Genomic DNA, 70,040 nt, shown 5'->3' with positions numbered 1-70,040 from the left:
ATTTCTGTGATTCTGTTCCTATTCTAGTTGTTTGCTTAGTTCACTATTGTTTTTGCTTTTTTTAGGTTCAATTGTTGATAGTTGTGAGTTTGTTGTCATTTTACTGTTCATATATTTTATCTTCTTCTTTTTCTTAGATAAGTCTCCTTAACATTTCATATAATAAGGGCTTAGTGATGATGAACTCCTTTAACTTGAACTTATCTGGGAAGCACTTTATCTGCCCTCCCATTCTAAATGATAGCTTTGCTAGATAGAGTCATCTTGGATGGAGGTCCTTGAATTTCACGACTTTGAATACTTCTTCCCAGCCCCTTCTTGCCTGTAAGGTTTCTTTGGAGAAATCAGCTGATAGTCTCATGGGAACTCCTTTGTAGGTAACTGCCTCCTTTTCTCTTGCTGCTTTTAACATTCTCTCCTTATCTGTAATCTTGGGTAACTTAATTATGATGTGCCTTGGTGTGTGCTTCCTTGGATCCAACTTCTTTCAGACTCTCTGAGCTTCCTGGACTTCCTGGAAGTCTGTTTCCTTTGTCAAACTGGGAAAGTTTTCCTTCACTATTTTTTCAAAGAATTTTTCAATTTTTTGCTCTTCTTCTTCTTCTTCTGGCACCCCTATGATTCAGATGTTGGAGCATTTGAAGTTTTCCCAGAGGTTCCTAAGCCTCTCTTCATTGTTTTGAATTCTTGTTTCTTCATTCTGTTCTGATTGAATGTTTATTTCTTCCTTCTGGTCCAAACCGTTGATTTGAGTCCCAGTTTCCCTCCCTGCACTGTTGGTTACCTGTATACTTTTCTTTATTTCACTTTGCATAGCCTTCACTCTTTCCACTATTTTGTAACCATACTCAACCATTTCTGTGATCATCCTGATTACCAGTGTTTTGAACTCTGCATCTGATAGGTTGGCTATCTCTTCATCACTTAGTTCTTTTTCTGGAGTTTTGATCTGTTCTTTCATTTGGGTCATAGTTCTTTGTCTCTGTGCACCTGTTATGTTGTAAGGGGAAGAACCTTAGCTATTTGCCAGGGTGGAGCAACCCAGTTAGCTGTGTTGTGGTGCTGTATGTGGGGGAGGGGTCCAAGAGGGAGCAATGCCACTTGCTCTGCTCTCCTGGCTTTCAGTCACTTACCACTCTACCCACAAGTAAATTGGGCCCTTCTGGTTCTGATTCCCTGGTGCATGGGTTTGTGTTCATTCTAGGACCCTATGGGTCTTTCCAATAAACTCTCCTATGAGGCTGGGAGTTTCTCCCACTGTCACAACCCCCTCAGGTTTTTACAGCCAGAGGTTTTGAGCCTTTATTTTCCCATGCTGGAACTATGGATTGCATGGTCTGTCTCCCTACCCAGTTATTCCTCCCAGTTAAAAACTTCACACACGAATGTGGGACCACCTAGCCCACCTGGTCCTCCAGCTGCCACCTTGCCATGTCCTCTCCACCCCAGCTGCCCAACTCCACCCCATCTCCCAGTCTGGATGAAAGTTTCTTCTTTAATTCTTTGGTTGTCAGACTTCCATACAGTTTGATTTTCTGGCAGTTCTGGTTGTTTTTAAAATTTTTATTATCCTTCTTTTGGTTGTATAAGGAGGCAAAGTGTATCTACCTACCACCAACACACTGAGTTTTTTTCTTGTTGTTTGGTTATTTTTTTACCTGATTCTAATACTATATCCCTCAGAAGTGGTCACAGATATATGTGAGTGCATTGAACAGGAATCCCAGTTTGCAGAACAACAGCTCAGTCTAGTTTGAAGGCCTTTAGAGAAAGACTGTACCTAAGCACCCTTGGATGCTTGTGTAACACTGATCAACTTTAACTATAAAAGTAACCCCTAAAAATAACCTCAGTCTTTGCTGTGGTTTATAATAAGCTTCACCTATTGTGGCTGCTGCAGAGAGAGGGTAGCTGACCAACTACAACTATTACCTCCTACATAAATTAGTACCTTACTGGTTAATGCTAACATCTATTGAACGCTCACTCAGAAATTTAACTTTAGTCCTTATACTCTTGGATGCCACCCTTTTAGTCCAAAGAATAACCTCCTTCCTACTTAAATTTAGATCCTATTTAAATTCTCCTTCATCCCATCAAAGTATCTCAGAGTGTTAAAACTGGGTGACACCTGGGTGTTCATCTAGCCTAAACTCTGCAAATGAGTATCTTCAGTTCCTTTGAATTCTTCAAAAATAAAGAAAACAGAGGTTCAGACAGGCAAAGTGATTTGCCCAAGGTCACCCAGCTAGTGAGGGCCTCCCTAGAATGCTCCCCCATTCTCACTTGATGCCAGAAGCCTTCCAGGCTGGGGCTATTACAAGACCATCACCTCTGGACCCAAATTCCTTTGTCCTCTGCCAATCCCACTTCACCCTCATCTTCAGCCTCTCCACCCTGCCTCATCCCCAGCAAAGGGGTCACCACAGGCTCCTGTTGTACTTTCCACACTTCCTTCCTGCTTCTGCTTTGCCTCACCTTCAAGTCTCACAGGTGCAGTCCCTCTGGTGTGTGGTCCAGCAAATCTATAAACCCAGGCCTCAGGGGTCAAAACCAGTCATTTCCTGGTCTCTGTCCTGATTCCTAACTTTCTACACATTATCTCCAATACATTCTCTACAACCAAGTTCCATAAGTTTTTAGTACCTATATTTTCTTCTAGATAATTTATTGTTTCAGATCTTATATTTAATTCTTTGATCTTTTTGTACATGGGGACAAACTGTAATCTAGTTTCGTTCTTTTGCATTGGCTTTTCATTTTTCCCAGCACCATTTATTGCAGAGGTTTTCTTTTCTCCATTGTGTGTTTTTGGCTCCTTTGTCAAAAATTATTTGCCCATATACACGAGGGTTTATCTCTGGGCTCTCAGTTCTGTTCCATTTGTCTAGGTGTCTATTCTTCTGACAATACAATGCTGTTTTGATTATCATAACTCTGTAGCATAATTTGAAGTCAAGTAGTGTGATACCTCCAGCTTCATTCTTTTTCTCAAAATTGCTTTGGCTATTTGGAGTCTTCTGTGGTTTTGTATAAATCTGATGCCAGCTGCTCTTTCTATGTCAAAACAAAGAGGGCACTGTATGGGATTTCTGCTGCCCCAGGTTCTCCCTAACAAAGTTGAGTATCTGCAGGCAAGGATTTTGTCTTTCATCTCTGTGCCCTCGGCATCTAGCTCAATGTCTGAGAAAAAAACCTTTGGCTTCCACAGGAGGCCTACTGCACTGCAGCCATGTCTCTAGTGATTCCTGAGACGTTCCAGCACATTTTGCAAGTACTCAACACCAATATTGATGGTGACAAAAAATAGCCTTTGCCATCACTGCAATTAAGGGTGTGAGGCGAAGATACGCTCATGTGGTATTGAGAAAAGCAGACACCGACCTCACCAAGAGGGCAGGAGAGCTCACAGAGGATGAGGTGGAACGGGTTATTATCATTATGCAGAACCCATTCCAGTACAAGATTCCGGACAGGTTCTTGAACACACAGAAGGATGTAAAGGATGGAAAATATAGCCAGGTCCTGCTCTATGGTCTGGACAACAAGCTTCGTGAAGACCTGAAGCAGCTGAAGAAGATTCGGGCCCACAGAGGGCTGCACCACTTCTGGGGTCTTCATGTTCGAGGCCAGCACACCAAGACCACAGGCCACCAGGGTCTCACTGTGGGTGTGTCCAAGAAGAAATAAATCTCTAGGCCTTGTCTGTTAATAAATAGTTTATGCACCTGTGGGAAAAAAAAACCTTTGGAGGAATCCTCCAAAATGTATCCTACCTTCAGAATATATCCAGAGCCTGGCCACCCCTTGCCGCCACCTTTACCACCACCCTAGTGCAGTCCTCCTTCTCTCCTGAGGTCTGGGGCTACACTTCCAGGACAGTCACCATGAGCTACACATGACAGCTGGACAGCTACACGTGACAGCTGGACACAGCTCCCCACCACAAGCATGAGCCATGCTGTAAGTGTAAAACGCACACTGGATGTCAGGCTTAGAAACAAAGAGAAGAATGCAAAATAATGATAATTTTGATATTATTTAAGTGATGCTAATTTTGATCTATTGGGGCTTATAAAATATATTATTAAAATTAATTTCCTCAAATTATGGCTACAAGTACACTTACAATTACAACAGAAATGTAGCCCCATTATATTTCTCTTGGCCAGTGCTACTCTGGGGAATCCTTCTTTAGCCAGTCTCCCTGCTTCTACTCTTGCCTGCCTCCTGCTATCTCTTCTCCATAAAGGCAGCCAGAGTGATACTTCAGAAGTGTAAGTGAAATCATCTCTCTCCCTTGCTCAAAAGCCCCCAGTAGCTCCTGAACCCACTTAAAAAACAAGTCCAAAGTGCTCCCCATGGTCTGTAAATAGGACCTGCTCTCTGCCCCCTGCAGGGGGCACACCTGCCACCAGCCCCATCTCAGCTCCTGCACCTTGCCTTCAGTGCTGTTCTTCAAGCAGGTCGAGCATGTGTTCACTTCAAAGCCTTAGCTTCTTCTCACCAGGAGTGCTTGGCCCCCAGATACCTGCGGCGGCTCTCCTTCCTGTCTCAGATTTCTGCTCACACACATTCGTTGATCACCCTCTCCAAACCAGCACCCCTCCTTCCCCGACCTGACTTCCCCACTTTAGCTTTCTTCATATCACCTCTCATTACCTACTGGTGTATCATGAGATATATTTTTATTTGTTTGTCTATTTATTTCCTACCCCTCCCCAAAAGAATGCAAGCTCCAAGAGGGGAGAAACTCTGTGTCTTTGATTTCTGGCGATCATAGATGCTTGGTGAATATTTGTGGAATGAATGAATGAATGCACAAGTAGTGAACATTTACTAAATAGGTAGTGAATAAATGACAAACAGAGAAAGGGGTCCCAGGGTCCTATAAATGAGACCTGTCAGAATAGCAGGGGTGAGTTGTGATCAAGTTTGAAAACCATAGTTGTGGAAAGAAAAAAAGTGCACAGACACTGTTAAGAACTTTTGAAGAATGCATTTATTTACTTCTCCTCAGTTCTTCTTGCGGACCTTGCTAGGGAAAAGCCACTCAGAGCTTCCTAGTGTTTGTGGATATTCTCATGGCCAGTTTCTGGCACACTGGCCACCAGGGATATAAATTCACTAAACATGACCTGTCCATCTAAATTATCCAGTTCTCAGAATATTCTGTTAATGGTGGGTTGATGTTTGGTGTTCTGAGGGAAGAGGGCAGCAGACACAGTGAGCTCAGACCCTCCTTCCTGGAGAGAGGAAGGGAGTCTAGCCTGAGGTGACAGAGTGAGTCAACTGAGAGGGGGAGGTGCAGCCCTTGTCCCACAGCAGGGGGAGAACTTCCCTGGGTGCTCACACTGAGGCTGAACCCACCCAAGTCCTTACCCCTCGGTCACCCTTTAGTTCACCGTGAAGGGCAACCACCGACCTTGATGGTGTTGTCAAGCTCCTTTGTGATCAGCTGCTTTAGCTCACCCTTGGAGAAGGCGTCAAAGTCCCCCACCTGAACTGCGTGCTGGTGGAAGACGTTGATGATTCCCTCCAGGTGGTCTTCCAGCTTAGTCGTCTTCCCAGTCTCACGTTCACCTTCAGGAGACAAAGAGAGTCTAGGACAGCTCCTCCTCCACCCCCACATCACATCTCTCCTCTCTTTCTGCATCAAACGTTTAAATAAGGAATGGCTTCCCGTTGCATCTGCTTTGTGTCCTCCCAGCTCTGTGTTTGGTCCGTGGTGAACTGCTCATCTGTGGGTTGGAGGGGGGGAGAGTTGGGAGGATATATAACTCCATTTAACATCTAAAAGAATCGGCCTCAGTTGCCACAGTTGCCAGTGTTCCACCGCCCCGTATTTCCTGGGGAGTATAATTCAGAGGGGGTCACTCACTCATGCTCAGCTGAGGAGAGTTCGTGGCTCCCCAGGCTGTTCCTTTTCCCCAGGTGATGGCACTTTGGCCGCAGGTCCCTTACAGACGTTCCCCAGCCCACCCACTTTGCCATCCCTGTGTCCTGAGACCGGGTCTACCTAGCACAGCCAGGGCTGTTCTCTTGGGTCCAAAATGCAGTCAGCCCTTCACTTCATAAGATATGTAAGTGTCTAATCACTATGTTGTACACCTAAAACTAATGTATTCTTATATGTCAACTGTAACTGAAAAATAAAATTTAAATTAAAAAAAATTTTTGGATAACCCTGGCTGGTGTGGTCCAGTGGATTGAGTGCCAGCCTGTGAACTGAAAGGTCACTGGTTCAATTCCCAGACAGGGCACCTGCCTGGGTTGCAGGCTAGGTTCCCAGTTGAGGATGTGTGAGAAGCAACTGATCAATGTATCTCTGGTTCATTGATGCTTCCCTCCCTCTTTTTCTCTGTCCCTTCTCCTCTCTCTAAAAATATACAAATAAAATCTTTTTTTTTAAGAGCAGTTCATTAACTGTAACAAATGTACCAGATGAATGTGAAATGTTCATAAGGGGAAAACTGTGTGCTAGTGTACAGGAACTGCTTATATTATCTTCTCAATTTTTGCCTAAATCTAAAACTCTTCTAAAACGTAAAGTGTGTGCACTTTTGAACGTGAGTGTGCATTGAGCACTCGCCACAGGCCAGGCTCTGCCTTCACTGACCCCCGCGGGGGGAGTGCTGTCAGCACGCTCATTCTGCAGATGAGGGAAATGAGTTTAGACAGGTTAAGTGACTTTTCACACTCTAATCTCTCTGCTTTCAAAAACTTTGCTTTGTCACTTTTTCCCTAAAGGAAGAATAGTTCTCTTGTTATGAATAATAATAATAATAATAGCTGTTCATAATCTCTGTAAAACACATAATTTTGCTAGATGCAGATATTCTCGTCAAACTCTGATTTTTGTTCTTTCGGTTTTTTTTCCTAATGCTATCAATTCTTGATTAGCCTTTAAAAAATTCTTTCCTTGATGCACCCCCACTCCCATCCCTAAGTGGAAAGTCCTGTCCTAGGCTCAGGGGCAAAGAAGCACAAATTCCGTGGCTGCCTTATTGGAATTTGGTATCACATGGGTTCAGGCACCTTCCTAAATCATAACACAGAGAGTTCACCTCACAGGACCCAGGTGAGAGTCCTGAGTGGGGCCAGGCCAAGACCAGCAACCCAAATTCCACACTGGAAAGGGGTCCTATGCGAGGCTGCTTTGCAGACCACAGTGGAGGACGGGGAGCAGCTCTGTGCCCCTGGGCAAACCCTGACTTCTGTGAGCCTGTTTCTTAATTTGGGTGTCCTCTCACGGTCTCATTTAGTTTCCAGAGTTGTGGTGAGGCTCAACAGGAAGAATATGTGAGGAAGTGCTTAAAAACAATCAAGTGTGGTGTTTAAATTTTACTTTTGCCCTTACCCACCCAGCATGGATGTGGCTCATTCAGACCAGCGTGGTCACTGGCCACTGGGAGTCTCCTGCAAGAGACCTCCCTCCTCTGTGTCCTGACAGTGGTCACGTGGTAGAGGGGCCTACACCCCTGTCTTTCCTCTGAGGAAGCTCCCCTCGCCCTGCTGAGCACCAGCCCAACGTCCGTGCCGCCCAGCAAGGCCTACAGGGAGACGAGGGAGTCAACAAGCAGCAGGCACCTGGCACAGTTCCTGGCACGTAGAATAATGTCACTTGCCTTACCTTCCTCCCTCCTCCCACCTGGACCCCAGTGAAAAGGTGGGATTGGCCCCAAGGCAAAAGATCAAGCCCTGGCTATGCTCCTTCCTGCTCCATGGTGAGTGCCCTGCTGCTGACCTTGGGGCTTCCAAGGGGATTACTGAGACCTGTGGCCTCCTGGCTGTCACCTGGACCAGCCCTGCCTCTCCCACTTGACAGGAACACCTCAAAGCTGGGACTAGGCAGAAAGGCTGATGCTCAGGGTGGCCAAGGAGAATGAAAGTATGCGACACTCCTCTGTTGACGGTTTGAGATAGATAATACTACAACAGTGAATACGTGCATTATGCATTTGTCAAAACCCACAGATGTACAATGCAAAGAGTGAATCATAATGAGGATTATGGACTTCAGTTAATAACAGTGTATTAATGTCAGCTCATCAGCTGAAGCAAATGCACCACCCCAGTGCAATAGGTGTTAATAACAGGGCACCTGGGAGAGGCAAGGCCAAGAGAGTATATGGAAACTCTACTTCCTGCACAATTTTTTTCCTCTAAAAAAATAGTCTATTATTTCATTTTAAAATTATTGCTACAGCCCTGGCTGGTGTGACTCAGCAGGCTGAGTGCCGGACTGCGAACCAAAGGGTCATTCCCAGTCAGGGCACATGCCTGGACTGAGGGCCAGGTTCTCCGTGGGGGGCACTCAAAAGGCAATCACATGTTGATGTTTCTCTCCCTCTGTTCTGCCTCCCTTCCCCTCTCTAAAAACAAATAAATTTTTTTAAAATTACTGTTACATATAAAATCACTATGTACACATAGTAATAACGTACTACACAATAAGAAATAAGCTTTTCACCTGGCCAGTGTGGCTCAGTTGGTTGGGTGTCACCTGACAAACCAAAAGGTCACCGGTTCAATTTCCGGTCAGGGCGCATGCCTGGGCTGCAATGCGGACACCAGTCAGGGTTCATGTGGAAGGTAGTCAGCTGATGTTTCCCTCTCACATCACTGTTTCTCTCCCTCTCTTTCTCCGTCCCTTCCCTTCTCTCAGAAAGAAGAAAAGAAGCTTTTCAAATAAATTTGGAACCAAATTGATACAGATTCACTTTCACAACTAGAAATATATGTGTCATTCTTTTCTGAAGTATAAAAGATTTACTTTTAGAGAGAGAGAAAGAGGGAGAGAAATATCAATGTGAGAGAAAACCACCGACTGGCTGCCTCCCACTCCACCACACGCAGCCCAAATGAGGACCAAGGGGAGCAGGGGCACCAAACCCACAATCCCGCAAGGGCCCAAAACCAGTGACCAACCCCCCTGTGGGACAACACCCAACCAACTGTGCCACATGGACCAGGTTTAAACGCACATTCTTAAAACAGATTTTCACCTTCAAGAGAATTGAACTAAATGTGATCATGTAAGTATCCTGAAGAGCATATCAAGATAAGGTCAAATTTTTTTAATGTATAGAAACAATGGATTAAGCCAGTAAATCTGAGTAGAAGGTATATTGGAGTTTCTTGTACTATACTTGCAACTTTTCTGTAAGTTTGGAATTCTATCAAACTAAGGCACATCAAATTGAAATTATATCAAAATTATAAGTTACCCCCCAAAAAGTACTCATGGCAACATGTGACTTTGTCAGTCACACCCAATCCGTGGGGAGGGGTACACACAGAGCTTACGGTGAAGCCTGGTGACCAGATGGGGCGGATGGCAGCCCACCAAGGTGGGTTAACCCCCCAAGGTAGCCCAGAGACTGCCCTTTCAGAGGCGCCTTCCCTAAAGCTACCCCCTCCAGGAGGGAAGGGGACTCTCAGGTAAGCAAAGAGAAAGAAAAAGAGGATAGCATCGCTTTAAAGGATGGGAGACTCTGCATCTAAAGAGATCCCATCCCTGGAGAGGTGGAAAGAGCCTCAGATTGGCTCTAACCTCTGAGCAGTGGTGAGAGAGATGGGGAGTGTGACTTCTTCACCTGGCACGCACTTGCTGGCCCTTCATGTCTGCTAGTCTCTCGCTGTCCAGGCATTGGGGGAAGCTGCCATGAACAGGGCAGACACTGTCCTGCCCTCCCTGAGCTTACAGTCTGGGGAGGAGACAGAGTTTCTGCAGGCATCTGGTGAGGCAGGGAGAACAGTGGGAGAGCCAGAGCAGCAGAGGAACTGCTTCTTGTTTCAACAAAGGGCATGCCAGCTTCACCCTCAGTTCCTGCCCGCTGGGAGATCTTGTGTGTCTATGGAGGACACGGGGAAGGCGTTCTCTCCCGCAGTTGTTCTGAAATGCAAAGCCAGTCACTGGATGGATTTTCAAGAAGGATCTCAGGGTTTTCAGGAAGTGAGACCCCAGTCCCTCTGTGCCTTCCCCCTACTTTCCCATCACAACCCCCGGGCATGGCAGTGAAAAAGAGCTACCAAGTTGGACAAGGAAACCACCACTGAAGTGCCAAGGTAGGAAGAGGTTATCAAGGTTTCAGAAATAAAGATTTTTTTAAGTCTAGCCTGGGGACCTGCATTCACAGACTCCCCTGCATGCTTCATTGGCCTAGTTACCATGGCAGCATGGACTCTGAGAAGCAGAGTCCGGGGTCCCAAGGTCCCACGGTCCCACGGTCCCACACGGGACACTCCTGAGGCCTGAGCATGGACCCAGCCCCCTCTGCAGTGCATCCCTGAAGCACTGAGCCAGGTCTGTCCCTAAAACTGCACGGCAAAAGTGCCCCCCACCCCGGGCTTCAGTAGCCACACCGTGCAGCCATGAGATGCAACTGCTCTAGAGGGACAGCTGGGTGAGAGCCCAGCTCCCTGCCCCCTTGGTGTGTGGGAATGGGACCCTTACCAGCAAAGCAATAAGAAAGCCCCTGGGGTGTCCGGACAATTCAGAGAGGAGAAGACCACAAGAGAAGAAACTGGACAGACAGTACGAGCAACTGATGGGGAAAGAAAGATCCATGGGACTTATGGGATTTCAGTCCTGTCACAGTTACATCTGGGAACCCATCCAGCATACTTGGGCAGCTTTGTTCCTCCAGAACAAACGCTGAACAAATGTTGACTGATGTTAGACTAATCCTATTAGAAAATCAGATGCAGCAGAAGTTGTGCAAGTCATTATTTCCTTCCTTCTTTCTCTTTCAGGAGTAAACAACTCTGTTTCTATAGCTTTATTAATGTATAATTAACATACCAAATAACTGCACATATTTAATGTGCACAATTTGATGAGTTTGGACATATGTCTGCACCTGTAATATCATCACCACAATAATAAACATAGCATTGCCTCCAACAGTTTCCTTGAGTTCTCTTGCCCTTTTTTTTTTTTTTGGGTGGTGGTGGTAAGAACACTTAACATGACATCTACCCTCTTAACAAACATTAAAGTGCACAATCCCGTGTTGTTAACTAGAGTATGTTGGCCAGCAGATCTCTAGAACCTCTTCATTTCGTGTAACTGGAACTTTACACCCACTGAACCATAATAGTCACAGCTTCCTTCAAGGAATCTGGTCAAGAGGGGTGAGACTGCGTGAAGAACTCCTGCAGGACACTTATTTTTTGCTTGGTTTTCTTTCCTTCCCTTTACTATCACTTTCCATATCTTTTTGAGACACACACAAGACTATTTGTAGCTCATAAGTTAATTATAAGATGAAATAAAACAACAAATATCTGTGAACATACAGGATGTTTTTAATCCCTGAACAGATACCAGGTGGTGTCTCCTGAGAGCAGAGAAGGAAAATAAAGAATTCTTTGCTTGCTAAAAAGAAAAAAAAGTTAAATTCTTTGCCCTGACTGGTGTGGCACAGTGGGTTGAGTGTTGTCCCACAAACAGAAAGACCACCGGTTCAATTCCCAGTCAGGGCACATGCCTGGGTTGCTGGCCAGGTCCCCAGTTGGGGGTGTGAGATAGGCAAGCAACTGACATTTCTCTCCCTCTCTTTCTCCCTCCTTTCTCCTCTCCCTACAAATGAATAAATAACATCTTTTTTTATTATTTAATTCTTTAAGAGTCCCTAAACAAGCCAGCCAAGAAATCAGGTGTGCTTCAGGAATGTTTTTTTTAGCATCTCTGCCTCACACCCTGAATTTCTCAAGACATTGAACCTCTTCCTCTAGAATGGGGCACTGGCCCACAGTGCTGGGTCCAAGAGTGCTGGGAATGAGGTCACTCTGTGGCTCTGAGCCAACCTTCAGGGCAGGTGTTGGAGCCAGTAATGTGCCAGAGAAAGCGTGGTTGACAGGACTTGGCATTACAGCCTCAGAGGAGCAGGCATTGCAGAGAGGACTAGAACTTGGCTGGGAACTGAAAGTGGCAGGCATCAGAGAAAGAAGGGATGAAAGAGGTCACAAGGTGTCCCGCAGGGCCCTCGAGGGCTACTGGTAGGGAGAATGTCCATAGCCGTGGTGAGAACAGAGGCCGTGCAACGTGCACTAGAGCTTTGAAGAGTCATGTGGCCCCCGAGGGGCTCCCCACAAATTGGGGAAGACGCCCGATGCTGCTGGATCCTGTGCTCCAGGCAGCTCTGGAGAAAGAGCCAGAGCTCAATGGTGCAGGAGCCAGGCCAGGCCAAGTCACAGCAGGGTCACCCTTCACGGAGGGCTTGGCGCTGAGGGCTTCCGGCCTCCTTGGAGTCACGGAGGCTGTTCCAGAAGGGGAGGAAAGGCTGTTGTCCAAAGCAAGAGGGAAGAGAGGCATACCTCATTAGAGAAAGTGGCTAAGGGCCCTGTACAGGCCCAGGCACCTGGCGCCAGGCTGGGACTTTGAGTTCCTTCAAAACATCAGTCCAATGGGAACTTCTAAAGGTCTGAAGGTCTGTAAAGGCCTGTCTCTAAGACGTGCTCTAAGGACCTCAAAAAAATAGAAATGGCCATCTACTCACTTTACCTGTGGGGAAGATGACCATTTTCTGGTGACCTGAGCCCATTCTGTGAACCTATCTTGGTTATTACACAGACTAAGGCTAATGTGCGCAGAAGAGGAGCATGTGGAGCTCCCCAGCCCACGAGGATTCATTCAGTTTAGTTAATATAAGGGTCTTCTCCTGCCTCCCATACTAGGGGAAGGCGATAAAAACTCAGGTGCAGGGGAGACACAGCCAGACACCTCCCCATGGCCAGCCAAAAGAAGTCAGTGAGGGTCTCTGTTCCCCCAGCCAGCAGCCCTCCGCAGAGGATGAGGAGAGGAAGAAAGAGGGTTCCCTCAGTGGGGAACAAGGGCTGCCCCTTCCCGACCTGCAGGAGCTCCCTCCTGACCCTGCCAGTGAGAACGGTGTGGGTGGTGACTTGGTCTGGGGATCAGCCCCCACTGTGTCCAAATCCCAGTGACCACACTACTGGCTTAAAATTTAAAACAGGAGCTGTTCACCGCCAGCATGGCCAGCCCATCGGAGATTCCACCAGAGTGACTGAGATCTCAGCCAAAGCAGGTGCCCCAGCTCTGAATGGAACGTGCTGGGCTTTGTGTAGTAATGAGAACAATTACTGCCCTGAAGTAGATCTCCTCACCCAGCGCCCGCCCCGTACCACTGCAGAGGCAGGGCTCCTGGGGTGCTCTGGGAGAATCCTCCCTCCCGGTGAACTGTTTTCCTGTAAGAAGACACTTGCTCTCACAGAATGGATTTTGAAAAGAGTTGATTATCTTCTTAAAAGCATAACACTTCAAATGGGTGAACTGCGTGCTATGTGAGCTACATATCTCAGTAAAACTTTAAAAAGGGGCACAGAGGGCTTGTAACAGAGGCCCCCCTCCTGGCAGATACAGAGACGCTGGACCTGCGGGGCATGGCCGGCTGTCTTGGTGAGAGAAAGATGTCAAGTTGCTCAGGAGAGCGAGGCAGAGAGTGACCATGGAGCAGTTCTGCTTTGCCCTGTTGGGCAATGGTGTTGAGATGCTTATCCTGTGATGCCATGCAGTTAGTCAGCAATACTGTTGGCCAACTTTGGGGAAGAAAGTGCCTGGAGCTATGAGGTAAGAGAGCTGTATTGGCCCTACCTAGATCCATAGGCAGGAAAATTTTCTTGAAGTCAAATTACCATGAGGAAAGAGGAGACCATTCCAGGAACAAAGAAGCCGCAGGGACAATAAGAGCTGCTGGTGGAAACTCCCAAACCCATTCTTCCCAGGAGCTCTGGGGAAAGATGCCTGGCCATCAGGACAGAAACTCAGAAGAGCAGAACTTGTTTCCCAGCACAGGGAGCAGCCCTGGCACCTGGAGGGAGAAGCATCATTTTTGGAATTCGGCAGGCCGGCCTCAACATCAGCTCCTAGAGCAAGTGGAAGCAACCCCAAAAGAGGCTGCTGTTGTCTGTCCCCCAGTTCAGGGGAACAGAGTTGATCCCTAGACCCACACCAGCCTGAGGGACCCTTGGCTCAAGGATAGGATGCCGGACTTCCTTCAACAGGGGTTGTGGGTGCATGAGCAACTACGGGGGGAAATAAAAACACATGACTGTAACTGAGGAACTAAACACACCTATTGCATTTGGGGGTTCCTTGGAAGACTCCTGTCTATCTCACAGATCAGTTGACTCCCCTGAAACTGCAGCAGCTGCCTGAGAGACAGTAGCTGTAATTGTGTCTAAAGTTTGGTTGTGGCGGTGGAGGTGGTGTTGACTACCCAATGTCAGTGCTGGGATAGACAGGACTTCAGGGAGTCCTACAGGATACTTGCAAACCCTTGCACAGCGCAGAGTAGTTGGCAGAATATTCTGGAGGACAGAGAAGACAAATAAAGCATTTTTTTAATTTGTTGGAACATTAACTCTCTGTGAAACCCAAAATAGACATCAGAAAAGGGAAATGCATGAGAAATGATCTTTCAGTACCTTGGACTGCGAATTTCAAAATTTCTGAACCTTTTCCTACAGGAGAGGACTCAGTAGCCAATGTCTCCAAGTCTGAGAGCATGGCAGCATCTTTCCTGGTCCAAGCCTGGATGTCCAGATACAGCGATAGAAAAGGCCATTCAGCTCACAGAGAAAACTAAGAGATACCAGCAAGCGTGTTTTTCAGGAATGACATTACTAGCCTTGTGCGAAGAACTAAGTCCAATCTGGCAGGGGCACATTTCTAAAAAGTCGGCAAGAGGAGCTGTTATTCACAGGGAGAAATGAAGGAGGCAATGAAACACAGAAATGGGAGCACATTCACTTCATGTGGCCAGAGCCGCCAGAGCCTCCAAAGCTCCCATTTCTTCCCATTTATTTGTTCTTATCTTATAACACTGGCTAGGGCCTCCAATACAGATATTGAATAGAAGTGGCAACGGGAGCATCCTTGTCCTCTTCTTGTCATAAACAGAAATATCTAACGTTTCTTCATTAAGTGTGATGTTTACAGTGAGGTCTTAATAGATACACCTTATCATGAAAGGTCTAGGACAAACATAGGAAAGAAATCCCAAGCGTCCTCTTTAGGTTAAATATTTTGCTCTAGAAAGCACAGGGGGGAATGCGCCACAGCTGAAGAAAATGCCGAGCAAGCTGAACTGAACGGAACCCTTGCTGGGCTAGACTGATGAATTGCTCTGGATGGGCTTTGGCTGCAGGAGAGCTCCATGCTTTCTGCTACTAATTAGGCCTTTTCAGCAGGAAGAGGAGGGGGCTCCTGTCCACTGAAAGAGGTGGGTCAGATGATTTGAAAGAGTTGCTAAAGGTCTATGCCCTGGCCTTAGCAGCCAGTTCAAACCGTGATTTTACAAATCAGAGAATTGTGTACATGGAAACTTCTACAGCTCCTAAGACTGGAAGAAAGGCTCCCCAACCCAGAATGGAGGGGAAATTATTATTGCGACACCTCAGAGGTCAAAGAGATCAAAATGCCAGTCATCCTGTTTATTGTCGAGAGGATTGCTCACACCAGGAAACAACCCATAACAGCTCAGCCCTGAGCCCACTTGGTGAGTCCTAGACAGGGAGAGGCCCCAGAGACAAGCTCATCCTGGCACCTGCTGTGCTTTGTTTTATCCTGATTGGTGGTGGCAGAGCCTATGCAGGAGGCAAGGACCAAGGGGCAGCAGAGAAAGCACAGGCCCTCCACACACACAGCATGGAAGAGAGAGCTTTCCCATAGTGTGCTAACTGGGCTTTTTAGCCTGAAGATAGTTAGGGGTCCACACTTCCCTCTGCCACTTGCCAGATTAGTAAATTTTGTCAAAGTTCTTAACCTCTCCAAATCTCCTCATATACAAAACAGAAAGAGTAATGACTTCTTTCAGAAGTGTCACAAAAAATAAATGAGATAAACTGTCACAAAGTCTGAGAAGCAAAATGATCAACAAATTTAGTAGGCCCATGTCAAAATTTTTATTTTATTTCATTAAGAGAATCAGCAGGTTTTTTTAAGCTGGTTTGAAAATATTTGAGAATATATAAAGACAGTCAGGAAAGAAATGCCTAATTAAGACTCTTAGTTAGATATAAGACTCTTTTAACTTTAAACAGAGTGATAAAAACCCTAACAGTTAGGGGTTTGCCATCTCTACCAGGTCATACAATCATATTATTCCATCAGGCAGATAAACTGACTTTATCCATTGGGACTTGTTAATCAAATGTACTGCGCCAACATTTAACATTTTTCAATAATGGAAGATTAACAAGTAGCAGGACTTGCTTCCATTCAGACTCTAGCCTGAGATCAAAGACTTAAGCAATCACCCTTTTGTCTTTTCAGGTTTGCGATGCTATTTTCCTCTCACACTGCCACCCAGCAGAAGCCCAGTAAATGTTGGTAGCTTTCCCTCCCCTCTTCAGCCCATTTGAATTCAGGCTGAATTCCCCAGGTCAGGAGGCCAGAAAATGGGCTGGTCTCTGGGCCCCAACAGAATGATTTTGGCTCCCATGTAGAGGGATGTATGGGGAAGTCCTTTCCATTGGAATAAGCTCCTTTGTTCAGCTGCTAAACACAAGTTGCCCAATTCCAGATCCTCTTCATGCCCTTTAGGATTTTTGTCACAACCATGAGGAAACTGGCTGAAGTCAGGAGCCTTGGGTGGAGAACCTGGGCGAAGAAGCAGAATTTCAGACAGGTCATCCTGACAGGCCCCGGAAATCTCAGTGGCCGGATCTGCCTCAACTGGTGAGCCAAGGTCTCCTTTGTGAGCCCAGATGTTGCAGGTAGTTTCCTGCTGAATGACTTATTTCTCAACTTCCCACTGCCTTCTTCTTCTTTTGTAGGCAGGGAAACAGGAACCCAAATCACCTTGCTCTGGGCTCAAGCCTGACTCTGCCCACTTGTCCCTGTAATGGGCACAGTTCTGTTTGTAAACCAGTCTCCAAACCTGTCTCCTCCCTGGGCCTTCCGGTGATGCCCCCCTCACTTCCACCTCTTTCTCCAGGTAGCCAGCGCCAGTGGGGTCACCTCCCCTGCCCGACCATGAGCTCAGGTATCAACTGTTGATAGCCCAAGGTCAATGCAATTCTTCACAGCCAGTGCCCATCATTCACAGGGAAACTCCAACAGACACTTTGTGCCGCCCTCCCCATGGTCTCTGGTCAAGCTTGGCAAGCAGAATTGATAATGATAAATCTCCCCTGAAGAATCTATGAGCAGCAACAGAACATTTTCAAGGAAAATCAAAGGCACTGGGACATGTTTCCCCCAAGCCTACTCAGGCACACACACACACTCCCCTCACCGTCACCACCACCAGCATGGATAACAGCAAGGCTGTTTTCTCTTTGGTGTATTCTCCCATCATATCTCCTAAAGGTCCCGTTGGGCCTGGAATGCGGCCATGAGAACCCTGTAGACATTTGTCATCTTTTTTTGCCAGGCCACATTTGGGCCATCTCACCTCTAAGGTACCTCTCAGACCTGTATGATCTCCCTTCCTGCAATGTATCCACACTCTCGACTTAGGTGGAAGTCCTCACGTTGGGAGATGGATAAAGCTCTCCTTCAGGAAAAGCAAGAAGGGAGAGATTTTGCCCCTGTGTGTTCCCACTCACCCAGCAGAAAGAAGCCCAGCTTCTCTGCTTGATGACTAGAGCCCCTCATCCCATGTTAGGTTCCCAAGCTTACTTTTCCTCTGTCTGCCAACTGTTTTCACTAACATGTAGGCTGATAATAAAACTGGCTGGTAATTAAAGCCTTGGTCGATGAATAAGGGTGTAAGCTGTGGCCTTTGCCTGCTCATTTGCATTCTCATATGATTAAAGTCTACAAGTACAGTAAAAAGCCCAGGACCCTGGAGAAAGTAATCTTCAACATTGGAAGCCAGTTAATCTGAGTGGTATTTTGTTGGGTTAGGGAACAGTTTGTTCCTCTTGAAATCCTGGGGAGTTGGCCACCTCCTCTTGTCTGCTTGGGCAGGAAGCATTTCTGCCTTCTCCAAAGTACCTCACCCCCCTCCCACCCCCACAGAGTGGGTTCCTCTTCAGCTCAGGCTCTTGGGGTCAGAGGCACACAGTCATCTCAGAGGGGCTGAGGGGTCCCTGGGGTGCTTACGCAGAGGCTCAGTGCCTCCCACACACAGAGGGACCCCCGGCCAGCCTTGGTCTCTGAGGCACACTGCACCCCGAGCTTCACAGTGCAGGAGAGGGGGCAAGAGGTATGGACAGCAGGAGAGAAACTGGCCCTTAGCAAGGTGTCTCTGCAAAGTCCAACTGCCCACACAGCAACAATAGTGGAAACACTGCACCTTCATCACTAAAATCCAGCAGCAGCACAGGTGTCCTTAACATTTTATGGCTCTTTGCACCCCCATGAGAATCTGATGAAAGCCACAGAGGAATGTGCTCATGTGCCCCCAAAATGATGCATTCACTTCAGTTCTATTTAGAGATGTATAATAGACCCAAGTTAAAAACCCTGGTTTGGAGATTCTGGTGACAGCTCCCTATCCCCTTCTCCATCACCAACACTACTGCCTCATCACACAAGTGGAGACAACAGAAAATTTCCCCAGGCACAGCAAGAAACTCTTTCCGGGGTCTGGGATCTGAACTTCCCGTTTACTGGGCCCTTCAGTATTTCATTGATTGACAGACATTCACCCGCAGGGCAGCATTTGAGTAACCTGTTCTTTGAGCTGAGTTTTATTAGTGTATTGGCTTATCTGCCCATTTCTTTATTATTTGATTGACTTGGGAGCTTGGAAGTCGAGAGAGAAGGAAAGGTTCCAAAATCTGGAATGGGAACTATTAGTGTTAGTTACTGGGGGATTCTAAACATCCACCTAAGGTCACACCACACACAGGGTCAGTCTCTGTCTTTCTCTCTCTCAAACATACACACACATGCATGCAGTTATCTCCCAAGGGTTCCCAAGAGTCTCAGGTAAGACATTTAGCTGGAAACTAAAATTTAGTTTAGAGGACAGTAGTGTTTCTTATATCACCCCGTTTCCTTATCACCCTCTTGAAAGATCAGCTATAGTGTCATGGACTTTTTAGAATCCTTAAGTCCTAGAACCAGTGGCCCAGGGCTGGGGCTAGAAGAGACTCAGATCGTTGAGGGGGATGCAGAGAGGACACCAGGCAAGTTGTAAGCACTGAATGTCCTTGAGGCATAGGGAGTGCCGGGCAGCAGAGGTCCGGTGTTCTCCCGTGGGTTTTCCAACACTCCCTCCACTCCCCCAGGAACCTCATTCCACAAGAGAAAAGCAAGAGACCAAGAAAGACCTGAGGTATCAATTACTTTATTATTCTTCAGGGACAATTCCAGGGGCGCAGCCCCAGCACCCAACAGCCATGTTACTTGTGGCTTTCTTTGTGGGCCAGCACGCCCATCTTTATCACCAGTATGAGGAACTCCTCGAAGTTGATGGCTTTATCGCTATTGATATCCAACTCTCTGAACCAGGCATCTGCACTCTTTTTCTGTCAAGATTGAGGTGAGAGAAGCAGAGTGTAAAAATCTCAGTGAAAGCTGAAGAATGGACATTTACCTGGGGCAGGAGAGGGACCAGTGGCCCTGGGGCATCATCAGAGCTAGGCAGAGAACCGGACCACACCCAGCCCATCCTCACCTTCATATACTGAGGGCACTCGGCCTCTATCATTTTCTTGAAGTCATTCCTGTAGAGGGCATGGGCGTTCCCTTTCTCCAGGGAGTACTTGTGGTAGACAGTAACGAAGTTGGTCAGGGCACTCTCCAGTTCCGTCAGCATGATGTCCAAGGATGTGCCTCACCTGGAAGGGAGAGCACACGGGTGGGGATGGTGCCTCTGCCCACAGCTGAGTGAAGACTAAGACTAAGACTGAGTGAAGACATTCAGAAGGTTCAAAACCCAAGTAATGGCTTTGTCCTGACCTGCACCATCCAATAACTAAACCCAGAGAATGGCTAGAGCTGTGATGGGAAGGGGTTGACTGATACGGACAGGAATGCGGGAGGCAGTAAGTACACACACATGCACACACGCACACATAGTGGCTTCCACCTTTCTCCATGCCCTCACCGTCTGCCCAACAATGGCCCGGCTTAGGAAATGAATGTGCCCTCACCCAAAAGTGCTGCAGGACTGGCCTTCTCTGTCCCTGTCTCACTCTCCTCCCCTGGGAGGTTCGATCACCGTCCAGACCTCCCTGAACCTTCTCTCCCCACTCTCAGAGAAGGCTGCTGAGTTCTCCAGCCCTCCCCTGGGGAAGCCCAAAGTGTGGGGTGACCAGGGCAGTTCCACTTACCAGGTCTTCCAGAAACCTTGTTGACAGAGTTGACTGAATTGACAGAATATGCAGGCTGAGCAGCGGCTCCCTTTTATAGCAACTGGGCTTGGCCAGCCACCAGGGCTTGGCAGCTGCTCCCTCCCAGGGTTGCTACAGCCCCGGGTTTCCTAACCAGGTGAATGGGGCAATCACAGCAGGATGAACAGTTCCGGTGTGGGGAGGGGAGGAGGAAAAGGAAGAGGAAGTCCTTTTCCCAGCAGTAGTGCCCAGCAGGGGAAACCAGGAAGTAGCCATACTGGCCATAGTAAAGACTCCTCTGGGCTGCTACCATCCTCCAACTTGGTGACCACGGCACTCCCTCCTGAGCCCCCACTGTCACAGTTGCTAATCTGTTACATGGTGGCCTGTCTGTGTGTGTCCAAATGGAACTGAAGTGAATGCATCATTTTGGGGGCACATGAGCACATTCCTCTGTGGCTTTCATCAGATTCTCATGGGGGTGCAAAGACCCTTAAAAGATTAAGGACATCTGTGCTGGTGCTGGATTTTAGTGATGAAGGGTGCAGTGTTTCCACCATTGTTGCTGTGTGGGCAGTTGGACTTTGCAGAGACACCTTGCTAAGGGCCAGTTTCTCTCCTGCTGTCCATACCTCTTGCCCCCTCTCCTGCATTGTGAAGCTCCGGGTGCAGTGTGCCTCAGAGACCAAGGCTGGCTGGGGGTCCCTCTGTGTGTGGGAGGCACTGAGCCTCTGCATAAGCACCCCAGGGACCCCTCAGCCCCTCTGAGATGACTGTGTGCCTCTGACCCCAAGAGCCTGAGCTGAAGAGGAACCCACTCTGTGGGGGTGGGAGGGGGGTGAGGTACTTTGGAGAAGGCAGAAATGCTTCCTGCCCAAGCAGAGAAGAGGAGGTGGCCAACTCCCCAGGATTTCAGGAGGAACAAACTGTTCCCTAACCCAACAAAATGCCACTCAGATGGCATTAACTGGCTTTCAGAGCTGACAATTTGTTGTGCATTAGTGCATTCTAGTGCTACAAAACACTTCACACCCTTGTAATCTGATTAGAGTTTCAGAACAGGGTTGTCAGGAAGGTGGCGTACAGAACGCACCCAGCACCTACAAGGAAGCTGAGAGCAGAAAGGTGACATGGTGCACTCAGCGTTTCCCAGTACAGATGGATGTGTCAGCAGCCGGACCAGATCCTGGGGCTCTGGGCTCCAGAGACCAATCTGACAAAAACATGACTCTGCTGGGGAAAACCCCTCTCTCCTCTCCTTCCTTCACCAACTCAACAAGCATTTACCTACTGCTTCTCCAGGTCCTAGACCATCATCGCCCCCTGGGGGAAATAGATGGGATTAGCCTTTCTTCATGATTCCGTAGCCTTTTGGGTTTCATCATGTCAGTAACTTTATAGCTGTGTAACCTTGGGCATTATTACTCACCCTCCCGGTGCCTTAGTTACCTCAGTCATTAAGTAGAGATTAAAAATAGAGTTTACCTTCTAGGAGACCATAATAGGAGAAAATATTTACAAATCATGTATGTCTGAGTTGAGGAAATATCCAGAACATCTAAAGGACGTCTACCACTTAACAACAACAAAAAACAAACAACCTAAATAAAAAATGGGTGAAGGATTTGAATGGATACTTCTCCAAAGAAGACATACAAAAGAAGATGAGCACGTAAAAAAGGTGCTCCACATCACTCCTCACCACAGCACCTCAGACTCACTAGAATGGCTACTGTCAACGTAAACTGGAAATAGCAAGCACTGGGGAGGATGTGAAGAAACTGGGACCCTTGTGCCGTGCTAGCAGGAATGTAAAATGGTGCAGTCACCATGGAGGTTCCTCAAAAAATTAAAAACAGAATTACCACAGGATCCAGCAATCCCACTTCTGGGTACACATCCGAAACAACTGAAAGGAGGGTCTCAGCAGATACCCGCATGCCCATGTTTCCGTCAGCATCACTCACAACAGCCAGAACGTGGGTACAACTCGCGATGTCCATCCACAGAGGGACAGATAATAAAATGTCACACACACACACACACACACACACACACACACACACACATGAATGAAATGGAATTTTATTCAGCCTTTAAAAAGGAAGGGAATTCTGCCCTGGCCAGGTGGCTCAGTTGGCTGGAGTGTCATCCCCCACAGCAAAACGTTGCGGGTTCCATCCCGTCAGGGAACGTGCAGGAGATAACTGATAGCTGTTTCTCTCGCACGCTCTCCCTCTCTCAAAAATCAATTCCTTAGGGGTGAGGAATTTTAAAAAATAAAAAGGAAGGGAAATCTGACCCATGCTGCAACATGGATGAATTTTGAAGACATTCTGCCAAGTGAAAAAAGTGAAACAAATACTCTGTGATTCCAGTTATATGACCTACTAGGTGTAGTCAAAGTCACAGACAGAAAACAGAATGGTGGGTGCCAGGGCTGGGGGCCTGGGGGTCGGCGGGGAAGCCGTTGTGTGTTGAGTATGGAGCTTTAGTTCTGGAGAGGGAATGTACTTCCAACTGAACTACACACTTACAAATGGTCAAGATACTCAATTTTATGTTCTGTGCATTTTGCCACAGTTAAAAATAAGGAGCTTATTGAATGTCAATTACATATCAACAAAGCTGTTTTTAAAATAAGAAATAAAATAAAAATGTTAAAGGTTTTCACCTAAAAATAATGTTGTAAAGATTAATAATAGATGCAAAATATGTATGATTTGTATACTTTTCTTAATATGTATGACATTTTAATAAAAAGTTTACACAAAATATTGTGTCAAGTGCTTAGAGTGCTGCGTAGCACCGCGTGAGGGCGCACCCGATGCCCAGCAGGACTGTGAACCCTCAGGGACCCAGACTGGACCATCCACCTCTGCCCCCCGGACCCAGCAGGGTGCCTGGTGCACACACTAACAACAACAACGATCAATAATAAGAACAAATAACAGCAAAATTGTAGCTAATATTTATTGGGCTTTTACAATGTGCCACTGGGTGTTGTAAGTGCTTTACTTACATCGATCCGTCAAATTCTCCCAGTAATCCCGCGAGGGCTGTACTACCACCATTCCCATTTTACAGATGAGGAAGAGGAAGCTGAGGCCCACAGAGAGACACAACATTCAGTGCACCAAATGATTTAGGTGACTCGTGACATGTTGTGACAACATCTACTTCCTGCTCCTGCCTGGGATGCCTCTTTGCCAGTAAATCCCTCCTCATCCTCCTTGGTCCATCACAGACACCATCCACTGGCCACCCCCTGTCCGTCCCTGAGCCTCCTTCTCCCCCCTTACAGACGCCTAGTTCATTCTTCTGTCTTTAGAGCTGCCCCCATCCCTATGCATCGCAGCACATGCCCTGCTGTGCTGTGATTCATCTGCTTATTGTCTGTCCTTTCCTTGAGACCAGAAACTACATCACAACCTCAGGGCCTGGTCCAGACGAGGTGTTCAGTCACCACCTACCGGGGGTATAAATGAATGCGAAATTGAACACTTGATCCACCCCTACCCCGTGCAGAAATTCCCTTCCTTTATCACACCCCAGTCACCTTAAGTCACTTTTGGAACAAGACAAGATGTGGATCCACCAACCAAATGTAGCCTAACCTCCTTGGCAGGAGGTTCGTCAGCCTCTTCACAGGAAAGCATGACTGTTGCTGGCACATATGCCATGTTTTCAACCTGGGACCGAGAACTTAGCGCATACCTGTTACTCACCAGGTCCTCTCCCCCATGACCTGGCACAACACCGCCTTACCCAAGTCGCACCTTATGTTTTCAAAGTGTTTTTACACCCACTAACTCATTTGAAACCTGTAAAATGGGTACTACAGGTACAATTATCCCTATGTGACAGATAAGGAAACCGAGGCACGGGGAGTTAGTTACTCAAGCTCCTTCCTATGGGCATGTGTTCTGCTCTGCTCTGGTGCTTAGGTGACAAAAAGTAGACATTAGAACCAGCGAGCTGGCTTTTCTGAGCCTCCGCTTAGGATTTGCTCAGCAGCCCAGGATGAAGCTCACGCTGACCTCTCTCGGTGTGGTGAATAGGAGGCTGGTGGGGACGATCCTTCCCAGACCCTGACCTTTGGGACATGCCCTCCTTGGAGCCACCCCTCTGAGAATGGTCCCTGTGGAGACAGCTTTCTTCATCCAGAGATTAAGGAAAATAGTCTCTAGACCTGGTGAGGGAGACTCAGGGCAGACATGAGCCCTGGCCTCCTTCCAGGGTCCTGTGCTTGTCTGGGGTGCCTGCTGACCAGTGAGGCCAGGAACCACCACCCCCGGGGACGCTGCTCCCGACAGACAGCCTTGGGAGGGGCAGGGAGAGCCGGAGCCAGACGGAGCCGCCGGGGTAGGAGAAGGTGTTGGGACTTGGGTAAGCATGTGGGGTGGGGGGGGAGGCAGGGCCTGTCATCAGACTGTGGGGCGTGGGGCAACCTGGGGGAGCGGAACCTGGGCCTGTTTACAGGAAAGAGCTCCATCCTGTCTGTGTCCCAACAGACCCGAGGGGGCTGGCCTCACCTGACGAAACCAGGACAGTGTAGGCAGGGCAGTGAAAAAATCCCCCCAGGAAGGGGCAGGAGGAAGGAGAGGAGGGCTGGGCTGAGATGCCCCCTTGGCCTGTGAAATCCAACTCGGTTCGGGTGAGAAAGGCAGGAATAATCCAGCCCCGGCCCGGGGAAGAGGCCCACCACGACTCCAGTCAGGTTTCTGTGTTCCATCCTCCAACGTGGCTGACCTCCGGCTGCGTGCTGGCGCTGGGCCCTGTGGGAGGACACCCAAGTGACAAGGGGCCCCTGGCTCGGTGGAGGACACAGACAGAAAACCCACTGCAATGCAGCGGGACATGCACCTGCACGGGACAGTTCAGGCCCCAGGGAACCCCGGAAGGCCAAGAGGGAGATGGGCGAGGGCCCCGCTGGGTCCCAGAAGGCAAGCCGTGTCGGACAAGCGCATGTGGAAGGGACATCGGTGGGGCCGCCTAGAGAGCGGCAGGACGAATCCGCCCCGAGCCCGACTGGTCAGACAGAGAGGGCCCTGCTCTGCCCACAGGGCGCTGCTGCTCTCGGAGGCACACAGACCCAGGTCAGGGGGCGGAGAGCCAAGCCAATTCCCTTAAATGAACCCCCAGCCATGTGCACCGGGGAGCAAGGAAGATGATCGACCATCATTCTTTTAAAACTCATCGTTGCCACCGCAGCAAGCTCAGGGCACGGGCTCCCAGGTCGTTCTCAGAGAACCCACCAAGACGAGCCCCAGCAGGGCCCAAGGCAGAGGAGGCCGCCCCAGAGAGATTCTGCCTCAGAGTCCCGGGCCCCCAGGGAGACAGAGAAACAGACAACACGGAGACGGGGCAGGGGCAGGTCTGCGCTGGGAGGGGTCCGAGGCCCCGGGAGGACTCGGATCAGTGAGTCACAAGTAGCCCTGAGCTGGAGAGACACCCACATGTATCATCATTTTTTATTAGTAAAACCAGGCACAACCCTTTTTCCTCCAGGAAGACTTCCTTGATTGACAGGCACCTGAGTTGCACTCAGTGCTCTTCCCCATAGCAGGCTGGGTTGCTGGCTTTGCCCTTGTCCCCTCGCTGACTCAGCATGCACAGACCCACCCCGAGACCTGCACTTCCCCACAGGCCCGCCACCCCCACTCTGTTACCAGCCTCACCTCCCGCCCCGTCCTGACCCCTTCCCAGGCCGCTCTGCCTTTCTCCGCGGATCCCTGGGGCCTCATCCAGAGCCAGGAGACCCTCCAAACCAGGACCCCTGTCAGGTGTGCCCCTGCCCTCCTGTCCTGTCCCATCACGTGTGTGTAGCGACTGAGTGATCAGAACATCACATCAGAAGGTCAGCTCCCCAACAAAGAGACTCCTCCCTCTCAGACTGAAGGCTGAGAACAGGGGCTGTTCACCCCTCAGACAGGGGCTGCTGGAGATGGGGGCTGTGTCTCTCGCCCAAAATAGATGGCCCCCTACCTGGGGGATCCAAACCGCCCCTCATGGACCCATCGCTGATGCCCTAGCCACGAGCAGAGTAACACCAGAAACTGCTGTGAAGTTGCTTTATTCTCTTCCCTCCCAGGTGTCCTTCCCACAGACATGCACACGCTTGTGCACACACATCGGGAACACACAGACACACGTGGCCCAGCTCCACCCCGCCGCCCAGCACTGGGTCACGGGCTCCCTGTGGGGAGGCGGCCTGCTCCGTCAGTAGAGGCCGTGCTGGGTGCAATAGTGGGCGCACAGCTGCCGGTGGTACTGCAGGTGGTAGTCCCTCAGCAGCCTGCCCAGGATGTGCAGGAACTCGTCAAAGCAGATCTGGTTGTCCTTGTCCTTGTCCGCCTCCCGGAACAGCTCGGCGATGAAGTACGGCTCCTTCCGGCCCTGGGGAGTGGGCAGAGGGTCAGCCAGCACCCAGGCCCTCGTCCCGAGCAGCTGGCCAGGCTCTCCACCTCCCACTGGTGAAGGACCGGGGCAGGGGAACTGTGTATGGCCCTGCCTGCCAAAGGCTTGCAGGAAACAGCTCCTTGCTCACTCAGGGACCAGGACACCGTGTGCTGCAGAATCAGGCAGAAGAGGCAGAGGGGTGCGGGGCCCCTGGACCTGGGCTGCACGGGCAGACAGAAGGTGCAGACCAGGCACTGCTTGCTGGCTGACCATCTACAGTGGCTGAGCAGGGCAGAGTGCCTGGCCCTCTGCTGGTGGCATTTTAAGTCTGTCTCCCCTGCTGAACTACAAGCTCCCCTGCAGGGACAGCCCCGCCTGAGGCTTCGCACAGGAAGCTGGCCAAGGTGGGGTGCACCCCCCAACCCCACACACCCTCCTGTCTGCACCTCTGGCACCAGTGCAGGGCCAGCACCTGTGGTGTCAGATTTCTGCAGCGTGTGCACCGGCCCCACAGTAGTTTCTGACAATCGGCCTGTGTCCTAAGGAAAGTGCAGAGGAGGGAGAAGACCCTGCCGTGGGCCCTGGAACTGTCCGGGTGTCCCAGGGCAGGAGGCCCTGAGGGCTAGGGACTGAGGATGGAGAAGGAAAAGAAAGGAGCTTTTGAGGTGGATAGGATGGTAGGAAGGAAGTCAGGGGTGAAAGATGCAGCAAAGAGACAGAAAAGGAAAAGGAGATGAGGTGGGAGCCCCAGGCAGGGGCAGTAAAGCAGGTTTTGGCAGGATTGGGCTGGTGGCCAGGCACCCAGAGAGCAGCCCTCAGGGCAGGGGGCGGGGGGGGGGGGGCGGTTGTTGGATCTGTAAAGTGGGGGAGGGGGCTGGCAGGTTGGCACCCTCTGTCTCTCCCCACTGCCCCCACCATACATCCTGCCTCCTCCACAAGCTGGCTGACCCGAGAACCTGGAGGCTCCCTGCCAACAGCAGGCTCTCCCAGGCTTCCTGCACTCAGCCCACCGGGCCCAGGCTGCGTTCTGTCTGCCCTGTGCCTGGTGCCTGTCACTGAGGGCCCCGTTCCCAGGTGCTTACACGGCCCCATGATGTAGGCAAATGGCCCTAGAAGGGAAAAGGTCTCCCTCGAAACAGGGGACTCTTCACAGTCCCCCCGGTCCCCACTCTGTGGCCCTCAAGGCTGCACTCCAGTAAACCCAGGACAGGACCCTGTCCTCTGATGTCTCTCAAAGGTAGGCCAGGGGAGACATGCAGGGACCCTAAGACCGCTTCTCCTGGAGTGCAGTGGCCTTGAGTCAGGGCCACTGGATCCCCAGGGCATGGTACAGGGACAGACACTCCGGCCGGCCTTGCAGTCCCCAGGGAACCCAGTAATCCCACGGCCGGCCCTGATGGCGGGGAAGACTACCGGGCCTGAGCGGGTGTCTGAGCGCCTAGACTGGGGCTGGGCCTCCCAGCTGGGCCGAGACTCTGTCAGCCCAGGGACAACAGGGAGAAGGGGAAGCCACACTTCCTGCCCACCCACACCTACTCCCTCCTGGCTTCCCTTTAACCCAACTATCCTCCCCAGACTTGGGGGCGGAGGGGGGGGACTTGTGCGAGACCCAGGAAAAGGGGCTGCATTCAGAGGGCAGGCCAAGCGGGATGAGAAACTGAAAGGCCTACCTGCGGGCAGAGGGCAAGTTCAGGGCCTGCTCTCATGGAAGCGAACAAGCAGGGGAAGAAACAGCTCTGGGCTTAGGATGGACTTGCAGGGACTAGCGACACTTGGGCTGGAGTGGGCCAGGCAGGCCCACCTCCCCGTGACCACAGGTCCTGCCCTCGGCACTCCCCCGCCCCGCAGTTCAGCTCCTCCTGGGAGACGGCTCCCTGCACCAAATCCTCCCTGCGGCCCCACCACCAGCCCTCTCCCTCGTCTCCACGGGACCCCAGGCCCACGCACCAGGCTGTCCATGAAGCGGGGCACGTTGTCCATGAGCAGGGCCTTCAGCTCCTCCAGGGACAGGGTCTCCAGGTCCCCCTCCCGGGCCGCATACTGGTGGTAGCTGTGGATGATTTGGAAGAGGGATTCCTCTACTGCTGTGTCCCTCATGGCGGCTGGGCCCCTCTGATGGCAGAGGGACTGGGGCCAACTCTGGAGACGTGGGGGCGGAGCAGCTGGGCACAGTGGAGAACCTGGGAGGAGAGAGCAGCACCTCCTGGGGGGGGGGGCAGCTCTCAGCAGGGGGCCCTTCCTCCAAGAATCTCCTGCCTTTTCCTTCCTGCCCACCCTCGCTGCCTCCAATTACCTCAGCCACTGCGGTGACTCCTCACAGGTTCCTCATCAACACAGCTGAGCCTTAATTGCATCCCTGAGATGGCATCGCTTGGCACATGCTTCTAAGATTAGCTCAGCCCGTCCCAGGGACCCACCTTCCCTCAGAGCCTGATCTGAAGCCTCTTGGATCCACACCAGGTCCCGAGGTGGTCCAGCTCCCTGCCTCAGCGCCCATCCTCCCAGCTCCGGGGCTTGGGTGGGGTCAGACACACAACTTCAATACACCCTCCTGGGATGCCCTCCTCCGTGAGCGAACCCCCAACTCCAAGGCCAGGAAGCATGCGTTCATCTGACAAGCATCTCTGGAGGACCTACAGTGTGCCGGGACTCTAGGCAATATGAGTGAGATACGCGGCCAGGTCACAGGGTGGGGACAAATGGAGGGGACAGTCACACACAGTGAACACTATTGACTTAGGGGCAAGAACAGGGTGCCCTGGGCACACAGGAAGGAACACCTTCTGCCTGGAGAGTTGAGGAAGGCTTCCTTAGGAGGCGGCATGTTAGGTGGGACTTGAAGAAAAGATTTTGTTGCAAAGAGGATCACAGAGGACCAGCACTCCAGACAGAGGGACCAGCACAGGCCAAGGCTTGGTGGTAGGAAGGAGGGTAGCCTGCTAGGGGGGAGGCATCCACAGGGCTCGTGAGGGGCAGTTAGGAGAAGCAGGGCTGGAGAGGAGGGTGGGGACCAATGCAAAGGGCCCTGTGTGCAAGCTGGGCATGCGACTTTCTCTTGTGCACAGGATTTTTGGTGGTTTGGGTGATGGGTGGGAGGTGAGAGACAAGTGGTAGAGACAGTGTATTACAGGGAAACAGCCGACGGCAACGTGGAAATGCCCCCTACTCTAGAAGAGGAGAGATGTGTGGACTTGGCCTTTGAGTGGCAGGTGAACTGGCTTCCCCCAACTCAAGCTTTCAGTCAGCCAATCCCTTCCGCCCCCTGCCCGGCGTCTGCCTGGGAGGGGCCCCGGGGCTGGTGAGCAAATCTCCCACAAGGAGGCGCCAACCGACAAGTAATTGAACCGGAGGATCCGTCTCCCCATTCCTGAAGGTTTGTGAGAAATAAGTAAATGCTTAAAGCCAAACTTTTCCCCTTTTACAAGGGAGCCTTTACCTACCCAATATAATGATTTCCTCAGAGAATAAGTGGTTTGTCGATACAGTAAATTTTTTTAATGGCTGAAGTTTCTAAAAAGTAAAACAATTGGGCACTGCTAACCTCGAGTCAGAATTTATTGAATACTTTAGACTCAGCCATCATTTACCTCTGAATTTACCTCAAGAATGTAGTAAAGCAGCAGTAAATCTGGTTTCTTAAAAAGCAATAAACAGGTAAATGTTTACCACAGCAATATCTACATTCAAACAACAACAACAACAACAACAACAAAATCCCTCGAAACTACACAATTAAGGAATTTGGTGTGCCGGCATGGCCTTGGACATTGCTACTTGGTCACTCAAAAATGTCATTTTTGATGCACAGCTTGTTGGGGAGAGGGGGTCATATTGCACCTTCCTCACCCTGCCTTTTGTTCATTCTGGGACAAAGACAACTTACACACACACACACACACACACGGTCCCAATACATGGGAGGACCTCCTTCCACAACTGTGTTGTAAATACACTTTTCATTAACACTATGCTGCACACATCTGTGCACATACTAAACCAATGCTTGCCTGCTTTTTAAAAAGATTTTATTTATTTACATTTAGAGACAGAGAGAGGAAGGGAGGGAGAAAGAGATGGGGAGAAACAATGTGTGAGAGAAACATCAATTGGTTCCTCTCACACACCCCCCACTGGGGACCTGGCCGGCACCCCAGGCACGTGCCCTGACTGGGAATCGAACCAGTGACCCTTTGACTCACAGGCCTGTGCTCAATCCACTGAGTCACACCAGACAGGGTTTACTTGAGTTTTAATGAGTGCAGAGTGATCATTTGTTTGCATGTATCAAATATGTTTTATTAATCCACTACTAGTAGCCACTTAAATTACTTTAGACTCATACAGTTCAAAGTCAACTCTTTAATACTGACATTTCTTCCGAATTTAGCCACGTGTTCCATGTGCTGGGGACAAGAAAGACAGAAATGAGCTGACACCACCTCCACCGCCTGCGAGACAACCGTGCACTGCCAGCCCCCTCCCCCAGCCAACTGAAGCTGCCAGCACCTCCCACAACCACGGGAGAATGTGCTGGAACTGGAGAGTGGTTGTGATGTGCTGTGACGGTTGGGAAAAACTGTGAACGCACTTAATGCTGCTGGAATGTACACTTTGAAAAGGCACGCTTAAATAAAATGTATTTATTTATTGCATTTAAATTAATTTTATTTTTATTAACATTTTATGAGATTTTATCTAAAATACATTTTAGTTTAACTGAGCACTACAAAAACTACAGCACAACGCTAAGCATAATGTAAGATAAACACAAAAATGTAAAAACTGCAGTTAAGGGGGACCCTCTCTGCTGCGGCAGCTGACACAGGTGGGGGCTCAGACCTGGGGCCAGAGGCCTCACGGGAGCGGGAGCGGAGGTGAGTTGCTTCCGTAGGTGGTTCTTCTGCCCCTCGCCCGTCAGCGGTCAGCGAGGGCGGTGCCTGGAGCAGCTCCAGCCTTTGGAGTTGGAGTTACCTCCTGAGGGGCTCTTTGGTCTTCTGCCCGAGTGCTCTCCAGTGAGTGTCCTGGAGTGCTCCTGCCCTCTTCCCGGCCCCGACTGCAGTTGGAGGCCAGTGGTGCCACAGCCACAGCCGCCCCGTCCTGCTTTTCCCGCCTGCACCTCCACGGTGAGTGTCGCCCCTGGTGGTGCCTCAAGGCCTGTTCACAGGATGTCCCCCAAAAATGCTTTTTCTGATTCCCCCACCTGACCACAGATTTCTCCCTGCACAGAATTCCCGCACATTTTGACTTCAACTTTCCAAAGACAACTCACTTGCTAGCTCGCCCTGCACTGGGCACAGGGACTACAGTGAAACTGGGAGGCCACACAGATCTCAGAACATTCAGCCAGGGGAGGCCCATAACGACCCAGTCATGTGTGTCACCAGGGCTGGAACTGACATGTGCAAGGACATGGGTGGCAATGGCTGTACCCCGAGACAGCATCATAGAAGTGACTGCTGAGCTGTCAGGGGGCTGGGTGGGCCGTGGACAGGGGTACACACCGACCTGGGCTCTCCTCAGACAAGGACTGGCCAAGGCCCGACCAGGCTGCCAAATGTTCACCCTCTCCCATGTGCCATCTCCATGTCTGCACACGGACACACCGGCACAGCCTGCTCCAGAGCCCCTGAGAGAGCCTGGGTGCAGCCAAGACCCCAGCTTCGAAGACACAGAGCTGGGCTCATCCCTGACTCTGCATCCGGACCAGTCTGTGATTCTGGGCAAAGCACAGACCTCTGAGAACCTCCCAGTTCTCCTCTCAGTGTCTCCCCACGATCCCCACCTCCTGGTGGGCACGTCTTTGTGTAGTGTGGATGTGCGCCCTCCTTGTAAGTGTGGACTGCACTGGTGGCTCCTTAGAAGATGGCCAAGTGACCCAAGGTCACTTCCAAGATTTGGTTATAAAAACTCAGTGCTTAACCCCTGCTCAGTCTGACCTGTGTTCTCTCTGTCTCTGTCCCTCTCTCAGGTCCCCCACACTGGGGACTCAGCCTCTGTGTCATGAGTTGCTACCTGGAGACACTCACGTGGCCTACCAATGAAGGAGAGAGATGGACAGAGGAAGTCATGCCCTCCACCCAAACTCAGTCCCACCAAGACCCCCGAGTGACTCAGGCCCTGAGTGCAGCAGATCCTGCCCCAGGCGAGACTGCAGCCCCAGCCTCCGGAGAGTCCCTGGCAGAAGCACTCAGCTGAGCCACGCTGGATCCCTCGTCCAGGAAACCATGAGATAATGAGTGTTTGCTGGTTATGTCAGTGCGTGTGGGGCAGTGTTGTCGCACAGCAGTAGGTCACTAGTTCAGTTGTCTCTGCGCCAGGCCCTGGACCTGTCCTTCTCCCTCCCTCCCCCACCTCCTCCCAGGATCCCCCCAGCCACACAGATCTCCTTTCTAACCTCCTCTCTGTCCAGACTCCTTCTGCCTCCAAGTGTCTGCACAGCTGTGCTTTCTGCCAGGCTGCACATGCCTGAGTGTGCGCAGGCTGGCTCCTCCTGGCCATGCTGCTGGGAACAGAAACGTCAGCTCAGTGCAGATTGTTAGCCCTTCACCCAGTGCCCTCCAGGCCTCCTCGTAGCACCTGCTCTGTTCCCACATAGAAGCTGTTCTTTCCCTTCCCATGTTTGTGTTTTCGTGGTTGTGTCCACCTTCCCCTCCAGACTGTGAGCTCCTAGAGGGCGAGAACGTGTGGGTATTTTTTAGCACAATTGGAGGGCACAGTGGCTGAGTGAGCAGATAAGAGGATCCATTGCCCTACCTACCAGCTCAGTTCTTAGAGAAAAGTTCACTTTGGTCATTTTAAATGGACTAGATTGATAACTACTTAAGTTAATTCTGTGATTAGATGATTTCCCTGGTTATATTAACTTATGCTGAGTAACCCCCCCCCCCCGCCACTATACATTCCCCACGTAACAAGATTGGAGAGACGCACTCCTTCACGTGCTCATTTGGAACCCAGAGACGGTCCTTCAAGTGCCTTCTCCATCCCCAGGATGTCACCCCCATCTGCTTCCATCAGCCTGAGGGCACAGCACTCAGAGGAATGCATGGTGGGCGGTTGTGGCAGCCGGGTCTGCAATGGCACTCGTCGGTTCCTGTCCTCTTCCACTGTCAACGACAGGGTCATATTGCCTCGAAGGTGACTGAAAACACCATCCAGTTGTGTGCCCCAAAATGGGACAATGGATCTTGAGGAACAGTTAAAATCCCCTGACACAATGAGGAACTCATTTAGAAGGATTGGGCTTTTCAAGTCTGTACTGAGTTTTCCCCATGTGCCGAGCAAGCGCTGTGCAGAGCGCTGGGTGGAGATCTGGCTGAGCCGCGGCTCGGGCTGGGGGAAGCTCCTGGTTTGAGGAAGGAACTAACACGTGGCATGAAGTGCCCAGCAGCCTAAGGAAAAAGGAAAAAAGAAATGTGCTCCCAAGTGAAGTCTTAGATTTCTTTGCTTCATTCTTTTTAATTCTTCAATTTAAAAAAAATTATCCTATTAAACTATTAAAACCTAAATTAAACAGTCCAAGGAGGCGGGAGACGGCACAGGAAGAACTCTGAGGCTGCGCTGCTGTTACTGACCAGCGTCTAGCGTCCTGGTTGCCAGGAAACGCCTGTATCACTCAGGTAGAATGGATGGTAAACCAAGGCAGGGAGGAGGAGGGAGACGTGTCTCACCCACTGACTCAGCAGGCCCGAGCCTGGTCCGGTGACATTGCCAGGTGTTCCGACCTCACAGGAAACACCAGGCTAACATAAGAGGAACGGGGTCCCTGAAATTCTGTGTATCCTCATCTCCACTGTCTGGGAAGGAAGCCTTGAAACTGTGCTTTCACCCCAAGGCCTGGAAGGTGGGAGAGGGTCCACAGTGCCCAAAGAAGCAGCCCAGAAAACAGCTTTGGTTCATTGCCTGCCTCTGGTCACTATCTGTTTTACTACAAGTCCCTAATGCTTACAGAGAGAGCCCATAACTAACTTTGGGTAACTGCCCCAACTTCAATCGACTGCCTCCTGACATGTGTCTGTTTTACAACAAGATGAACACATCGAGTCTGGAGCAGGATAAGGATTCGGGCTGACAGACGCCCACACGCACCTAAGTCTGGGTAGTCATGTCCTGCAGGAAAGCTGGCACCACCTTTACCCGTCAACCAACAAGGATCTCCACCCCATCCCGCAAACTGTGTGAGTCCTCAGAGAGAAGGTGCCCGGGGCACACCTGCCACCCCGGCCCTTGGCTGCCTTTCCTTTTGTCACCCTGCTTTGCCCTGAACCTGTGCCTCCCCCACACCCCCACCCCCACACACACTTTAGGTAGGCCCATTCTCTCCCCTGGGAACAGATCACCCATAAACCCTGATTGGACGCTAATAGATTTGCTGATCGGAGACTCTTTACATGTGTCGGCAAGAAGAACCAGGTTTCTCCCGTTAACACAAGTACACCTGTCAGGTTCCGCAGAAACCGCACGTTACAGCAGGGGACCCGTATCCCAGGCAGTGCAACGAGGCCGCCTCACCCTGTCCACAGAGGAGCGGCCACTGGCATCCCGCTGCTCCACGTGCACCTCGTGTCCTCGCCTCTGTGCGGCCTTTGCTGTGGAACGAGCAGCCACTGACCGCCCCTCCCTGCAGAGCACCTCCAAGACCCACTCACACATGATGAACATAATTTCATGTGTTCCCTCATGCATCTGCGTGAAGACTTCCCTGCAGTCCACACTGGAGGGGAGCACAGGGGACACAGTTTACAGCTCTTAGCTGAACTGGTACCTGCTCACCAGCAGCACCAGGAGTCCCTGCAGCTCGGCATCCCGGCCACCGTGTCTGCTCTGACTGTCACAGATTTCTGTAGCAGACCAATCATCTCAATAAAGCATGTAGAAAAGCTGGATCGAATTTACAAAGTAGTCTCTTTACAGACACCAGAAAGCCGCCATGCCAGCCGAGCCTCGCCGGTCCGGGGCCCCAGGAGAAGGTGGACCCGGGGACAGGCCTCAGCCATCGGTGCTGCTGCCGCTCCTCCTGAGGCCTCTGTCCCCACACGCGCAAGGGCAGGTTGGGCGACCCTCCATTGAAACCTAGCTCTGACTACCTCAGTCCTCTTTTGAGAACAGTGCAGGTGACAGTGTCACCCGGGGCACCCTTCGACAGACACACAGGGCACCGGGACACCAGCACACGGCTCATGGGAGTGACCTCTCCTCCTTGCACAGAAAAGCCGTTTTGGCTGTCCCCCTTGTCAAATCCCCACTGCTTGGGTTTAGCATCTGCATTTGCTCTTTTCCTTTCCATTTCTTTAGTTCATGGAAATGCAACATCAAATTTACCATCTTAACTATTTTCAAGTGCACAATTCCTGGGACCAAGTGCAGTCGGCTTGTTGCGCAGCCGTCACCACAAACCATCTCTCAAACCTCACCGTGTAAACTGAAACTATGGTGATTAAGCAATTACTTCTCCTTCCCCTGCTCCTCCCAGCCTCCGGTAACCACAATTCTACTTTCTGTCTCCATGAATTTTACTAATCTGGAAACCTCATTAAATTGCAGTCACACACTTTGGGTATCTACTTACGCCCCCCACCCCTCACCAGCCAGAGTGCTGACAGAGCAAGTTGGTCGTTCACCGGGGCATCCTTCTTCTCTGACAAGGGAGGGCTACCTGATGGTGCTTGGTTCTCCCTGCTCCAGGGCTGGACTCACACATGGGAAGAGCCGATGCCTAAGAGCAACCAGGCTCCTGCTGCATCCCACCCCTCTCAGGTGTCTCCATAGACCGGTGGGTGGTGAGCTTGCCCAACACAGGGCGGCTCATTATCCCAACATGGGGCTTCACAGAGGGTGTTCATCTCATACCAGGATTAGGGGTTTCTGCTGACTCTGTTACAGGAGACTTTGGGACTCTCCAGTAAGTCTGGGTATTTGGTGGGGAGTCCTATTGGCTGTCTGGACTGGGGGACCCTGGGGTGTGGATTTGGAGACTCCCCAGAAGCTGCCAAGTGATTTCACTGAGGACTCTCTTTCTCCAGCTCTCGGCACCTCCCATCGTCTTCACTTTTGATTGAATCACTGCACATTCTGGTTCAGACTCCAATCCCAGGTCATGACTTAGATCCTCAGGAAATAAGGTGCCTTCTGGTTCACAGAGCTCTGTCTGGTAAAAAGGTGTCTTCTGTTTTTCTTTTTTGTTTAATATATTTTATTGATTATGCTATTACAATTGTCCCATCTCCCCCCTTTATTCCCCGCCACCCTGCACACCCCCTCCCACAGCATTCCTCCACTCCCCTCACCCCCCACTTAGTTCATGTCCATGGGTCGTACATAAAAGTTCTTTGGCTTCTCCATTTCCTACACTATTCTTAACCTCCCCCCTGTCTACTTTGTACCTACCATTTATACTTCTTATTCTCTGTACCTTTTCCCACATTTCCCCTCTCCCCCTCCCCACTGATAACCCTCCATGTGATCTCCATTTCTGTGATTCTGTTCCTGTTATAGTTGTTTGCTTAGTTCATTTTTGTTTCTGTTTTTTGTTTTTTTAGGTTTGGTTGTTGATAGTTGTGAGTTTGCTGTCATTTTACTGTTCATATTTTTTATCTTCTTCTTTTCTTAGATAAGTCCCTTTAGCATTTTATACAATAAAGGCTTGGTGATGATGAACTCCTTTAACTTGACCTTATCTGGGAAGCACTTTATCTGCCCTCCCATTCTAAATGATAGCTTTGCTGGATAGAGCAATCTTGGATGTAGGTCCTTGTATTTCGTGACTTGGAATACTTCTTCCCAGCCCCTTCTTGCCTGTAAGGTTTCTTTTGAGAAATCAGCTGATAGTCTCATGGGAACTCCTTTGTAGTTAATTGTCTCCTTTTCTCTTGCTGCTTTCAACATTCTGTCTTTATCTGTAATCTTGGGTAACTTAATTATGATGTGCTTTGGTGTGTGCTTCCTTGGGTCCAACTTCTTTGGGACTTTCTGAGCTTCCTGGACTTCCTGGAAGTTTATTTCCTCTGCCAGGTTAGGGAAGTTCTCCTTCATTATGTTTTCAAATAAGTTTTCAATTTCTTGCTCTTCCTGTTCTTCTTCTGGCACCCCTTTGATTTGGATGTTGGAGAGTTTGAAGTTGTCCCAGAGGTTCCTAAGCCTCTCTTCATTGTTTTGAATTCTTGTTTCTTCATTCTGTTATGGTTGAATGTTTATTTCTTCCTTCTACTCCAAATTGTTGATTTGAGTCCCTGTTTCCTTCCCTTCACTGTTGATTTCCTGTACATTTTCTTTTATTTCACTTTGCATAGCCCTTACTTTTTCCTCTATTTTGAGACCATAAACCAATTCTGTGAGCATCCTGATTACCAGTGTTTTGAACTGTGCACCTGACAGGTTGGCTATCTCCTCATTGCTTCATTGTATTTTTTCTGGAGCTTTGATCTGTTCTTTCATTTGGGCAATTTTTTTGTCTTGGCACACCTGTTACTTAGGAAGGGGCAGAGCCTTAGGTATTGGCTGTGTTATGATGCTGTAAGTGGGGGAGGGGACCAAAAGGGAACAATGTCACTTGTTCAGCTCTCTGCTGGCTTTCAGTAACTTACCCCTTTACCCGCAAGCAAATTGGGCCCTTCTGGTGCTGATTCCCTGGTAGGTGGGTGTCTGTATGTTCTAGGAGCCTGTGAATCTCTCCAACAAACTCTCCTCTGAGGCTGGGAGTTTGTCCTGCCACTGCAACCCCCATGGGTTTTTACAATGAGAGATTTTGAGACTTTCTTTTCCTACACTGGAACCCTGGGTTGCTTGGTCTGTCTCTCTCCCCAGTTGTTCCTCCTGGTTTATCCACATGCAAATATGGGATCGCCTAGTCCACCGGCTGCTGCCTTGAGTCCTCTCCACCAAGCTTCCTATCTCCACCCCTCCTACTGGTCAGAATGACAGTTTCTTCTTTAACTCCTTGGTTGTCAGACTTCCAGAAAGTTTGATATGCTGTCGGTTGTTTTTCTTTTTTGTTTTTAAATTTGTTTTTGTCCTTCTTTTGGTTGTGCAAGGAGGTGCAGTGTATCTACCTATGCCTCCATCTTGGCCAGAAGTTTGGTAGAGTGGGGGGAAAGCCTCTATTCCAGGAAATAGCACTTTGGGGGAAGTTTTGGCTGACTGGTCAGCCTATGCTTAAAACCTATGACTAAAAGGAAAATTTTTTATTGTAATACTGTTTGGTTTATGTATTGTATAATCTAGACTAGGAGAGCACTGGCCACTGAATGGGGCTTTCAATGTATTATACCGCAAGTACAGTTGTTTTGTCAAAGATAAAGGAAGTGGGACAAAATGCCCTACATAGAAACTTTCATGAGTTTACATGACAAAGATGCAGAATTAAAAGGAACTAAGTTAATAGTTAAAGGAAATTTGCCTGTGAATGGTAGCAGAAGCTCAGAACAGAGGGACCAGGATGATCTAGATATCACGGCTGCTGTGAGCACAGTCGGAGTTCCCACAGCCCCTCCGACCCTGGGGCCCTTCCACCGCACTGGGCTGAGGGAACTGGGGAAGTTAGCCTGAACCAGTCTCTCCATCTCCCACCTGCTAGGGAACCAAATTTGGTGGATGTAGGGTAAGTGGAGGCAGTCTGGCTTCCTCGCCCAGGTGTCTGGGTAACTAAGGGGAGCAGGGTTCCCATAGCCCTGGAGGGGCCTGATAACCAGTGTTCTCACCATCTTGAGACCTGGTCCGATAGACTATTCCCATAACATGAAGTGGACTTGCGTACACAGAATTATGTTACATTATATAATGTTCTGGCAGTTTGCCGGCTTTGTTCCCCTCTAGTACTTAAACAGGTAGGGACTCCCTGCTGGGGGCGATGATGGTAAGAGACACACAAGGGGACCGGTGTCACGATGGGTGCCACGCTGGGGAGCAGGGGCCACAACATAAGACATGCAGATAGACATGCAGCTTGCAGCGTGCGTGGCTCACCCACCCATGAACAAGGGCATGCCAGACATCCCAACGGCTCCGTGAATATTTTTCCATCTGCACAAATACCATGAACCTGCCTGGCCTTGAAGGGTGGCAACACAGTGGAGGACAAGCCAGGGTAGGGCAATACCCTTTGTGAAAACTTCGAGTGGGAATAGGGCCAGTGGGCCAGCTGGATGGCATTGGGCATATAATCCATTTTCCACATCAGATCTGTTAAACTGGAAAAGCTCTGAAAGGACCAGAGCTTTACAGTCCTCTGAAAGGACCATAGCCCCTTAGAATGGATGAAGGAGTACACTCAGGTGCTTGAGTCCCTGAAGGTGCATCTGGCTTCTGCACCGGCTTCGGAGCTTCCAAACCTACTGAAGCCCTTCCAATTACATGTGCAGGAAACACAGATGTCCTCACCCAGATGCTTAGTGACATTTTTCATCCATCACATTCTTGTCAGGGAAACTGGAACACACCGTCCGGGGGTGGCCAGCCTCAGCCGCCTTCGAGCTCTTACAGGAAGCTGAAAAGCTTTCCTTGGGACAGCCTGTCACCATGTATGTGCCCCAGCAAGGGTTGAGCCTGCTGGAGCAAAAAGGAAATCTCTGGCTCCCTGCTGGAAGAATGGGCAGGTACTGAGCCATTGTTCTCGACACTCCCAACGTCTCCCTCAAAACTCTAAGTAAGTAAAATCCCACTTCTCTTCTCCCAGAGCCTGACTCGGCTGCACTAATGCATGACTGTGCTGAGATAATTAATGTAGTGTATTAATGTAGTGTATTCCTGTAAACCAGCAGAACTGATTTACAGGACCATCCTCTAGAAGAAGCAGACTGGACTCCATATGCAGATGGAAGCAGTTATATGGACAAAGGAGACAGGGAAGCTGAGGGTGCAGTTGTGACTCTTGAAGGAGTAGTGGAGGCCAAGGCCTTGCAGCTGGGAACCTCTGCTCAGACAGCTGAACTGACTGCATTGACGAGGGTGCTGGAATTGTCACCCGAAGAGAGAATGAATGTGAATATCACTTCAAGGTAAGCTTTCCTAACTTCGCAACCACATGGTTCCATCTGGGAGGAAAAAGATCTGTTAACCTCCAATAAGAAGGAGATTAAGCATGCAGCAGAAATTTTTAAATTCTTAGAGGATGTTCAGATACCTTTGCAGAAGGCAGTTACGCACTGCCCGGGGCATCAGAAAGAGGACACTGAAGTGATTAGAAGAGACACGCTGGCTAATTGAACAGTGAAACAGTCTGCTGGCTGGAGTTTTTTAAAGATTTTATTTATTTATTTTTAGAGAAAGAAGAAGGGAGAGAGAAAGAGGGAGAGAAACATCGATGTGCTACAGCTGCTTTGACTGGTTGGTTGCCTCTCGCACCCGCCTGCACAACAGGGGACCTGGCCTGCAACCAAGCATGTGCCCTGACTGGGAATCAAACCAGCAACCTTTTGGTTTGCAGGCTGGCATTCAATCTCCACTGAGCCACACCAGCCAGGGCAGAGAGATGGGCTTTTGATGAAGAAGGTGCTGATAGTGGATGGAGAAAGAATGAGAAAGAAGCTACACTGCTTCCTGCCATTTAGTAGAGCCAGTCCTGCAGCATTTGCATGAGGCCACTCACTGTGGAAGGGACTCATTGCCCACGTATATGAAACTGTGGCTCACAGGCCCTGACATTTCTAAAGCCACATGAAAAGTAATTGCTAAATGTGTTGTGTGCCAGAAGAACAACCCCAAGGCAGATCCCCACCAAAAGAGAGAAGGGAAAGAACACCAAGGACAGAGCCCATTTGAGGACTGGCAAACAGACTTTACCCAGATGCAAAGGGTCCGAGGGTGGCAGTGTTTGCTAGTCCCGTTGACAGCTTTTCAGGATGGGTAGAAGCCTATCGCACTAGAACAGAGAAATCCTCGAGGTAGTGAGAGACGTGCGGAAGGAAATAATTCCTTGCTCTGGCCTACCCAGCAGCATCCAGAGCGACAATGGGCCTGCTTTCGTTTCAGAAATTACACAGATTAGTCAGGAATCAAGTGGAGACTCCACATGATATGGAGACCTCAGGCTTCCAAAGTGTAAAGAAGATGGGTCACACCTTGAAGAAAAACATAGCCAAGCTGTGTCAAGAAATTCTTCTCCATTGGGATCGAGCTTTACCTATTGCCCTGCTCAGGATAAGGATGGCTCTTCTCAAAGTGAGATTCAGCTGAGTCCTTATGAAATTGTGTAGGGGTGACCACTTCAGGCTGCGGGTGGGGTGGGAGATATGTATGTAGGTCAAGAAGTGACGGTAAAGAAATACGTGCCACATTTAAGTCAGATCTTAGCTGTAACTAATGAGCTTATTGGGTGCAGCAGAGACCTCTCCCCACAGGTGCACTACATTCCTTTGAGCCTGGAGACAAGGTGCTACTCAAGACTTGGATGACGGATCTCCAGAAAGCCAACTAGAAGAAAAGTGGACTGACCCCTGGGACGTGCTCCTCACCGCCCCAACCGCAGCGAAGTTGGCAGGAGTAAAACCTTGGATTCGTCACACCAGAGTAAAGAAAGCACCAGAGGGACAATGGACCACCGAGCCTCAAGAAGACCTGAAAGTCGTCTTCCGAAAACAATGACTTATTCTTCTCATTACTTTTTGTTTAACCCCATGTTAGGGAGAACTTGTTCCTTTCAACTGAGGTGAAAATGTTTGGGTATATTTAGCAAAAAATGTTCTAAACATCTCTGACTTTTGTCTTGCAGGAGGAACCTACATTGAACAAACTTTCACTTCATGTCTTGGAGGTGTTTGTACTCCCCTAGAAAGCCTTCAAAAATTATACTTTGTTTAAGCATATCAATAAGAAAATTACCTACTCCAATATCTGTAATCGGGGACCTGTGGTAACTCTAAAAGACAGGGAAATGCTTTCCTTAAAAGTCATTAGTGTATCAGTGTAATGCATCAGTATAATGAATCAGTGTAATGTATCAGTGTAATGTAATGAATCAGGCTTCTCTGGGATCACATCTTGACCTTGCTCTCTACTGGCCTCGTGCACACGAGAAGTTTGCTTACCTCTCAACCCCTCGGTTTCCCCTCCTCGACACGAGGGTGACAGTGCCATCTCATCAGGTTATGGGGGTTTGGGAGGGATGTCCGCACGGCAGGTGTGCTGACGCCTGGCACAGCGAAGGGCTCACGAACCAGTGGAGGGAGCGTTGTGAGCTGTCGGGACAACCGTGCGGACGGACTGGCTGACGAGCAGACACAGACCGCACTGCCCTTCAGAGTCCCTTCCTCTCTGTGTCCAGAAACCCAGTTTCTCTACCAAATTGCCTGTCCTGGTATGACACATGCCACTGTCCCCACCCCCACATCAAGTTAGGGACAGATGAAGGCTCTTGTCCCTTGGGAGTTGCCTGGGATTTTACCAGGAAATGCTGAGCACTCACTCTTAGGTGTGTCCCACCCACCCAAGTGGAGCAATGGTCCTGGAAGCAGGCAGTGAACATGGCCCCAGGGCTCCCAGCCCCTGGGAGGTCCCTTTATAAGGCTCAGACTGAGCCTTATAAAGGGACCAATCTTTGCCCAGATGCACAGCACTCGCATCCTTCTCCTCAGTGACACCTCGTCAGCTCGGGTAAGTCTGCAGCCGACTCTGCCGGGAGGGGTGCTCGGGCCCAGCGTGTTCTGTGCTGTGCAGCAGCAGGGGAAGCAGTGATGGGAGAGATTCGGGGGCCTGGGTGCAGCCTCATCTCGGCCTCCGACGGGGCTGTGTGACTTCCTCCCACTGAGGTCCCGAGGTCCTCATCCACAACACGATGGCTGGACTGATGCTCCCCATTGCTCCCTTCCCTCCTCTGGGACAACTCCCATGCAAACACCCCTGGTGGAAGATGCAGGAATGACCCTCCCTCCCTCTCTCTCCTCTTGTGAGAAGACCTGCCCCTGGATCAGGGACAGACCAACCAGAGCTTCCCGACCTCCTCCCCAGCTGAGGGAATGACCGGTGACCTTCTGGGCACTGGGCTCAGCTCTGGCTTTGGCCGAGTTGACAGAGGCCTGGGGTGGTTCCACTTAGTGACATAACAGCAAGGACCTTCTCCCAGACGAGGAGGTGGTGGTGGTTTGTGTAAGATGCCCACACGTGTGAGCCATGCACATTCCCTGGGTGCTTTGGAAAGTCTGGAGTGTGAGGGCTGCACTGTCCCATTTCTCTGCTTGGGATTCAGATTATTGTGGAAATAACCAGCTTTAGGATGTCAGACCTTCTCTTTGTTTAAGTGTGGTCTAGCCTTGGAGTTCCAGAGAGCACAGAGGTATGAAGGGCTGATAATCCCCAAAAACAGGCAATCCAAGGACCCCATCTCCTCTTCCACCCAACGGCCTAAGAACTGGAGCAGGTGTTTCTGTTGATTATTGCACTGAGCTGACTCTGGTCCACACTCCCTACTTCTGTGTCACAGGAATAGTCAAGTCTTCCACCAAGGCCTGGGACAGGGCTACGTTTCTCTGCTCACACTCACTATGCTACTCACACTCATGCCTGGGACCTTCCCCAGCCCATTTCATGCTAATTTTGCTTCATGGTCTGGTCGGTGCCCAGGGGATCTCGTGCCCCACAGCAGCCCAGAGGATCAGACCAGGTCAGCAAAACATTAATTTGTCGTGGAGGTTCTAACCCAGTCATTGACAACAGAAGAGATGGATTTGATGCTTTTACAAGTGTAGTGTTGTCCAAACACTGTGTTTGGCTTGAGGTTCCACCTCAGGCTTGGGTCCTTCTCAGTGTGGTGACCCCTCCCCTCTCTGCTTCCAGCTCCTGGGGTGCTGTCCACAGTGGGTTCTGTGTCCCCCTCCACCTCCTCTGGACCCTGCCCTCCGCGGGCCCAGGTCCCAGCCTTGGTCTCGCCCTCCTAGAGTGACACCTCATCCCACCTCCCAGTGTGACACGGTTCCTTCTGCACCTCCTGAGCCTCACTTCACTGGATCCTCGGTCCCCACCCCATTGTCCTAACCTGGAGACCCTCACTGGGGGGAGGATAACAGAGCCACTGTCCTTCCCTCTGGCAGCCCCTTTGAAAACCAAGATGAGCCACACCAAAGCCGAGAAGTCCGTGATGGGCATGATCGACCTGTTCCACAAGTACGTCAAACCCGATGACACGATTGACAAGCCGGGCCTGCTGAAGATGCTGAAGGAGAATTTCCCCAACTTCCTCAAGGCCTCTGTGAGTCGGGGCAGCTTCTCAGGGTTGCCTGGGCCCTGGCGTGGCTGAGGGCACTTGGCTGTGAGCCTTTGGGCGAGTCGCTTCCATTCTCTGATACTTAATAGTCTCACCTGCAAAAGGGACCAGTAAAATTCATATCCCAGCTTATTGTCGGGGTGTAAGAGATGACATGTGAGAATGTGGCAGCATGTGCAGATGTGTGGGTGTCAGTGGTGGTGATTAGGTGGTCAGACAGCGCTGCAGCTGGAGGGCCGTGAACAGGTCCCCTCCTGCTTGTCACAATCACTCCAGGACGCTGCAGCGCATATGCTCAGGCCCTGCTCTAGAACCTCCAACTAGGATCCCTGAGATCAGAGGGAAGGTGACAGAAATGCCATCACTGCTAGAACGTAACACACCTCTTTACGATGAAAATGTCATTGCACACCTGGCTTAATCGGACAGTTAGAAGTACTGAACTGGGTACAAAACGGGGTTACCAGGTGACACAGAGACTAGGCGGGCAAGAAGAGGGGATGGAGCATGCAAGATTTTGGAAGCCAAACAGATGACAGGAGAAGAGGGTTCGCTATGAAGAAGAGGCGGGGAATGGTCTGTTCTGCGTCCCTGAGCAGAACTCAGGCAGTCGGCGCCTTCAAAGCAGCATGTGGATTGGTCTGGCCATCGGCCCCCGCCGTGCTCACTGACAGTTCAGCTCGGGCAGGGCCTGCCTACCACCACCAGGTCTCTCGATCACGGTGACGGTGACGTGGGGCCAAGGCACCTCCCTCAGGGGACTGCAGGTGACACTGAGGTCCCCACCACCATTCACCCACACCAGCTACACCTGTGCGGCCCCAGGTGCTCGCTCCCTGTCTCCGCCTCCTCCTCCCCCTCCTCCTCCTACTCCACGCACAACACTTCAGGGACTGAATTTTTCTTATTTTGCATCTTTTCCCACAGGACAATCAGGGCAAAGATTACTTGTCCCATATCTTTGAGGAAAAAGACAAGAATGAGGATAAGAAGATTCAGTTCTCCGAGTTCCTGTCCTTGGTGGGGGACATAGCCACTGAATACCACAATCAGAGCCACAAAGGGACCGCCAGTTCCGGGGGACACCAGTGAGCCCCGCCCAGCCCCAGGCCTCCAGAGACCCCAAAAACAATAAAGTGTCTCCTTCACCCAGACAAGGCCTATTTCCTGCTTTTTCTTTGGATATTTATGCTGTCAAAACTGCCACTTCTTGGTGAGCCTCACTATGGATTCCCCATGGTTGGATTAGCCCGTAAAAGGTGCCAGCAGGGTGCCCTCCTGTGGCCTTCAGCCTCACTGGCCACCTCTCTCAGCAGGGCCTTGTGGCCGCCTCTGCCCCTGCTCCCTAGTGCAGCCAACACGCCCGGCCCCAGAGGCCAGCAGGACAGAGAATTCTGTGGGGCCCCAGCCACGCTTTTCCTTCTCAAGCGTGGATCCGCACCAGGGGATCGTGGAACTGCAGTGAGCAGGAGCCCAGGTCTGACCCATGGGTGCCCCACGCCCACCCACTCCTGCCCAGTGTGACCCCGAGGGCACAGGGGAGATGGCACCCCTGAAACAGGGGTCCCATGGAGGGCATCGGGCACTTGTCACTGAGAACAGGATGCTCAGCAGTGCCTGGAGGACTGGATCCCTTGTCCTGTGTCCTGGGCTCCTGGGCTGTGTCCTGTCCTGAGCATCTGCGTGTGTTTCAGCCTGCGTGGGTGTCCCTGTGGAGGGGAGAGAGCCACCCTGTCTGCTGAGCTCATCCTCGAAATGGTTCGCTAAATGCCGGGAGCTGGGTGTCTGGGGAAATTCACCTGGTGATCGGGGTCCAGGTGTGAGGAGCTGGAGCTAGTCCTGGAGTCCAGACAGCCTCTGGGCGCCAAGTGAGAAGACAGGACTGGGGGGAGCAGGGAGCAGAGGGCACTAAGGGATGGGCGGAGAGCTCATGCTGCGCGTCATAAAGGACAGTCCCCTTCCTCTGCCACAGAAAGGGGCACGTCATCTCCCTCAGGCTCTTGGAGATCAGAAAAGGTGCTTGAGGCTGAGGGTTTCAGGAACAAGCAGGACAGAGGGGCTGCCTGAGCAGAGCGCTGGCTGTCCCCACAGATGGGGTCTCTCCATGGTGCCCGGAGGCCGGCCAGCGCTCACCTGTACGTCCAGGGCCACCTCTGGGCACGTCCCCAAAGCTCCAGCAGCTCCCCTCCTGGAGGCTCCCGTCATCTGCTGCCACTCCCTGCCTCCCGCTCACAGCCTCCCACCGACCGGCAGTCAGGCCGGCATTCTCCAGGGAGGAACTGGGCAACTGTCTCCAAACTCTCCTTCTGTCCTGCCTGCAGGAAACTCGTAGCGGGAGTCATTTGTCCACTGGATGGCACGTCCACCTCCTACTCCCACCCTTCCGTTAGCACCTCGGCTCCGAGACCACCGCCTCCCTCCCCTGCAGGGATGTCCTCTCCTGACCACACTGCGCAGCTTGTCATCACTTAGGACACGTCTGAGCTCTTCTTCTCCTACATCTCACTCTCTGCTTGCTGCCGTCTGTCCCCTCTCTCCCTGCTCCTCATTCCACCTGCTCTCAAACTCGGGGAGACCTGCTCCCCGAGGCCTTTTCACTGTCTCTCCTGTCAGGACACTGCTGACCCGCCACAGCAGCCGCTCTCTGCTGACCAGGGTCTCTGGTGCTGACTTTCCTCTGGGCCACCCCTCCCCTCACCTCCTGCTCCCCCCTCAACCCTCCCAGCCTTCCACTGTCTTCTCTCCTCCTGCACCAGGACGCTGGGCTGGTCGCTGCCAGGGCTCCCAGAGCTGGTGCCTGACTTCCTCTGCTCAGCCCTCCCTGTACCCGTCCTGGGAACCCAGCTCCTGAAGGTCCCAGTACTTGCAGCCCCACCCCAACATACTTTATTGTTTCCCGGTTCAGTTCAATTTTTGTGATTCCTCCCTCTGCCTGAAATGTCTCTCGATGCCTCATCTGCCTGGTTACTGTCACATAGCTCAACAGAGTATAAACGTCAACTTCTCCTCAGTGACTCTCTTTGGAAGTGGACACACAAAACTTCTCCACAAATAAATGTCCTCTCCTCCTTTATGCTGCCTGTCACGCTGAGCCCACTTGTACTACAGGAGCCTCGTCGCGTCACTGCCCCACATGCGTGCACCTCATCCAGGCTGGGGAAGGAAAACACGTACTTTAACATCACTGATCTCTAGTACCTGGCAGCTCCAGCTCACAGTGCTTACTCTGACATCACTTCTTTTTGTTAAAATTTACTTGTTCAAATTCTGGTCCATCCCATCCAATGTTAACAGCAATCAAAAATGTAAAAACCTCCAGTTTCGAGGTCGGCTGTGAAATGCAGGAAGGAGCCTGGAAAGTGGGGCCAGGCTGAAAAGTGAAACTTGAAACAGCAAACGGCTGCTGCTGAGACCGCCGTCCGGACCTTCCAAAACAAGGAGACGCTGCGCCCCCACGCCCATCGCTGGTCCGCACCAGCCCGCTGAGCAGGCCGTGGCCTCTGAGGTGCGCCTGCCCTCCCTCATTTCCCCAACATTGCTTCCTTCAGCTGTCATAGGTTAAAAATCAGGATGAAGTGGATAGACAAACACTTACTCATCTTCTGGTCGGGTTGAGGAGTCACACCCTAAAGGGACCCTTGTGTGGGACCCCGAGATGGGCTCCTGTTCTCAATGCTATGGCGCGACGGTCAGTTGCAGGACTCCTCTCGCTCTGTTAGTATTTGCTCCTTCTGTGCCCGTGTCAGCCCAGAGAGGTCATCTCCTGGAGGGCAGGGACCACGTGTCTGGTCCAAAGTTATTCCCCATTTGTCCTGAGGCAGCATTGTGTGTGCCCCGGCAGGGCGCAGTAGAAGGGTGTTAGCCCCGCCCTCCGGGGTGGGTGAGAGCGCTGGAGAGGACTGACGGAAGGGGAGGAGCCGGGCCACCTCCACAGCTTTGCTCCGCGTTGGTGTGCGAAGAAACCGCCGCGGTTCAGGTGAGACTGAAGAGCCTCAGGAAAAGGCCGCAGCTGGACGCGTGCTCGGGGGCTAAGGTCTGAGAGAGGCTCTGACGCCAGAGGGGACTCGGAAGTGGTGCCTGAGGAAGAGAAGTGTGTGGACCCAGGACCTGGAACTTTCTCTCTCCCCTCCCCCGTGCTCTGTGTACACAGAGGGGATGCCTAGGACGGAGTTCGTTGATGTGAGTGGAGCATGGTGGTGTTTGTCACCCTGCGCATGCTGCAGGAACTATTTGCTGTTTGTTGAACCCAAAACATTCTGCAAAGTGGAAGCCAAGGGGTGTCGGGGGAGGGTGCTCAAGAGCACGTTTTGTCCATGTGCTGGTGGGAGATGGAGTTAAAGGAGATGTGGGTGCCAAAGGAATGTCCTCACATAAAACGTCCCGTGCAAGTCCACATCGGGCAGCTCGGCCCAGGGTCCCATCGTCCTGCGTCTCAAGGACTTCACGTCTACAGAGCCAGACGGCTCCTCAGAGACAACCCAGCCCCAGCCTGTAACTCAGGGCTACACCACCGAGGCCCAGGAGAGACTGACGTACTCAACACTGTGCAGGTTGTTGGTGACAGAGCGGTGCCTGCGATGCGGGTTCCCCGCTTCTCGGTGAGCACTCGTGCCGGTTCCAGGCCGGGGAAATTGCCAGACTGTCTTCATTTGTTTCCCCACCTTTACATGTCTCACGAGTGACATCACCTCGTTACACCTCGTTACACGAGCACATTCACACCCGTCACCTCATGTGATAACGCTGAGTATCCCCTGGGGAATGGCTCTCACTCCTGTTCGACACTCGGGAAACCAAGACACGAGGAAGCGAGTGCTTCCCCTGAGTCACACTGGGGTTACGGTGGAGCCGGCACTGGAAGTCGGGACTCCTGACCCTGAGTCAAGAGGTTAAGTGTTAATCACACTTTCTTACAACTTCTTACTTCATTCAACCCATGAGTGGGAGTCTGTCATGCGTCAGGACTGTCACATCCTGTCCTGGCCTCAGGCAATTCCTCGCCTGGCTGTGGAGAAGAATACATAAATATTATCAGAACAATGTGGAAGTTGAAAAATAGTGATAAAAACTGTTATGGGATTGTGTAAGAAGCAATAAATACCACTTAGGAGATTACAGAACCTAACAGAACAGGTGGCTTTTCATTAATTATTATATTCTGTTAGAAGTGAACAACCATAAAGGTAGGTTTAAGCAAGAATCCTTCTACAACTGGACAGGATCCTGAGAAGGGCCCGCGTTCACTCTGCTCGAGGAGCACTTGTAAACCTCTTCCAAGAGAGGATCCAGCCAGGGACTGTGATGTCTTCTGTAGTGTCCTCTCTTGTGGTTAAGAGGAAAAAATATCATACTACATAGTAGGATTAGAGGGATTATTGGTCCTGTTTGGAGATTTTTCTTAGAAACAGTTTATATAGGTGTTTATTGCAGATCATTTATGAAATTCAAGTTATATAAAGTTCTATTTTTCAGCTTGTTTTCATGCATAACTGAGCAAATCTAAAACTATAAGCTGCTAGATCAAGCCTCACCTGAAATGGGTTATTTTGATACTTCTCAGTTATAAAAACTAACAAGTTTCCTGTTTTGTTCAAGCCAGTTTGGGTTTTATGTTTCTTGCAACTTTAAAAGATTTTTTAATTGATTTGAGAGAGAAACATCAATTTTTTCCCCAGTCAGACTGTGTTCTCTCCCTCTTACTCTTTCAAAGGAAGAGAAGAGCGATCATCAATGGCTATTAGCAGTTGCAAAAGCAACACCAAAAGTCAGCCTCATGGTCAGGACAGAACACTGTGCCTCCTCCTCACGGTTTTGGGTGCTCCACACATTCAGAGAAATCTCTAGTGATGAACTATAGTAATGAGCCCTGAAAGTATAGTCTCAAAACATCAATTTTTGTCATTCCAATTATTTATGCATTCATTGGTTGATTCTTCTATGTGCCCTGACCCGGGATCAAACCTGCAACCTTGGCATATCAGGACAATGCTGTAACCAACTGAGATACCCAGCCAGGACTCAAAAGTCTTGATCAGCGTGATACAAAGCCCATGTTAAGTGAAGATTTTAACCGTGGGCCTTCCAAAATTGTCTGAGTTGGTTGTATAATGAACAGAAACTATACTTCATTTGAAGTATCTTGTGCTTCTATATCCTGAGTAGTCCCAAGTAGAAAATAAGAAAATGAACCCCAGCCTGAAGCTGCCAAGTTTTAGAAGTAACCCATGGTGAGAAGAAAACCCAAGTGAGAAAATTATTGTTCCAGAATTTTCAAAGGTAATAGAGATATTTTGCTCCACTATGTATAAAAAGGAATATAGAACACCATGGAAACATTTTCTTGAAATTCTTTATATGCTCATTTTAAATGCAGTGCAAGAATGTTTCCAGTAGCTGGACATGGTTGGAGATGAAATGTTTTAATAAAGCAATTTTCTACTATTTTCCATCTACACCAATTTAATGTCATCAGTTGTTTAAAACAGCTATTTTTATATTCAGTTAAATGTAATATTACATTTCATATCATTTTCTTTTCACAGGAAAGTGCTTCTTTGAAATTAAATCTAAAAATGTAAATCAGGAGAAAACAAATATATTTGTACCTGAAAAAATTATAGGATAACAAATCGGTTAAATGATTTGTTTATGCAAGTTAACAAGTTATTTGATGACTTTGGTCAATTCACTTAAAATACTAATCCAGACTGTTCTACGGAAATCTTTTTTGACTGACTTTTACTCATTCACCAGCCCTCAGCCAGCGGGAGGGCAGCACCGATCAGGAGACACTGGCCCAGACGCCCGCCTGGCCCAGATGCCTGCCGTTTACTCCCAGTTCTCCCGCGGGTTCCAGCAGCACCTTGTGCGTCCCCATCGCAGCTCTCACAGCGCGTGTCAGCACTTATCAAGCCCCAACTGTGCAACGGGTGCAGCTCTCGTCACGTGTTGTTGGTGGGTTTGTCAGAGATGGAGGAGGTGTGACAGAGGGACAAGCGGACAGCCATGAACAGCGTGTGTTCCCAGAGCCCAGAAGAACAGAGAAGTCCAAGAAGGAGAGGATGGCCAAGAAAACCAAGGCAAGAGAAGTGATGGCCACGCTAGAGTAACGACTATCCTTGTCCGGCTTTAGTCTGGTGTTGGCGGCAGAATCTAAATGCTTAGAAAAGGCAGTGTACAAAGAATATTCAAGATGCGGATCTGAATCTGTTTGATTTGAAAAACTCATAACTTTTCCTCCACACTCGCTGTTCTCAAACCTTAGTATGCATAAGAAGCATCTGAGGAAATGCCTGTGAACCCAGGCTCCTGTCTCAAACAGCAGATTTCTGAAGTGAGGCCTTGCTCTTTGAGGAAGCACCACCCAGGTGATTCCAGCCAGTTGCCAAGGGACCCACTTGCAGCAACACTACACTCTCCTACCAGCCCTAACAGGAAATGCTCCTGTCCTCATCCCAGCATCCACAGGGCTACCCCCTCCCTCACCCACACATCCCATCTGAGGCCGGGGCTACAGGTCGGGGAGGGTGGCCACCTTTCCCTCCTGAGGTGCGGTCCTCTCCAAGGGACCATCGGTCACCAGCTCTCCTTTCTGCGTTGAACAAGCCCCCACGTGGACAGTGGTGTGTGGCGGGCCCTCAGGTCACTGCGGGGCTAAAACTTCGAGCAAGAGTCTGTCTGGGGTCTTTGCGGGGCTGGTGGCCGTGCTCTGTTTTGTGGGGCCAGGGAGACTGGGGGTGAGAACAGTGACCATGGTGCCGAGAGCCTTGGACTCTCCCTCGACCTTGGTTAGAAAGTAAGTGACCGTCAACAGCTCCTTTCCCCCTTTGCCTTGTCGGGGTCAAAAGGGTAGGAAATCACATCTTTACTGAATCCCAAGTAAAATTCAGAGGCTTACATGTTTCATCCTCTTCAAAATGCAAGACCCCACTGCAGAGAGTTGCTAAAAATCTGCATTTTGCAAACTGGGGAAGGGAAGACCCGATGACAATACTTCTCAAACTTTGCAGCCTGTTACAGCCCCCTGGGATGATTCACAAACACCCAGTGCCCAAGCCGTGCCCAGTACCAGCTGAGGCAACATCTCTGGGGGTCCAGGCATCAGCATATTCATATATTTTTGCATTGTCCCAAGTATCTCCAGCATGCAGGCAGATTTGAGAACCAGCTACAAACGGAGATAAAAACTGGCAAGTGCTGATGGCACTAACCCCTCAGAGGAGTCTGGCTTGGCTGCAGGAAATCTGACCGCACTTGTGTTTGCTTTGGTGGAGCTACCTGTTTACCCCGCTGCCCGCGTGTATAATCCCTGGAAGAAAGCAACCACATGAGCACGAGTGACCCGAACTACAGGCCTGCCAAGCCCTCGCTGTCTCTCCCCAAGCTGGGCTTCTTTCTGCGCAGAAGCCGTGATGATGGGCTCAGGGGAAGGCGCATGCTTTCCCAAGATCCATGAAAGCACCAGCCTAAGAAAGGAAAGGCCCTCCCCCTCCGTGGAAGAGTCTTCGGTGACCCTTCAGACAGGAGTGATGAGTCCCGTTGGGTGAGGTCCCAGGCACCTCTTGCCCGCCGTACGCCTCCCTCAGACTCAGCAGAGAGGTTTCCGGTCTGGAGGAACTGGGGCGACCACGTCTACCTGGATCTCAGGTGCCCTTTCTCCTCCGACGGCCCCAAAGGAGAAGGGGGATGATGATTGGTCAGCTTCTGGGGAAGGCAGGTACCCAGAGGCCAACAAAACATGGGTTGCGCTCCGTGCTACACCCTGTCAGGCCTTGCGCCCTGACTTCTCGAGTCAGTTCTACCCCGGAACCCCCGTGGACTCTGTCGTAAGGATCACTGCAGGAGCCAGCGGTGGGCCGCTGGGCTGCTCTTTTGTTTCCACTGGTGACTTGCAGGTACTTTATCCGTCCTCTGCCTCTTGGTGTCTCAGGATGGCAAACACACGACGTCCAGATTGTGAGTCTCCGTCTAATTGTTGTGCGCAGTGGGCTGGATGGAGTACGGCTGACGTCCCACATGTCCCCTTTAGTGTCCGTTCTTAGGAATCACACGCTTCCCCTACAGCGCCGTTTCTCACGCGTGTTTTTTTCCGCTCAGGTGTCAGCACCGGCCACCCGCCTCCCCAGCCACGCTGCGGAGCAACCACTCAGAAGCCAGCTCTTCCCACCACCTCAACGCTGCAGGCATTTAGTCCCTGATTGTGGACTAAAGAATGTTCCAGAAAAGACTACAATAGCCTCCAAAATCTCTTTGGTGTATCTTCAAGAAATACCAAAATTTTAAATACCATTCATAGATCTATAATCTAAAAATATAACTAATCTTTCAGGTTGTGTGCCCCAACCATTCCTTGGAAGGAGTTCTAAAAGTGTATTTTAAATATTTTTTCCTTTATTGTCTTATATTAAGCTTTATCACTCTTTAATGGATGCCTATTATTTCTATTTTTTATTATATTTTTTTAGATTTTATTTATTTATTTTTAGAGAGGGAAGGGAGGGAGAAAGAGAGAGAGAGAGAAACATCAATGTGAGGTTGCTGGGGGCCATGGCCTGCAACCCAGGCATGTGCCCTGACTGGGAATCAAACCTTCGACGCTTTGGTATTTCTAGAATTAAAATTAAAAGTTCATATCCCCAAACCTCCCAGGCCACCACCACTACTACTGCTCCTGCTGCTGCTGCCCCCTGGAGCCGGGAGTCCAGAGCCCAGAGACCAAGGAGTTGGCCAGAGGAGCAGGAGGCTGGGCTGATGCTGCCATGAGCCACATGCTGGTACCAGGAGCCGGTGGCCACACCATGCAGCACAGGGACCCGAGCCTAGGAGACCATGCGCTCACACCTGTCCACATAATTTACCAAGTTCAAGTTCTTGCTCTGAGCCAAGGCACCCAGGAGTACAGAGAGAAGGTGCCAGCTCTTCCCGCCCCTGCTGCTCAGAGAGGCCCCTGGGCTGTGGCTTTCGGAAGACCCAGAGAAAGCTGCCAAGGGGCCTTCCCCCACAGCCCTCTGAACTCCCTGCCCTCATCAGGACTAAGTAAGGGGCAGTGGGAGGTCCTCCAACCTGTGGGCAAAGGTTTGACCTCAACATCAGCAGGGTTTATTTAGCACAGATTATTTTTGCAGAGCTGCAAGACCTAAAGAAAGGTAACAGGAGATCAGAAGAAAAATTAATTTGAAAGGTGAAAGCATGCTGTCTTGGGACGGGCTTTTGGCATCCCGGTGTTGCCAAGCTTTCTGCTGCCCTCTCAGATTGGGAAAGGCCCATGAGGGGGAGAGAGCCTGCCTTATGATTTCTTCCATCATGCTCCCAGAATAACAGTGGCAAACAGAATGCATGTTTCAGAACACCAGTTATGCACATTTCTGGGGGCCTTACCTCACTTTTATCTGTAACAATGCCGAGTCAAGAAGGTATTATCCCTACTTTACAGATGAGAAAGATGAGGCTCAAAGACAAAACTTGCCTGAGGCCTTAGAGTCAGTAAATGATGAACCTCAGTCGAGGCCAGCATGGCCCACCTCACTGGTGGAGGGACAGCGTGCAAGAAAAGCACCTGGAACATGCTGGTCGAATGCTTGTTGGCCTGAGAAAGCGAAATCTTGATCGCACTCAGAAGTCTGCAGTTATTTCGTGGCCTCAGCATCTTCTCTTCCCTTCAGCCCTAAATGAAGAAAGATCAAAGGTTACAAGTTCGTGGTGCTTACAAGATTGCTTTATTATTCTTTGATAATTACCCATGTACCTTAGCTAAAATTGGTGTTATTAATAAGGGCTTTCACTTGAAGTTATGTAGGATGAATAGGTTGTGAAGATCTGGTTTACAGCAGTGTGGCTGTAGGGGACAATGTTGTGTTTGACATTTTCCAAGAGACTAAATCTTGGGCATACTCAATATTAAAAAAAGGAAAATTGTTAAAATGTAAGTGATGGATGTAGTGACTGGATTGATTGTGAATATTTCATCATGTATATGTATAGTGAGTCATGGGGTTGTACACCTTAAATATATACAATTTTTCGTTGTCAGTGATACTTCAATAAAGTTTCAGAAAAAATACTAGCTTTTTAAAAGTTGCATATCCCCAATATGAATCCCTTGCAATTTCATAAATTTGCTTTGAGTTCTCTACCTTTCTTTCTAGAATTATTTCAGCCTGCCCTCTATCCCTACTCGTTTTAGGTGTGCTTCACCAGACAGAACAGGAGGGAGGGACTAGTCTCAACCACGACATCAAATTTGACTCTAATTCCATTCTTGACACATCTAGCACATTTCTGACATATTTCCATCAGTTCTTCATTAACATAATTATTGTTCAGTCATTCTTACTCCTTGTCTTCCTATCTTAACCAGTTCTCAGTCCGTAATAAAATATCACCCACGACATGGCAACTAGGTTTGAAAGCACTTACAGGGACTTTCACTTCCAGGATAGTAGTAGAATAAGGACCCCTAGAGTTCTGCTCCCCCGTAAAAGCTATAAATACACCAACAAAAGTCATCTTTTAGAGGTTAATTTCTCTTCTTGTAGCTAAAATGAGGGGTGGGCAGTGAAAGGAGCTTTTAAAAACAGGAAAAATAACCCTTAATAAATGACATCAAGTCCTGGCTGGTGTGGCTCAGTGGACTGAGTGCTGGCCTGCGAACCAAAGGGTCATTGGTTCAATTCCCAGTCAGGGCACATGCTTGGGTTGCAGGCTAGGTCCCCAGTAGGGGGCACCTGAGAGGCAACTGCGCATTGATGTTTCTCTCCCTCTCTCTCTCTTTCCCCTCGCTCTAAAAATAAAGAAAGAAAGAAAATCTTTTTTTTTAAATGACATCGAATAAAATACCGTGATGTATGATGAATTGTGTCGCCAGCATAGTGGCATAATGAACAGTTTACTTTATTACTTTAAAAAAGCATTATATGTTATAAAAAGAAGTTTCTCAATTTAGATAGATGCCTACTTGTTTTTACTCTCCTTATTTTAAAGTTTACTTAAAATTTTTTCACTTAATAACTAACCATTCTTTAACAATTATATCTCTAATGTCTTCTCCAGCATCTGAGAGTGTGAATTGAACTGCCTATCCCTGTAGAGCTTCAACAAGTGAAAACTGACCTCACTAAGATGTTGCATGTTGCTAAGAGATGCCTATATGTCTAAAATTAGGAAATATTCTCAAGAATAAGTAGAAATTATTTTATTTTACAGGTAAAAAAAGCATTTCATAATTTTTAACAGCATAATCATCATTCATAACCATCAAAGATTTAAATAAATGACACAAACCGACTGCCACTGCCACAGAATTTACATTTCCAACTTCCAAAACAAGGTTCTATTTTCAAAAAAAAAATTGTTTATTTATTTTTTGAGAAAGGAACAGAGGGAAAAAGAGAAGGAGAGAAACAGAGACTGGGATACACAACCCGGGCACGTGCCCTGACCTGGGATCAAACCCATTACTTTCAGTTCTCAGGCTGATGCTCAATCCACTGAGCCACGCCAGCCAGGGCCAAAGTAAGGTTCTTTTACAAGGGTATGGAAGGCCTCTGACAAATGAGATTTTGAAACAAATACAACAAACAGAATATAAAACATAGGATTGTACTAAGGGAGACTCCACTGGATCCCCTTGCTTCATGTCGTAGAACTGTAACAACCATTAACAGATTGTTTTTAGATATTTTGACCTTGTATTTTGACTTCATACTCTCATTCTTAGTGGCTAAAAATCAGGCAGACCCCCATGTAGTAAACTGAAAGGAAAATTCTTATTTGTTCAAACTATACACTGCTAACTTATTAAATTCGGGTCTTTTCTTTCCTCTTTCCACTTTTTACCCCTTTTCAAATTTCTACCCCTCTTTATAACACCTGAATGCCAATGACACTTTATGGTAATTATTCCCAAGAATGCAAGTATTTTGGGTCAAAGGAAAGTATGTGTGGTTCCTCTCTCTTTCCCAGGTTAACAAATGACTGAACTTATTTGAGAGTGTACTTTTATTTTTAGACTGTTAGCAATTAAACTTGCTTACAAAATGCACAACAAGCTGATTAAGGCAGTAAAAGTTTCTTTAATAAATTGAGGAGGTAAGTTAGCAGTAAAGAAATACAAATGCATCTTTGATATGGAGGTCTTAGGAACCTCTTGTTTCCTTTCTAGTGAGTTGGGCCCTCTCACGGCCTGCTGCTCATGGTATGAACTGGAAACTTTCTGAAAAATAGTTTGGTGTTAAGTATCAAAAGCCTTCTAAAAAGTCCATATCTTTGGCTCAGCAAGTAATTCTAGTTTTAAGATATTTTCGCCTGAGGCTATAGAGAGGAACACAAAGATTTGTTCTTAAAAATAGTTAACATAGAGTTAAAATGAAGAACTTGAAACCAACGTAAGTAACTGAAGAATCACAAGTACATACAGTATGACACTGTTGGGAACCACCCTGCCGGTTTCAGAAGCTGTAACCCCCCATGGCTAAGGCTGAGTAAAGAGACCTTAGGACCATAAGCCACTAAGGAGACAAAGCTTATCCTCCTGGCAGAGGTGCCACCTCTGCCCCCTTTTACCGCACCCTGCTTGGCCCCAGATGGATGACTGGTTAGCCAATGATGGGTAAGATTCCTCAAGGGAGGGACAACCTAAGACAGGCATGGTCATGAAGGGGCCCTCAGGGAAGGACTTGGGGAGCTATAGAAAAAGGGGTATGATGGACCCTTACCCCTTAGCTTTGACATAGCCTGAGTCCTCATTCTGTCTGCAAGAAGTCTCCTAATCTCTTCACTGCCCTACTTCGCCTGCCTGACTTAAGCCTGAAACAATGCCAGAGGGCAGTGCAGCCTTAGACACCAGGGCAATCAGGCCTAAGAAAAAATGCATAAAATCCTGTGAAACCTGCTTTCATAAGAATGCCCTCAATTTTCTGATAATGGTCGAAGCATGAAATGAGTTTGTTTCCCAAAGTTTTATGGCCCTTTAGCTAACTGACCCTGACTCAGAATAAGCCCTCATACTTCTTCATATGTTATCTATTGTTTGATCTTTACTTCCTGACAATGATTAATGAGTTTTACCTGTATTCCTGTGTAAATTGAACAAAATAAAAACCCACTGAGGAAAAGGCTCCTGGCCCTTCTTCTTTGAGAGATCGGCCACCTTTCCTCCCCAAGCAGATCATGTCTTGGTAGATTTATTCTCATCCATGGAAGACAGGGTGGGAGGGGTGGTTCTGCAGGCAAAGCTCCCCCACATGACCTCTGAACAAAGCAAGGCACAGCACATGCAAGAGCATGGAGATGTGACAGTGTGCAGCATGGTCAGTTCCGTGTGGCTGAGGCCAGGGTATGTGGCGAGCAATCAGCCCAGACTTACAAAGGCTTCATGTGCCACACTGAGGTGAAGTGTTTAGAATTTATCTTCAAGGTAATCAAGAGCCAGTGGTAAATAAATATGGTCATGAAATCTTTGCAGCTGATCCCATGAGAGGTAGGGTCTATTGTACCACTAAAGTCTATGCTGGCTGTGACTTGCTTTAGCCGATAGAATATAGCAGAGTGAAAGTGTGCAAATTGTACAGCCTAGGCCTCAAAGGACCTCCCAGCTTCTCCCTTGTCCCTCTTAGAACGCTGCCTTGAGACCCCCTGTAAGGTAGCTGATCTAACCTAGCAGAGGTGAGAGACGCCATGTAGTGGAGAGCTGAGATGCCCCAGCTGAAAACCAATACTAAGTGTTAGACACATGGACCCTCCAGCCCAGGTGATCCTCTGGCCGAATACAGTCACATTTGTGAGCCAGGCCAACCTCCAGAATCCTGACAAACAATATATCATGGTTGCTTTAAGTTGCTAAGTCATGGGGAGAGTTGTTATTCAGCAATAATTAACTGCTAGGGAGTCCCATCAGCAATTTCGGACCTGTAACTTTAGCTCTATAATTTTAGGGAAAAATTTTCTCTGGCAGGAGTGTGGCAGATAGAGTTGAGGAAGGGGTAGCAGAGAAAACAGAAGGTTACTTCATGTTAAGAAACTGAAGTATGGGGCTTAATATACTCATTTTTTCCACATTTTTTATTGTTGTTCAAGTATGGTTGTCTCCATTTTCCCTCCACCACTCCCCCCCAACCCCAGCCTTAATGCACTTATATATTTCAAAGCTGTCTGAAAAGAGATTTAAGAAACATATAAATGTAAAATTAATAGATGTAGGTAATCAATTTGGGGGGAGGCAGGAATCAGGATGGCTCCAGGTTTCCAACTTACTTGCTAAGTCTGGGACTATAGAAAGGAAGTGTGTCCCACGCACCCAGAGCAGTGCCTGGGCACGCAGTAGTAATCAATAAGTACCTGTGCTGATTAATTGATTCTCACAACAATACAAAGGATCAGATACTAAATTACTCCCATTTTCCAGGTGACGATGCAGAGGGAAATTAAGCAACTTGCTTTAAAGTTACACACCTAGCAACTGGTAGCCCACAAACACAAAGTTCATAACTGCTCAGACCCTGGAACTTGAATGGCCTCTATTTTTCCAAGAAGAGAAAAGATCAACTTTTAAAAATAAAAATCTTTTAAAAATGAAGGGTGAAAATAAAGTTTCCATGCCTTAGGGTGTTGTGGAAGGTGACGTGTAAAAGGCATGGAAGCACTGATTGGTCTCAGGGTGGATCTGCCTGGGACCCTCCTGTTTTTCATTGCAAACACAGACTAGGGCACCAAGGAGCTGTCAGAAAGTTCACGATATAACAAGAGCCGGGATTCTTCATCAGGGTTCTGAAGAGAAGATCAGAAAAAAGTTTCAGGGTTCTTGCAAACCTAGTACTTAAAGCCTCGAGTTCTTTACAGAGGGTAGAAAATGGTGGGGAAAGGTACCTAAATGGTAAAAGGCAGGGAACTTTCTACCAAGGGCACCTCAGGCTGGTTTCATCACATCACCCCAACAGGACAGCTAGACGGCCTCCTCCAACAAACAAGAACACAGTGAGTCCAGGGGCACAAACCATCACATCAAAGCACCAGGGCAAATGTACTTGGAGGGAGAAAGTGGCATGGATGCTGACGTTGCACTCAGATGAGTCACGTGATAAAGAACAGATGGCCCCGGACAACCCAGTCCCAACATTATGAAGACACAACATCAAGGGCAAGTGTGTGGCAGGGCAGTGGGGTTGGGAAAATGGGGGCACAGAGAAAACAAGAAATGGATGGATATGGGGCGAGCAAGGAGGGCCAGGCTAGAAATAAAAACGTCAACTTTTTTTACTTTGATAAGTCTACGATCACAATCCTCACAGAGGACATTTTTATTTGCTGTTTTAGAGAGAGAGAGAGGAGCAGACAGAGAAACATCAATGCAAGAGAAGCATGAATTGGCCGCCCCCAGGCGGGGGGTCCGTGCCAGGACCAGGGATGAACCTGCTGCCTAGGTATGCGCGCTGACCGGGAACTGAACCTGCACCCTTCCGATTACCTGACAACACTGCAACCACACTGAGCTCCACTTTTTTAAGTACCGAGGAAAATAGAGACATTATTTTATATCAGCTACTTTGATCATACCGGCAGGGTTTCAGGAATCCACGTGGGTCACTACACTGGAATGAAGGATAACCAAAGACACATGTGTATTTTGGCCTCAAAGCAGAAACATTAATACATGTTTGAAAGTAGCGAACACAAACCTAGAGATGAGAAAACCAAAAAGTAAAAGCTTCAATAAATGATCCTGATGGCTCAGCTCTCTAAGTACACACTGTGTGTCAAGTCTGTTTTAAAGGAGAAGAGTCGTTATCACAATATGAACAATGTTCAGCCGCCATCATCCTGGGCGGTCTGTCCTCTTTATCACCCTCATCCAGAGCTGGAATTTTAAGAGCTCACAAAAGTAGACAGACTTGTATGACACAACGTCCCTGTCTTCACTGGCCAGCTGCAGCAGACACCAGCTATGGTATCTGTTAGTGCTCTCACTCGCCTTTTCCTGCATTATTGACAGCAAATTCCAGATATTCTGTTTCTGTAATTATATCAGTGTATTTCCCTAAAGAAGGACTCTGTTTGAAAGTATTGTGAAAATATTATAATTATTCATAAATTAATTTAAAATATTTAATTTCATAAGATAGTGTTCAAATTTCCTGTTGTTTTCAGTTGGTTTCTTTGAATCAGGATCAAAATAAAATCCACAAAATATGATAACTGGACAATATGTCTTTAAGTGTCTTGCAAAATGTAAATTCCTATTTCCTTCCTCCCTCCCTTTTTTCCTTCCTTCCTTCCCTGACTCACTCCTACCCACCCACCCTCCCTTCTTCCTCTTGCACTGGCTCTTGCTGTCTTTTCTCCCTGTCTCTCTCTCTCTCTTTCTGTCTGTCTTTTTTTTATTCATTTGTTAATTTATAGAAACTGAGTTGTTTGTTATGTAGCATTCCCACAATCTGGATATACAGCAGGGTATATCCTCCTCCTCCTCCCCCTCCTCCTCCTCTAACACATTCCTCTGTCCTGAGCACTTCCCTGAGCTGGTGGTAGGATCTACAGCTCTGCTGTCTAATAGAAAGAAAGGGCAAGTCTCATGTGTAATATCAAATTTTCCAGTAGCCACATTGAAATCTAAAAAGTATAAGCACACATCAATACATAATCTTACACATTGTATTTACCATTACAATTTAAGGGAACTATAATTCTACCAAAGTTATAAAATTGTGTCTAACACAAAAATATTTTCCGTGGTTTCAGTTTTTAAGTTTATTTTTTGTTGTTGTTCAAGATTTTATTTATTTATTTTCAGAGAGAGGAGAAGGGAAGGAAAAAGAGAAGGAGAAAAACATTGATGTGTGAGAGAAACATCAATTGGTTGCCTCTTGTTCACCCCCAAATGGGGACCCGGCCCACATCCCAGACATGTGCCCTGACTGGGAATTGAACCGGTGACCTTTAGGTTTGCAGGCCAGCACTCAATCCACTGAGCCACACCAGTCAGAGCTTAAGTTTACTTTTAAATTAGTTACAAATTAAATGTCCCTTAGTCTCAATAGCCATATTCCAAATAGGCAATAGTCACGTGTATGTAGTGGCTACTGGGCTGGACCTCACAGATACGGAGGCTGATCAGATTCCTTTTGATGTGTTGGCAAGACCACCTCAAACGCAGTGTGTGGTCTTCCATCGGGGGTGCAGCACATCCTGTATGTTTCTTCTAATGATGTGAGCAGCCTTTTGTGTTCAAGGCCTATATCCATTAATTCATCGGTTGAAGCAAAATGGTGATATCCCATCATCGGGTATTGTTACCTGGCATACCTGCATAAAGAGAAACTTCCCCTAATACTACTTAGTTACTTACTTTTGTAAAGAAAGCTGCAGCTGAATGAGCTGGTCTCCTGGCATCCCTAACGTCCTCTGTGGTGACCAGTTATTCCCTTTCCTTTGTCTTTATTTTTATCCTGTGTTCATGTGAACTCAAGGATTCAAACACATTGAAGTATTCCAGCCCCTTGCCATCAGTGTCCTTACTGATGCTCCCACTACCCTCCCTTTCACCCATGAAAGTGACTTCAAACTGGTTCCTTAGTCCTTTTGGTAAGAACGTGCTAGTCTTTGAGACCTCTCCTGATATCAGTATAAGGTGATTCTGTCCCATCTTGAGTATTTACTGGTCCTGACCTGGACTCAGTCATTTCTCTAAGAATCTCCGGTTTATTTTTGTGGGAAACAGTCTCAAATCAAAATGTGTATCATAGGGTTACTCACTGGTATGGTTTATTTCCAGGTCTCTCTGATGGACAGAGCTGGGAAATAGTCATGCTCACATGTGTTTGTGCATTCACACACACTCACAAACACTGCCCATTTAAATTCAGGACTACAGAGTTTTTACTGAGTGTTTCCTTTTACCCAAACCTCCTTTCTCTAACACCAAGCAGCTTTGCTCTGAAAGACACGGAGAGTCACAGAATTAGAATAGCCCACGTGCCCTGTTTGCTGCTTCTCGCACTGAATGGACAGAAGAAGAAAGACAGCAGCCACACCACCACTTCCCACACAGTCGAGAATGGCTGTTTCTGGTTTTGTTACTGGCTTGGGCTAAAGACATTGTGTTTTTATGTTTCTTGGAATAGTTCTGATCCATCTGGTTGTTTACAAAAGGGATACACACACAGGGTCATTTGTCACATTATGTTTTTACTGTCTAAAGGTGAAATTTTTAAAAATTTAATTTACTTTCATGATTGTGTAAATGTAAACAAGTTACATTCCCAGTAGTCTGGCCTTGACTCTAAGACCTGCAAGTGCCTCAGAGGCCTGGGCAGAGGTGGGTCCAGGCCCCTGGTCTCCGCGGGCACTGGGAGTCCTGGCCAGGGTTCCTGTTTCTGGTCGAGTTGGGGACAAAAAGACGAGGGTTCTGTGGAGTCAATATCAAAGCTTCGCCTAACTGGGGTTTGGGTGTCCAGTGGAGACTTAGGAGCTAGAAATGCTGCATAAAACCTGAATAAAGCAGAATAATTCAGAGTGAAATAGGCCATTTCAATAAGACACAGGACTTCCTCCTTAGGTCTCCAACCCCCACCCACAAGCTAAGAGTCAATCACCAATGACAACGCTGCCACATCACAGTGTCTCAGGCCTCCCGTTTACTCATGAAGGGACAATCCGGGTAGTGACACGACGTCATGGGCAGACCCCTCCTGGGCCAGGACTCAGTGGACACAGACCCTGCCTTTTACACCCAAGCTTGGCATGGTCTGGTCGCTGGGCTTCTCTGTAGCAGGGCCAGGGCGGCTCTAGTGGCCACTACCATGTGGACCACGCCACTCTGAGGACCAGGTGTCCAGGACGCTGACTCCTAGCAAGCAGGTGAGAGTGCCCGGGACACCGCAGCAAGGCTCAGACAGTGGCTGGAACCATTCCTTCCTCAGGAACCCGGGGCAAAAAAGTACCTCTTTGAGAAGTAAAAAATGGCCCCCATTCTGTGTAAGAGAAAGGGTCCCACCAAGATTTGGACCCGAACCGCTGGATTCAGGGTCTTGTGTCCTCCTGTCACGCTACGGAACCCCCCGGGGAGCGGGCATTTCTTTCTGTGTGAGTACTCACCGTCTTTGGCAGCCACAGTGCCTGCTGATGGTCTCGAGACAATTCTTCTTCTGCTCAGATGAGACTTACACACAGCTCGCCTGCATAGGTGGGCATTGTCTTTCTTTCTCTCTGCCTCTCGCCATTGATGGACTTCTATCATTTCACCAGCGTCTCAGAAAAGGAGGTAAAATTCACTCTCCGCTTAGGGCCAGGGCCTCCATTACAGACCACACAGGCTGCTTCAGTTTACCAGAGTTCCCTGTCCTGAGGTTAGATCTCTGCAAATGATAGCGCTGTTTTCCTTTTTAGTGCCTGCACACTTTCCCCACTGCCCACAGAGGGCAGATGATTGTCAGGGCAGGACTTGGGGCTTCCTGGGCCCTGTGGCCACCACACAGAGCCCCTTATACACCAAAGCCTCCACATCCCCACTTGTGACATGTGAAGGGGTCTCCACAGTGGAGTGGGATTGGGAGGCAAGGGGACTTCCTCTTCCTTTTCATACACTTCTTACATGTTATTTTAAGTTTTTCTTATGTCAAATGTGCCTTTGTTTGATTTACAACACAATCGAAACAACCATGTTTAACATTTGCAGGAACAACTCAGGCCAACCAGAGCAGACTCACATGAAACGACCCAAAGTCAACCTCACACCACGGCCAGGAGGCAGGGCTCCGATGGGTGGGCAGTCGCAGACCGTTCTCCGAGAGCTTGGCCAAGGCAGTTTCAGTCCAGCTTCTCAATGTGTCACAAGTGGAAATTGCACAGTTTTTAAAAATGAACCTGCAACAAGGTGCTCAGGAGCACTTGTTGCTGGGCCGCAGGGTTGAGCACCCCGGTTGTCTCACCATGTACATAACACCTGCATTCACAAAATACCACCCCACTGAACATGCACATGTATGACAGGCCTAATTCCACATGTTTCAAAGTAATAATCTGTGCATTTCATTGCCCCTACTTCATTTTATCCCAAAGTCATTTCTTTCCTTACCCAACACACAGAACAACAACAAAAAATAGCACTAAAAGAAAAAAGCTAAGAACATATACACATGGGGTATGGACTTGGACAACAATATGGGGATTTTCTCAGAAGAGGGATTGAGTGGAGGGGGCAAGGGAGGGAAAAGTGGCAACAGCTGTAATAGCATAAACAATAAAATATAATCTTAGAAGAAGAAAAAAGGTACTGGCTAAAACAGAGCCAGAAAGATACCACCCACTGTTGCTGGAAGAGGTATTTTGTTTCTAGAGACTGGATGAGGTTGAATCAAGGAAGGGGGCACAGAGCCTACTCGTGTTATGGAGAGGAAGTTTTTCTCCTCAGAGTTTGAGAAGATGAAACTTCCTTCTGGAAAACAAAGAAGTCAAGGGCCAAAAAACAACAGAAAGCACTCCTGCAGGAGAACTTGAAGATCGGCCAAGGTTTGTGACTGCGAGAACAGAAATGGACTTCGGCCAATTTAAGAAGCAAAAAAATTTGTTGAAAGGATGTTGGGAGATCACAGAATGGCCAGGAAAGTGGGAGAACTGGGCTCTGACAGGAGAACAAGGGTCAGGAGAACCAAGTGAGGTTAGAACTGCAGGTGAGGAGACTGTTACTCCACGAGGTACGTGCTGCACCTGGGAGCCCAAGGTGACAGGTGGGGATGTGGTGCTGGTGGGAGCTGTCCTGCTGGGGGCCAGTGAGCAGAACTGCCCAGGGAATGTGATCCTCCTCCCCTCTTCTCTTCCTCCCACTCTATTGCCCCACCTCTCTCACATCTATCTCTCCATCTGCCTTGCTCTCGTTCTTTTCATCCCCTTCCCTTCCCTCCATTACCTCCCCATCCCTCTTTCCTTATTCCTTCCTATCTATGCTCCTCTGCCCCTTGTACATAATGAATGCCACCAGAACACCATAATCGGTTTCCTCAGTATCAGAGAAAGATGAGGGAATATTTTCCATCAACTCAAGAAGCAAAAATGTGTTTCTGTCTGGGAAGGCTCTTTGCAGGTCTGTGGAAAACAGAGAGGGGGCTGCAAAGTGGGGCAGCTGAGCGTCCACAGCCCATTCCTCGAGGTCTGGGCCTTAGGATGACCCAGGTAGTGGTGACTGAATGTAAGGAACCTGTGATTCAGCACCACTCACACATGATGGGCAAATCCTTTCCTTACACCAGTTCCACCAAGAAAAAGGCCAGTGTTCTTGTGAAGGACCACATCGCCACCTGGTGGCCAAGTTGGGAACAGCACAGACGGATCCAGGCCGGTACTATGGATGTGAGACAAAAGTCAGTCAAAGAAAACCAAATAGGCTCATTTAAGAAAAACCTGAAGGACTTCCAGCCAAGATGGACAACAACCAACTTAAAAATAAAGAATAACCAGAATTTCCAGAAAATTGAACTGTATAAAAGTTAGACAACTAAGGAGTTAAAGAAGAAACATTCATCCAGAAAGGTAGGAGGGGAGGAGACAGGCAGCTGGGACAGAGAGGACACGCAGAAAGGTGGTGGCTGGAGGACCAGGCAGGTGACGCAGCAGCTGGTGGACCAGGCGGTCACACATTCACACGTGGATAAGCTAGGAGGAACAACTGGGGGACAAGACAGACCACACAACCCAGGGTTCCAGCACAGGAAAATAAAGCCTCAAAACTTCTGGCTGTAAAAACCTGAGGGGGTTGCAGCAGCAGAAGAAATTTCCAGTCTCACAGGAGAGTCAGTTAAAGAGACCCACGGGGTCCTAGAATGTACACAAACCTACTTACCCTGAAATCTGCACCATAAAAGTCCAGTTTGCTGGTGAGTAGTGGGGGAAGTGACTGAAAGCAGGGCAAGAGCAGAGCAAGCAGCATTGTTCCCTCTCTGACCCCTCTCCCACATACAGCACTACAACACAGTGACCTGTGTTGCCCTGGCCTGGTGAATACCTAAGCCTCCACCCATTACAAAGCAACAGTTGCACCAACACAAAGATATATGGCCCAAATGAAAGAACAAACAAAAACTCCAAAAATAGAACTAAGTGATGATGGGATAGCCAATCTATCAGATGCAGAGTTCAAACCACTGGTAATCAGGATGCTCACAGTACAAATGCAAAATAAAGGAAGAAGCGAAGGTTATACAAAGTGAAATAAAGAAAAAATATACCTTCACCAACAGTGAAAGAAAGAAAACCAGGATTCAAATAAACAATTTGGAACAAAAGGAAAAAATTAACATTCAAACAGAACAGAATGAAGAAACAAAAATTCAGAAAAGTGAGGAGAATCTTAGGAACCTCTGGGACAACTTTAAATGTTCCAACATCTGAATTATAGGGGTGCCAGAAGGAGGAGAAGAAGAAGAGCAAGAAATTGAATATTTAGGTAAAAGAATAATGAAGGAAAACTTCCCCAATCTGGCAAAGGAAATAGACATGCAAGTTCAGGAAGCTCAGAGAGCACCAAAGAAGTTGGACTCAAGGAGGAACGCACCAAGACACACCATAATTACATTACCAAAGATTAAAGATAAGAAGAGAATTTTAAAAGCAGTAAGAGAAAAGAAGACAGTTAGCTACAAAGGAATTCCCATGAGACTATCAGCAGATTTCTCCAAAGAAAACTTACAGGCAAGAAGGGGCTGGAAAGAAGTATTCAAAGTCATAAAAGGCAAGGACCTACATCCAAGATTGCTCTATCCAGCAAAGTTATCATTTAGAATGGAAGGGTAGATAAAGTGCTTCCCAGAAAAGGTAAAGTTAAAGGAGTTCATCATCACCAAGCCCCTATTATATGAATTGTTTGAGTGACTTATCTAAGAAAAAGAAGAAGATCAAAACTATGAACAGTAAAATGACAACAAACTCACAACTATTAACAACTGAACCTAAAAGACAAAAATGAAAAACAAACTAAGCAAACAACTAGAACAGGAACAGAATCACAGAAATGGAGATCACATGGACGGTTATCAATGGGGAGGGGGAGGAGGGAAAAGGAGGGGAAGTACAGAGAAAAAGAAGCATAAGTGGTAGGTACAAAATGGACAGGGGGAGGTTAAGAATAGTATAGGAAATGGAGAAGCCAAAGAACTTGTTTGTACTACCCGTGGACATGGACTAATGGAGGGAGAAGGAATGCTAGAGGGAAGTGGGTGCAGGGTAGAGAGGGATAAAGGGGAGGGAAAAATGGAACAACTGTAATAGCATTATCAATAAAACATACTTAAAATAAAAATAAATTTTAAAAGCAAAACAAATAAAAATAAAAACAACTGTGGTCCTGGCTGGTGTGGTAAAGTGGATTGAGCTCCGGCCTGTGAACCAAAAGGTCTCTGGTTTGGTTCCATGTCAGAGCACATGTCTGGGTTGTGGACCAGGTTCCCCTTTGGGGGAGTGCAGGGGGCAACCAGATGATGTTTCTCCCCCTCTTTCTGTAAATAAATAAAATCTCTTAAAAACAACCTGGGGACTTCCAGTCAAAATGGCGGCATAAGTAAACACCTTGCATAACCACATCCACATTATAACTAAAATATAGAACAACCATCACTTAGAACCCTCAGAAATTGAGTTGAATGGCAACCATGGAATTAAAAAACTACACCCTTACCTGGTAGGAGGGTGTAACAGGCTGGTCCCACCAAGTCCCCCAGGGTTCCAGTGCCAGGAATATAAGTCCCCATCACTTCTGGCTGCAAAAAAAACAGTAGGAACTGAGCCAGTGGAAGACACTGCTGGAGTTCCAAACAGTTCCTCTTAACCCACACACGGACTTACTCGGAGTCATTCCTTCTGAGCTCCAGCACCAGGACAGCAGCTGAAAGGCACCATGGCATACAGGGAAGAAGTGAAGTGTCTGGCATCAAGGCAAGAGCTGGGGGAGAGATTTCTCCCAGACAGAAAGTCAGGCAAAGGCCAATGTCGCTTTTCTAAACCCTCCCCGCACAGAGCCACAGAGCTGGTAGGCAGGTGTCACACCTGAGACTCCATCAAGCTGGCTAACACTTTTGCACCACTTTGAAGATTCCCTGAGGCTCCATCCCACCCAACTTCCAGGCCCACCCAAGCAGCGTTTACATATGAATGGCTGGTCTTGGTTCATGCTTCTCAACAAGCTAAACCCAATCAGATAAGCAACAGCAAGTTT

At 48.9% G+C, this 70,040-nt stretch overlaps 4 protein-coding genes, 1 non-coding gene and 1 pseudogene across 5 annotated transcripts; 2 read left to right on the top strand and 4 right to left on the bottom strand.

The window, feature by feature from the left end:
• The first annotated feature begins 3,194 nt into the window (after nucleotides 1-3,194).
• On the top strand, nucleotides 3,195-3,744 carry LOC114489066 (annotated as a pseudogene).
• A 1,292-nt stretch (nucleotides 3,745-5,036) lies between these two features.
• Nucleotides 5,037-5,885, bottom strand: S100A12 (S100 calcium binding protein A12). Its single transcript, XM_028503129.2, is given in 3 exon segments — nucleotides 5,037-5,201; nucleotides 5,426-5,583; nucleotides 5,882-5,885. Coding segments are annotated over 3 exon segments (300 nt in total). The 3' UTR covers nucleotides 5,037-5,063.
• Nucleotides 5,886-19,252: 13,367 nt separating this feature from the next.
• On the bottom strand, nucleotides 19,253-20,406 carry S100A8 (S100 calcium binding protein A8). The gene is made up of 3 exons (XM_028503205.2): nucleotides 20,257-20,406; nucleotides 19,599-19,761; nucleotides 19,253-19,449 (listed from the first exon to the last, which is right to left on the bottom strand). Exons 2-3 carry the CDS (start codon nucleotides 19,737-19,739, stop codon nucleotides 19,324-19,326), a joined length of 267 nt encoding a protein of 88 aa, XP_028359006.1. The 5' UTR covers nucleotides 19,740-19,761; nucleotides 20,257-20,406; the 3' UTR covers nucleotides 19,253-19,323.
• A 6,053-nt stretch (nucleotides 20,407-26,459) lies between these two features.
• On the bottom strand, nucleotides 26,460-28,913 carry LOC114489069 (protein S100-A15A-like). Its single transcript, XM_028503088.2, has 2 exons — nucleotides 28,606-28,913; nucleotides 26,460-26,655 (listed from the first exon to the last, which is right to left on the bottom strand). Exons 1-2 carry the CDS (start codon nucleotides 28,753-28,755, stop codon nucleotides 26,479-26,481), a joined length of 327 nt encoding a protein of 108 aa, XP_028358889.1. The 5' UTR covers nucleotides 28,756-28,913; the 3' UTR covers nucleotides 26,460-26,478.
• A 14,256-nt stretch (nucleotides 28,914-43,169) lies between these two features.
• LOC114489125 (protein S100-A7-like) lies at nucleotides 43,170-45,989 on the top strand. Its single transcript, XM_028503130.2, has 3 exons — nucleotides 43,170-43,242; nucleotides 44,676-44,833; nucleotides 45,776-45,989. The coding sequence occupies exons 2-3, from the start codon at nucleotides 44,693-44,695 to the stop codon at nucleotides 45,938-45,940; spliced, it is 306 nt and encodes a 101-aa protein (XP_028358931.1). The 5' UTR covers nucleotides 43,170-43,242; nucleotides 44,676-44,692; the 3' UTR covers nucleotides 45,941-45,989.
• A 4,529-nt stretch (nucleotides 45,990-50,518) lies between these two features.
• Nucleotides 50,519-50,730, bottom strand: LOC114489263. Its single transcript, XR_003683832.1, has one exon. It is a non-coding gene; the product is annotated as a small nucleolar RNA U3 (small nucleolar RNA).
• Between the last annotated feature and the right edge of the window lie 19,310 nt (nucleotides 50,731-70,040).

Source organism: Phyllostomus discolor, chromosome 14 (assembly GCF_004126475.2).
Source record: "Phyllostomus discolor isolate MPI-MPIP mPhyDis1 chromosome 14, mPhyDis1.pri.v3, whole genome shotgun sequence".
In the NCBI taxonomy this organism is placed as follows: Eukaryota; Metazoa; Chordata; class Mammalia; order Chiroptera; family Phyllostomidae; genus Phyllostomus; species Phyllostomus discolor.
This window is presented reverse-complemented; position numbering and strand designations above follow the sequence as displayed.

What these genes read in the sequence shown, in the direction of transcription:
- S100A8 (XM_028503205.2), bottom strand. Translation starts at nt 19,739, where the DNA reads ATGCTGACGGAACTGGAGAGTGCCCTGACCAACTTCGTTACTGTCTAC. An exon ending in AGTGCCCTCAGTATATGAAG is followed by an intron (nt 19,450 to 19,598) that starts GTGAGGATGGGC and finishes CAATCTTGACAG; the next exon opens with AAAAAGAGTGCAGATGCCTG.
- LOC114489069 (XM_028503088.2), bottom strand. Translation starts at nt 28,755, where the DNA reads ATGAGGGACACAGCAGTAGAGGAATCCCTCTTCCAAATCATCCACAGC. An exon ending in CCCGCTTCATGGACAGCCTG is followed by an intron (nt 26,656 to 28,605) that starts GTGCGTGGGCCT and finishes CCCACTCCCCAG; the next exon opens with GGCCGGAAGGAGCCGTACTT.
- LOC114489125 (XM_028503130.2), top strand. Translation starts at nt 44,693, where the DNA reads ATGAGCCACACCAAAGCCGAGAAGTCCGTGATGGGCATGATCGACCTG. An exon ending in CCAACTTCCTCAAGGCCTCT is followed by an intron (nt 44,834 to 45,775) that starts GTGAGTCGGGGC and finishes CTTTTCCCACAG; the next exon opens with GACAATCAGGGCAAAGATTA.